Genomic DNA, 72,089 nt, shown 5'->3' with positions numbered 1-72,089 from the left:
CCTTCTCGCACAATATACTAAGTCTAAAATACTATTAATAACCAGAGTTGGGACGACAAGGAATGGCCATTGTACGACTCCGTTACCTACATTTACTGTCACAAATGCCTGTTTCTTAATCTTTGAAGATTTATTGCCAACGGCAGTTAAAATTTTACAGTTCTGGACAGAATACTCTGATATGGGTTCAAACTCACACATTTTCTTGTAAAAATCAGAATAATAGTAGTGGAATACCACCCATAACACCAGTAGTTGAGGCCAAAAGAATTTCACTGGTCGATGAACGACATTGTGTGTTCTCTTGTAACTTCATCAGACAAGGTTTCGTCATGATTATACCTTATGAATAATAATGGTTGCTGTATACAACTGCTAGGTACATGATCACTGTGCCGTTGCAAAGTGAGTGTGTCAAACAATAAATTTAAATTGAAGTCGCCCCCCAGATCTCCCACAGTCACGACCTGGGGCACAGTAGTGACTGTTTTTAGTTTGAGATCGTCACATTTGTAGTGGGTGCAGGCACAGATGGGGGTGGAGTATCACTAGTTACTTCAATAACATTTACATTTGGGTATTGTTTATTCCAGTCTCCGAACTGTGGAGGTCGTTGCGTTTTCACATTTTGACTCACCAGTGGGTTCGTAGATGCATTCCAACCTTGAGTTTGCATCTGTGACGGCGCAATTGCCACTGGCCTATATTATTGTTTTGCTGTAATACAGCTGCCATTCTTCTTGAAATACTGGCATATAATGATTGTATTGTCTCCAGTGGAATGTTATGCCACTCTTCGATCAGAACCTCTTCTAATTCCTGTAGTGACGTGGGAGGGGGAAATCTGATCCGTAGACTGTGCTCCAATACCGCCCAGAAAGGTTCGATATGTTGAAGTCAAGGGACGGTGCTGGCCAGGGAAGACGCTGCAGTTCAGTTGCATGCTCCTCATATCACAGTTGTACTGTCCTGGCTGTGTGAATGGGCGTATTATCGTCCTGAAATAAGACATCATTGTTGGGGAGCAGCATTTGAATCATCCGTGTACCTAATCATCTAAAATGTTCACATAATTGTTGGCTGTAAGACGGCCTTCGAAGGGTCGGGGGGAGGGGGGGTGTCAGAGTAATGGTGGGACCAGCAGAATATCGTGATATGGCTGACCACACCATCACACTTCCACCTCTATACTTAATCATTGGAATCAAGCAATCAGGATTGTAGGCTTCTTTTCGCGTTCTCCAGCTAAACCTAGCCCGATGTTAGAAATAACGAAATCGTTGACTCGTCAGACCACATGACGTGTTTCCATTGGTGAGCCGTCCAGGATTTGTGCTCCTGATACCCTTCTTTGCATTGGTTGTCGTCACTAATGGTTTCGGTATAGCAGCTTGTCCATAAATTTTCGCTTTATGGAGCTCTAGACGGACAGTTTTGATAGATATGGGGTCTCGAAGATGGCTATTGAGCTCTGCAGTCACTTTAGCCGCCGTAGATTTGTGTTGCTTTGACGTAATTAGTGTTAGCGTACGACGGTCACTATCATTTAGTTTTGATTTGCGCCCACTATTGCGTTTACACGATGACGTCTTTCTATGTTTTGTGTAGGCTGTCGTGACTGTTGAAACAGTCGCTCTTGAAACATTCAGTAAGTTCGCTGTCTTGCTTACTGATGCTCCAGCTAATCGGGCGCCCACAATCTGCCCTCTTTTTAACTCTGTTACGTCCTTCATTGTACATCGACTTGGGCCACTTGGCAAATGCGAAGTGTGCAGTACTCGCTAACAACCTGCACTGATGTATAGTCCTTACTGAACACGCACAGTCCAGGGCGACATATCCCTTACCTGCGTTGTTGGCCGTCAAACACGACCAACCATTACTACGACTGTTGACATTATTTAGGTTATCCCCTACATGCTCACCATTTCTTATGCGTAAATTGCTTTAGTGTGGTATCTGTTAAAACACTCAACTATACACATAGGTACATGACAATTTGCACACGACCAGCACATTTCTTCTGGCTTTTAATGACATCAGCGAGCACTCTGCAGGATACGTGTTGCGTGCAAATTTTTTTTTCTCACTGGATGGTACGTTTCCAGCAAAATGTCGCCCACTAAATCCGCTCGGCCCAGAAACTGGAGAAAGACTCGGGCATCGTCCATCTGAATAACTGTCGCTGTTCGAGTCCTTCTCGGGCTCCGTTCACAATTGTTGAGGGAAAAAAGTGCGCGTCTATTTGTGAGACAAAAGCGCCAGTTGGTTAGTTAGTTTGTTGCGTGTTCCATTGCTCAATCGCACGGTACGGTAGCCATTATGATGTGGAACATGTCAAGCGCACAAGAAATGAACGTATGAAACAAGGTTTTTTTAACATATATATATATTACAGCACAGTGTTAAAGGTTAATATTTCTATTATTTACCCCATTCCCTTAAATGGCACAATGTGCGTGTAAAATATTTATAGATTTATTTATTCCCATTCAAGAATTCATCTATGGTATAGAAGGAGATGTCAAGGAGATATGATTTCAATTTTGTGGTGTGCGTACTGTAAGACCTTCGGTACACACACCATCAGATTATTTGACTTGTCGCTCTAACGAAGTAGGCGAGTGTCAGCAATATGTCTTGTGGTCTTATTGTGGCGAGTTTATCTGCCGTTAGGTCAGACGATAGAAATGCCACTTGCACACTTAGAGTAGCAGATTGACGGTGACCAACTTTAAACAGAACTTGATTAATTTTCACACATATTTATTAAAATAATAACAAGCATAAAAATGACTTAACTTAGTTCTGGATGCTATTTACAATTGACAATCTGAAGTTCCTTTGGTCTTGGTACGTTAATCATATTCTCACATGTCTCTGATACTTGACAAAGTGTCTATACATTTATCTTCATGGCTATGTACAGGAATATGATAATCTTATTAGGTGCAGACTGAAACTTGACTATAGACAAATGCAGACTGACTAATCGGAGGTCTGTACACTCGTTATAATACCTCGAGCGTTCAGGTATCACTGCGTGAGTGTGATCCGCGAGGAGTAAAAAGGTTCTATGTTAGCAGCAATCTCATTGGTTGCGTTACATATTAATACACGGATCGGCGGAAGCAGAATTTGGTCCGTCTCTAAGACAGCGCCATCTCGTAGTGGGGAGACGGACGAGTGCTGCGCCTGCGCTGTTGTGCTTAGCGGGGCGTGCTCTACTGGGAAAGTTGTGTACGCGCTGACTACACGGAACTATGTACACAACAAATTTATTTTTGACACTATTACTGCTGTCTGCCAGACATTTTATTTTATCTGGCAGTTTGTCAAAAATTTTTATAGCAGCATATTTTACGCCTCTCTGTGCTAAAGATAGGTTGTGTAAAGGATATTGTAAGTCTTTCCTTTTTCTGTTATTATAATCATGAATGTCACTGTTGTTTTTAAACTTGTCCATGTTATTGAGAACAAATTTCATTTGTGAGTAAATGTACTGTGAGGCTGTTGTAAGAATTCTCAGTTTTTTAAGATGTCTACAAGATGTGCGACTATGAACCCCACACATTATTCTAACCACTTTCTCATCTCTGTTGAGATAGTTAACCGTTCTTGATTACATTGCTTTCTTGACAGTTTTTGAAAATGCTTGAGCAGAGATTCTGGCCAGTAACTATGGACATTTGTGGTGTCACATTTTTTGTAGAGAGGCTTGACAATTGCATATTTTAACCTGTCTCAGAAAATACCTTGAGTTATTGATGCATTACATAAGTGATTCAGAACATGAGCTGTAATTGCTCCACATTGTTTTAATGTCTTATTAGAGATGTCATCTACTCCAACAGAACCCTTATTTTTCAAAGATTTAATAGTTTTACTTATTCCACAAGAAGTTGTTAGGTGAAACTTAATCTGACTAACATTTTTCAAGATTTACTCTTCCATGTACTGCCTGGCTTTTTCTTTTGAACTATTCTCACCAATTTTTTCTCCTACACTTAAGAAATGGTTGTTAAATACATTAGCTGCTTGTGTACTTTTGGTTAGCATGGTCTCATTCTCTTTAATAGTAATACTACCTATCCCAGTGGTTACGTTTCCTGTCTCCCTTCTAACAACACTCCATATTGATCTGATTTTATTGCTGGAGTTGTTAATTTCTTCTCTCTTGCTGTCTCATACAGTTTTCTTTTTCTTTCTGTAGACACTTTAATACCTGGAAAACTCGTTCGACAGTATGAAATGGTGCAAGCTGTTCGAGATTCTGAAAAAAGTAGGGGTAAGCTATAGGGAGAGACGGGTCATATACAATATGTACAACAACCAAGAGGGAATAATAAGAGTGGACGATGAAGAACGAAGTGCTCATATTAAGAAGGGTGTAAGACAAGGCTGTAGCCTTTCGCCCCTACTCTTCAATCTGTACATCGAGGAAGCAATGATGGAAATAAAAGAAAGGTTCAGGAGTGGAAATAAAATACAAGGTGAAAGGATACCAATGATACGATTCGCTGATGACATTGCTATCCTGGGTGAAAGTGAAGAAGAATTAAATGATCTGCTGAATGGAATGAACAGTCTAATGAGTACACAGTATGGTTTGAGAGTAAATCGGAGAAAGACGAAGGTAATGAGAAGTAGTAGAAATGAGAACAGCGAGGTACTTAACATCAGGATTGATGGTCACGAAGTCAATGAAGTTAAGGAATTCTGCTACCTAGGCAGTAAAATAACCAATGACGGACGGAGCAAGGAGGACATCAAAAGCAGACTCGCTATGGCAAAAAAGGCATTTCTGGCCAAGAGAAGTCTACTAATATCAAATACCGGCCTTAATTTGAGGAAGAAATTTCTGAGGATGTACGTCTGGAGTACAGCATTATATGGTAGTAAAACATGGTGGGAAAACCGGCACAGAAGAGAATCGAAGCATTAGAGATGTGGTGCTATAGACGAATGTTGAAAATTAGGTGGACTGATAAGGTAAGGAATGAGCAGGTTCTTCGCAGAATCGGAGAGGAAAGGAATATGTGGAAAACACAGATAAGGAGAAGGGACAGGATGATAGGACATTGCTGAGACATGAGGGAATGACTTCCATGGTACTAGAGGGAGCTGTAGAGGGCAAAAACTGTAGAGGAAGACAGAGATTGGAATACGTCAAGCAAATAATTGAGGACGTAGGTTGCGGTTGCAAGTGCTACTCTGATATGAAGAGTTTAGCACAGGAAAGGAATTCAAACCAGTCAGTAGACTGATGACCAAAAAAAAAAAAAAAAAAAAAAAAAAAAAAAAAAAAAAAAAAAAAAAAAAAAAAAGGAAAAAATGTTCAAAACGGGATAGAAGTTTATCAAGAAATATGTTGCGTTTATCAAGAAATGTGTTGCATTTATCACTAGCATTTGCCTCATTAGATACATCTCCTCAATTAACATTTCTTGAACTTTCACTGAGTGCTCTATAGATACTGGGTTGAACCACCTCACACTTTTACTTAATGGTCTCTGAACTGTACCCCTTGTTAGGCTCTGTAATTCAATCAGTTGTGCATCATGGACTGATAATCCATTTACCACAGGGAAAGCATGTGTTTGTTTTACATCCTCTTCTGTACAAATACATTATCTATTAGAGTGCTACTGTCTTGAGATAAACATGTAGGGAAATTGATCACTGATTCTATGTTATATGTTGTTATAAGTTCACTTTTCCTTTCAGAATTACTTAGAAAGTTTACATTGAAATCACCAAAGATTAATAACTTCTTCTTTTTGTCCGACAGACAGCATGATAGGGAGTCAAACGCTTTTATAAATAGCTCCAAGTCTTCTAATGGGGACCTGCACACTGTTGGTAATATCAATACTACATTATCTAGCTGAAGTTCACATGCACAAAACTCAAAGTGCTGACCAACACAAAATTTTTCTTACTTCTACAGTTTTGTATTTATATCCTTGTTTTATGAAAATGGCAACTTCTCCTTTATCAATCCTAGATCTACAAATGTAAGATGCTAAATCATACCCATTTATACTGACACTATCCATCCCGACAGTTACATGGTGTTCAGACAGACATAGTATATCAACCTCATTCTTATTTTTGAGATCATCTAAACACACTAATAGCTCATGTATTTATTCCCCTGATATTTCGATGAAGTAAGCTGATACTGTCCTTATCTTTGCCCATATTTACTGTACATGAAGTTTCTTTTATTCTATTTATTTTGTTTGTTCTCTGTCTGGACTTCAACTTTAACCTAAAAAACCTGTCTGCCTGGACCCATTACCCACAGGGGTCACCCCTTGTGTGACTGTGGCCGCCCTTACAGTTTCTGCTAATAGAGAAGCTAACTTATTTTTCCCCTTCCTAGTCAGGTGCAGACCATGTGTGGTGTATCCCCACCTACCAACAGCATTAACTGGAACAACACTTATGTGATATTTTGCCATTGTGTGGAGCGTCTTGTTCAGCTCAGTGTTAACATGTCTTACAGCAATGTTTACCCAGGGCTGATCATGGGGCTGAGAGACCTCCACAAACCCCACATTTGTGTGCCCAGTTTCTGCTCGTATTTTATCCAGGTCACTCCTGATACTGTATCTTGGATTCATAGCCAGGCTGTTTTCTGCTGCCCCAACTATAATTACCTGATCTTCCTTCTAAAAGTCCCTGCGTAGCTGACCTAAGTTTTCTGTCACCTGGCTAAGGCTAGCACTTGGTTTCACAATACTTGTGACACCTGTTGATCGATTACAGATTTCCCGGACTAATATTTCGGTTGTGAATTGTCCTGATGTAGCATACTAGGTTCGCCTTCAAAATGGCGGTTCCCAGCCGGTATATTACTTCAAGACATAGTTCTAACTCGTATGTTCTGCCAAAAAGTCATTGAACTTCCAATCCTCGAAAGAAATTTCGACAATATCTCTACTTCGAAACTATTTCTTCAGTCGTTACTGTAGTGGTTTGATCTTGTCATTTGCTTTCTCGTATCCGGAAACATTGCAGACTGCAGTACATGCAACATGTACCAAACAGTCCTCAGGAATTATTTATCGGTACTACCTTGACGTTTCTCATTTTGTTAGACACGCTACAGTTCCTGGACCAGTCATGTTAAGCATCTATCTGTTATTTTTCTTTCGTGAACTACGCAGTAGAATATGTGTTAAGTAGTAAGAAACCCGACCTGAAGACGCGTGAACACGGCGAAAAAAGCGCTTCTTGTAACGCTTGAGAGGCGCTCATTTTCTCTTCGCCTCTTCCTCTCAAAATTCTTTTTTGTTGAATTTTGATTTATTTTGGTTTAGAAAGTATGCCTGTAGTATTTAATCGAAAATTTGAGTACAGATAAATCTAGGAAAAATAAAAATCATCAAGTAATAAATCTGTATTTTATTCTACTTAAAGAAGGCGAAATAACAATTACCAGATTGACTACCGCAAATATGTGGTATTTCTTTTTCTAGAAAACATGGTGGGCCGTACCTACTGTACTCAGAACACAGATTGCGGCTCCGGACTCCAGTGTCTAGGAGCTACACAGCAAAACGCCAAGTGTTGCAAGACAATTTATTTTTCATTGGCGCCTCATGGCGTTTAAGCTATGTGGGACTCTTAAATCGAATACATCAAGGTGTTTCTTGCAATATAGTGCAAATGCACTAGTGAATTACTTGCTGGACGTATTCCACTGTGTTCTGTGTCTACAGTTTTTGCCCCCAGCGGCTCCCTCTAGTACTATGGAAGTCAGATGTCCTATCATCCTGTCCCTTCTCCTTGTCAGTGTTTTCCACACACTCCTTTTCGATTCTGCACAGAACCTCCTAATTCCTTACTTTATCAGTCCACCTAATTTTCAACATTCGCCTGTAGCACCACATCTCAAATACTTCGATTCCTTTCTGTTACGGTTTTCCAACAGTGCACGTTTCACACCCGTACAGTGCTGTACTCCAAACGTACATTTTCAGAAACTTCTTCTTCATGTGTTTGACACTAGTAAACTTCTCTTGGCTAGGAATTCTCTTTTCGCCAGTAATAGTTTGCTTTTGATGTCCCCCCTGTTCCGTCCGTCATTGGTTATATTGCTGCCTAGGTAGCAGAATTTCTTAACTCCATCTACTTCGTGACAATAAATCCTGATGTTAGGTTTCTCGATGTTCTCATTTCTGCTACTTCTCAGTACTTTCGCCTTTCTTCGATTTACTCTCAGTCCATATTCTGTACTCATTAGACAATTCCATGCAGAAGATCCTGTAATTTTTCTTCACTTTTAGTCAGGATAGTAACGTCATCAGCGAATTTTATCATTGATATCCTTTCACCTTGAATTTTAATTTCACCCCTGAAACTTCCTTTTATTTCCTTCACTGCTTCTTCGATGCACAAATTGAACAGTATTGCCGAAAGACTACATCCCTGTCTTACACCCTTTTTAATCCGAGCACTTTGTTCTTGGTCGTCTATTCTTATTATTCCCTCTTGGCTCTTGTACATAGTATATTACCCGTCTCTCCTTATAGTTTACTTTCCTCACAATTTCGAACATCTTGCACAATTTTACACGGTCGAACGCTTTCTCCAGGTCGACAAATTCTATGAACTAGTCTTGATTTTTCTTTAGTCTTGCTTCCATTATCAACCGCAACGTCAGAATTACTTCTCTGGTGGATTTACCTTTGCTAAAGCCAAACCGATCGTCATCTAGCACACTCTCAATTTTCTTTTGGATTCTTCTGTATATTATTCTTGTAAGCAACTTGCATGCATGAGCTGTTAAGCTCATTGTACGATAATTCTCGCACTTGTCAGCTCTTGCAGTCTTCGGAATGGCGTGGATGATATTTCTCCGAAGGTCAGAAGATATGTCGCCAGACTCATACATTCTACACACCAACGGGAACAGTCGTTTTGTTGCCGCTTCCCCCAATGATTTTAGGAATTCTGATGGAATGCGGTCCATCCCCTCTGCCTTATTTGATCTGAAGTCCTCCAAAGCTCGAAGAGACTGCTTCTCAAAAATACACGGAAAACTTCTGTAATAATTTCTCTATCGATTACTTACGATTTAAGTAATAGCTGCGACAGTTATTTATGTGCAAAGAATCTGGCTAAGTAACTGTCCGAAAAAGTTGAACATCTAATTTCTTAACAGCAATTGAATCCTCACATCACCGTCGACTTATATCAAACCACAACCGAAGAGTATATGATTTCAAATAACTAATTGGCTTGAAGACTTTATAACTGAATGCACAAACAACAATGTGGGAATTATGAGTCCGCTTTGATTCAAAACACTTTTTGGTTATGGTTCAAATGGCTCTGAGCACTATGGGACTCAACTGCTGTGGTCATAAGTCCCCTAGAACTTAGAACTACTTAAACCTAACTAACCTAAGGACAGCACACAACACCCAGCCATCACGAGGCAGAGAAAATCCCTGACCCCGCCGGGAATCGAACCCGGGAACCCGGGCGTGGGAAGCGAGAACGCTACCGCACGACCACGAGATGCGGGCAAAACACTTTTTGTTATTTATTTACTTATTTATTTCCCAAGCTAGTTTCAGCAACAAATATCACCATCATCAGTTTGGGGAATGAATACTGTAAGTAAATAAATAACAAAAAGTGTTCTGCATCAAGGCGGACTCACAATTCCCACATTGTTGTTTTTCTATACAAACACGGACCAAATGGAAGAGTTCCAAGGTAAAGTTATTGATAGCACAAAGAATGATACGGAGAATGCTCATCAGATAGATGCTCGTAATAATCTAGAAATATGTTAGTATATACATGGGGGTCATGCATAAACAATTAAATCTGGTAGCATACGAGAATAACAGTAGTGGCACACAGCTGGAATCGGTCACAGCCATAAAATATATTTCCATAAGATTACTTAGGGCGAACAGGTAAAGGATAGAGTTTGGAGAAGTAGTCAGTTAAAGATACAATACTCGAAAAAAATTGGTAAGAAGGTTTCTCTCTGCTGGATACCAGGGCACATGGGTATTGCGGGGAACCAAAGGGTGGATCTAGGAGCCAAAGAGGTGTGTCGTGATTCTCAATTAGTTCAGTGTGTCATCTCTCTGCATGATGTAGCCTCGCCTTTGAGCTCCAGAGTCTTACTTCGGTGGGAGGGTGAGGGCTGGAAGTGACAGGCAATAAGCTCCGTCTAGTAAAGCCCACCAACGCGGCCGTGGCGTATCTCCTTGCAGCCACGTTAACGGGGCATTTTTGCTGCCACTGTTCTTGCAATCTGTTTTCCAGCTGTTCTCTAGTTGTGATTGATGTTTTACTTATTTCTTTATCAGTCACATTCAAGTCTGGTTATTGACGGGCGGATGAAGCAGCTTTCGACAGTTAAACAATAATCACATCCTAATATTTAAGGTTTCCTTTCGTTATCTTGATTAAACTGAAAAAAGGGTGTTCCGTCTTACAATACGGCCATGAAAGTTACCTGTTGTGAGCACCCTCCGTATTGTTTCGGGATGCACTTCCTGTACGATGTCTTTGACGATTTGAGCAGTGAGGTTCGGAGCACTTATCTGAGGTGTTCTTTCGTTTTTCTCAGGATATAACACTCTTCGCCCACAGGAGACGTTCTTTGACGTCTCGTATACGGTAGATTGCTAATCCTATCTTTCTCCTGGATTCTTCTGATTATATTATAAACTGTACATTTCTTCGTTTGTACCATTTCACCAATTTTGGAACAACTTTTTTCTTCAGCTTGGTGAAAAATTACTAGCTGCCGCTGTTCGAATGTGCTCTCTCTTCCTCTGCGGCCCAGTGTTACTTCAGCTGTATACAGCACACTACCTTACAGATTGTCTACGTTCACACTGTCCGTGGCTTCTCTACACACGACCTCTGCAGGACAACTGAGCGTATCCAAGTAACTTTGTTGACGCCCGTTAAGGGGAGCCGGAGGTGGTCAAATCCAAAAAATTATGATTTTGTTTTTTGCTTTAATGTAAACTTTGAATTATTGTTCTACTCGCCCTAGAAGTGGAGTTATTACCATTTTCCCCCGCGCCTGCAGAGGAAATGGGCGGCCGCTGAATGCATCTAACACCCTCTCGTGACTTCCTGGCGAACTGCTTGGGATTTTCACGGCCTGTTACGCATACAGCGCCGTATGTTACGCATACAGCGAGTGTGCAAGGGTTGGCTACATTGTCTTCTGTGACAAATGAAGCGCTAAGAGAGTGGAACATCGTCTCTTTGCTGTTTACCGTTTCGAATTAGTTCAGTGTTGCGCCTGTTGTTGGTAGTATTATACTTCTTGTGTAAAGCGTTGTTCTGGTTACGATGCCACGTTTTAGTAACCGTGTATATAAGAAGGGGAAGAACGTAGAGAAAAGAAAATTAACACTAATACCAAGTTGCGATACTACAATTACTGAAACAATGCATTCTTCTGCTAAGCAACACATGGCCAGCCATAGCCCTGTGACATCTTCTAACAAATACTACCTTGGTGATGGTGACTCCAAAGGTTTCAAGACTATAGAGGAACTGAAACCATATGGAACTGAATTTGTAGTTGAGAAGTTGGAATGCGTTGGGCATGTGCAAAAGCGTATGGGTGCACGGCTTCGAAGGCTCAAACAAACTTTGGGTTCAAGTAAGCTCAGTGATGGAAAGACAATAGGAGGGAGAGGCAGGCTTACTGATTGAACGTCTACAGAGATACTATGGGTATGCTATAAGGCAAAATACTAGTAATGTTAGTGATATGCGAAAAGCAGTGTAGGCATTGTTCCTTCATACTGCCTCTTCCAATGAATACCCTCAACACAGCCTATGCCCAAAAGATTCCTGGTGCAAATATAATGCAAAAAAGGACTATGATCACAAACATGGTTTGCCAGTAGCTGTGATAAATGGAATAAAACCAATTTTTCATGACTTAGCACAGCCACAATTGTTACACAAATGTCTACACGGAAAGACACAGAATCCTAATGAGAGCGTAAACAATTTGATTTGGAAAGTGATTCCTAAAAGGGTGTTTGTAAGCATAAAAACACTGCACTTTGGCATTTGTGATGCAATAGCAACAGCCAAGGGAACAGTGTGAAGTGTGAAGTTCTGAAGGCATTAGGATTTACAGCTGGGGTGAACACTGTATGAGCACTAAGAAATATTGACAGAGAAAGGATAAGAGGAGCAGAAAGAAGAGAAAGGCATATGAAGTATGATGGAACAACAGGCCAGAAAAGAAGACAGAAGAGGAAGCTTTTGGAGGATGAAGAAGAAGACCCTGATAACCCATCCTATAGTGCAGGAATGTATTGAGAAACTTTGATAGCCATTTCCCATAAATTAGAATTTTTCGAATATAAGGAACATTTTCTCAAAATGAAATTTTTATGCAGCACTCCTAGTGGTCAAACTTACATTGTAACACAGCCATTTGGCAATATGTTTAGTAGTTTCATTTCAGATTAATTATAAAGCTATTATTTGGAAAAAAATTGGGTCATTAATAAAAAAATAATTGGAAGGAAACTAGAAAAGATACTCCAAAATCCCTCTGTCATAACTGCAATACTAAACCACTCTATATGTAAAAAAATTCAAATTTTTCTATTTGGTAGTTTATTCATAAATGTTTCCAAAACTTAGTGATTTTACCATGGGCAGCATAGGCACCTCCGGCTCCCCTTAAAGGCGTTCAGAGGTTCCAAGGCCATTGGTTCTCCCCTATTTCTTGAACTCTATCGAAGAGGGATACTAACAACTATTTTGCGTGTCCACTATTTTCCTTGAACCATAGGGCCAGTGTCTCGCAAAAGCGAGTTATTAATGACTGTCTGAAAAATTATGTGAGTCATTCATCACCAGTCAACAGAAATGTAGTATCTTCTATTGTCATTTTGTGAGTAATCAGTCTTCTGAATAGTTTGATGCGTTCCGCCACGTTCTCTTCTGTCATCCTCTTCATCACAGAGTAGCATTTGCAACCTATGTCCTCAATTATTTGCTAGATGTATTCCAATCTCTGTTTCCTCTACAGTTTTTACTCTCTACAGCTTCCATTAGTACCATAGAAGTTACTCCGTGATATCTTAACAAATATCCTACCATCCTGTTCTTTCTTCGTGTCAGTATTTTCCATATATTCCTCTCCTTGCGGAGAATCTCCGAATTGCATACCGGCTAGCATATTTCAAACTATGTGTGAGATTTGTATGCTTCAGTGGCACGGCAAAATAATTGAAGGATCGGTCTACGGAAATAACTCACGTTGAAAAGTGATTCACTGTTACTCTTACATACCTCTATCGAAAAGAAACACTCGTGGCAGCACCTAGTTATCCTTCCTGAATCAAAACTGTTCGTCATTTTTCCCTCTAGTATTTCTCCCAAGAGTTTTTGGTCAGTATGACCTTTTCAGGAGTTTGAAAACGGGTGGGGCAACGGCAGTTTGACTCCAAGTTAGATTTTTCAAGTGTTTTGGGGATAACTCAAGTGGTAGAGGGTGCCAGATATTCGATGTCGACTCCAACCCAGCTCAAAATTTAATCTGACATTTTCATGACCCATATAGACTCACGTGGCTTTGTGTGTCTCTTATTTCCAAAAGCATAGGAAAATTTACTCGAGTGTCGAAGTCAAATCTATGAGTAAAAGGCTAAATTGTCTCTCAAGAAGACTGGTTCCGTGCTCTGAAACTAAATTGATGACAATGGTACTCTACCTGCAGGAGGTAAGGGGAGTATTCTGGGAGACCATGAGTGGAATACGTGAGTCACGGTGAAGGATCAGAAACATTTCGTCCCCTCCTATAACTGTATGCACAAAGAGACCTCAATGGTCTCACAATTGCAGTTAATGTTATGTAACCAAACTGTTTCATTTAAGATATTTTTGTTGATTGTTATAATTAATGGTGATGTAAAAATCTTGATTGATTGGTGCCCCGCAGCTTTCAGGTATTTAGTAAAAGCATCTTCAATATACCATGAGCTGCACTGGAATTGTTTTATTTGTCAAAACCGGTTTTCGGGTTAATAACCCGTCATCAGTGGCATCTGATACAGAGAAACAAACAACTGTATGGGCATCGATTTCCTCAAAATGATAACTGTACTTATATAGCTGTAATATAAATCTACTTATGTTAGGCTCTTCCATCGCAATGACATGTATGTGATTTAATACGGCAGGATCTAAAACATCTCCTGTAACATAATACACAGTTTGTCATGTACCTTATTGCTGTCAAATTTTAGACAGTGACAATTATTGATAATGTTTGACGTAACTATCGTATAGGGTAACATGGAAATGTGAGGTGTGTATATTACTTATCTTTGGTTATTTCAAAGAATAAATTTGTATGAATGCATGTTACAGATATACAGGGTGAGTCACTAACTATTGCCATCAAGAATAACTCCGAAAGTATGATAGGAGCTGAAAAGTTAGTGGGACAAAAAGAATAACTCCGAAAGTATGATAGGAGCTGAAAAGTTTGTGGGAAAAAAGTTGCATGGGACAACAGAGGCCATAATATGACGTCGGTTTATTGTTCCTAGGCGGGGTCGCTTCAGAGATATGCTCAACTTTTTTTTTGATGGGATGCTATAGTTTGGTACTTATATTCTGATAGCGGCTATCGAGACGAATCCAATCATGTGTAGTAGTAAAAAGATAGGTAATATAGACTCCTTTACCTGTCAGTTCCATGTTTACTCCAAATGACAGTTACATCAAACGTTCAAACGTTATCTAGAATTCTCACTGCCTAAAATTTGACATCAATTGCGTACATGACAAACTGTATGCCATGTTATAGGACATACTTCAGATCCAGCCGCATTAAATGTCAAGCATGTCATAATGTAAGTAGATTTATATTATTTCTTGATACGTACAGTTATCATTTTGTAGGAATCGATGCACATGCAGTTGTTTGTTCCTCTATATCAGATGCCCCTGATGACGTGGTATTAGCCCGAAAGCTGGTTTTGTCAAATAAAACAATTTTGGTGCAGTTTATGGTGTACTGAAGATATCTTTTAGCCAATAGTGACAATTCGTGAACAGGAGTTAATACATTAACTCAAAATATGTTTATGTTTTGTCTATTCTCTTCAGTCAACTTCAAAAAACCGATTTCTTGTTGAAGGCTTCTTTTAAATCACAAGCATGCAGAATATCACAACGCAACCCGAAGTAGGAACAAAATTATGCGTCATTTAGCTTGGGCGCCCAGGGACTCCCTGTGGCGCGCCCGAGAGCAGGTGCGAATGCGGGCACTCTCAGCGAAATATTTGATCGCACACATGAATGCCAGTCACTATGGGCCATCTGGAATCTTTGCTGCAAAACACATCAATTGCGGTTCGAGAACCATTGAAATACCGAGCTTTATGGCAGCTTTGATTTTCGATGAAGGTTTGGAACACATTTTGAAAATGGTGCAGATCGTTGGAATCGAATTTGGATATTTCGCAAAAAACATTTGCCACCGAAGCGCGGGCGGTCGGAACACACTCTGAAACTGTGGTGATGCAGGGTTTCGAGGTCGTGGTTGGACAAGAACGCACTGACGGGATAGAAGAGTAGCTGCGACTACGAAAATTTTTAAACAAATTCATGTTGAATCTGATGAAAGTCACATTTATATTTAAATGTGTCTTTCCCGATGCTAGATTTTTCAAGCTGACGTTATGGATTGCGGACACAGTAATGTAGATATCTTTCCGAAATTTGGCTAATTTACTCCTCCGGCATGTTCGCTAGGATTAATTGGTTATTTTTTGCATTTTAATTTATCCATTAACTATTGCAAAACACGTGACCAAATACCCACTACAGAACTATTTTTTTGTTTCCAACTTCTGCCATTTTATTATATTTTATATTTCAGAAAACTATGCTATTACTCCGTGCACAATATCCTATAGCGAAAGAAAACTGTTTGGTTTTTGATTTCATATAAGATCTGCAAACTGCAGAATAGGCCAACTTTAATTCCTCGAATGGAGGCTCAATGATGACTGGATTTCTTACAAAAATCAGAAAAAGTTGTCCAAGCAATGTGCCAAAGATTTGCGTTGATTCCTTCATTTGTTTTACCAAAAAAAAAAAATCGTAAAAATACCTTTTTTTATAGGCGGACTAAGGAGAACGGTCCATAAAGGACGCGAAAGTAACACATTTATACTCATGTTCTCACAGTTTGAAGTATGAATAACACTTAAAAATATGTACGCTCGTTTCAGAAATGCTAGTTACTGAATTTTGGTGTTTATGTTGGCGTTAAGTTGCCACTGAAGCTATCAGAAATAGTACTCTTTTTATCTTCATGGGGTTTTGAAGTTCGATGCTGCAGGTCTGTGTTTGCTGAATATTGAGAGATCATGAGAAAAACTGTTCCCTCCTGTTCACTTTAACCTCGATATCAGCTGATTCTTTCATTTCTGTAAAAGTTTTGATGAAACGTGTCCGTCACAACTTTTGGATTCAGCACTAGTAAAATGTATAGTTCGGGTTTGGTGTATTGTACTGTCTCCCCTATTTGGGACCCATGTACTATCAGCTGCAAGTTTTTCTTACTGAAAATCGTGTGAAATAAAAGTTACATCAAACAATTTTTTGCTAGAAAGCTATTCTGTGTCTTTCCTACAGCGTATATTGTTGCATGTTACAGAATCTTACGCGGAATTTGGTGAATATTTTGTCTGTTCGCTTCCTGCATCAGCGGGGAGTATCGACGTCTGAATTTTCACGCCCAAAAATGAGTTACATAGTCGTCATGCTTGAAACGCTACTTTGGGATTGAATCAGTGTTTATGAGCGGAAAAATTTCCAGCTCATTTTCATCTTACGTTCCGCTGCTGTTGTGGATTGTGTCGGGATAATAAGCCCTTTCATCGTATACAGAGCCGTGATATAAATGTTACGTCGATTATTGCTTTCTCAGATGTTCGGGGGACTTCTGATCTGTATCTATGTTCATATTAATAAGGTACACAGTAAATTTTTATGCAAAATTTTTAGCGCCCTAATGCAAAATTTCTATATGACTGTTATACTGCATACTTAGAGCTTCAGCTTTATCACACAACTGGATAAATATCAGATTTACAATGGTTATCCTTAGTGGGATAAGTTATTTAAATTATTTCTGTACTGGATCCTTAGTTCATCAGACTAATTTTAGTTCTTACTTTTAGGTGGTACGCCAGCTATGCGCACTGCTTGTCAGTTTTATGTGCGGTTAATACTTCTGTATACCCGTTACCCGATTATCTCTATGACTTTCGGTACTGGGTATTTTGTGCTTCAGTTTCTCTATGATGTTGGTTGCATACCATTTGTCAGAAGCGATTTTGCAGTTTCTAACTCGCTCTTTTAACTGAAATCAGTGATAGAGCTTGTGTAGACTGTTGCGGAGGCCCCTTGTTAGAGTAATACTGGACGTTTTGAATGTTTGAGAGTGGTAGTGTTGGTTGCGATGGATTTTGTGTGTAAGAAAGAATTCAGGTGTGTTGTTACTTTGGCACATATGTGAAGAACATCTAATTTTGTATCCGTTTCTGATTAAATTGTGAATTTTATCTATATATATTGTTATGTCATAACGGAATTTCTGTGTGCAGGTGGGTGTTCTATGTAAAAAAAAAGAATAATATAAAAAAACATATACGTGAGCAATGTAATGATGTCAGTGCACTATTTTGTATGACTTGGGTAACTACAGTCTATAAGACTTTATTTCGACTTAAAAAGGTGCAATCCACTCATCCTCTCATAGATTATCTCCTGTCTAAGCTTTCTACTATGAACTTGCTGTCGCATAAAAATTACTTCTGTTCTTGAAATTTGCTGTTGGTTTTTCTGTATTTGCTTCCCGGATATACTTCTGTTGTTTTAAAGTCTATTTAACGATCCTAATAGTTTCCCTGGAGGAGTGTGGTGATGATTTTTACCTCTTGTAATATGTCTCCAGTGCTTTAAAATCGCCACTTATCCCGGAATTTATTACGTTTCTGTAGATATACATGTTACAAGTGGTCGTATATGCTAGGTGTACTTATGCAGTAACAACTAGTCTAATTAGACAGTGACGTTTGTGGATTTAAAGTAAGCAGTCTTTATTTGGTGATTATGTATTAATTGTTTCATGATGTTATTTCTGAAGCGTGTACATCTTTTCTGGAGTCTGTGTTGTATAATTGATAACCCAGATCATTTTGTTGTCCTTTAGAAATATCAGATTTCTTATTTTTTCTTGCAGTTCTGCCGCCCTTAATAAGCTGTTTTGATGTGAGGCCAGTTAATAATAAGAACGAAACTAGACAAAGGAAATATTCGTGAAAAAAAACACTTATTATTAATAATAAGTTTTTTTTTTCACGAATATTTCCTTTGTCTAGTTTCGTTCTTGCAAGTATGAAACTGTTACGTTTTATTATTGTGCACGATAATGCTACAACTTCATACAACCCGTGCATAATTATTATTATTTTCCACAGTGACCCTCAAAATGTTTGAATGTCTGGCTTAATAGAACATATCAGTCGAGAAGCTACGCGGATTTTAATGTATTTTCTTGGTCACTAGTGGACACTGATGGAAACGTTGTCCGAGAAAGTCAAATGCAGATCTACATTTATCCATATCTGTATATGACACGAAACGTAAAATTTTAATCTCACAACGAGATATAATCATGTGAAAGGACTGTATTAACTGTTCTTAGAGCGGGTTCTAAGAGCTTGTTATCCTTATCACACGCATGTTATTCAATTCCAATGAAAAAACGCACTAAATTCAAACACAAACAGGACCTCGCATGATAATTCTTTTACTGCAATATTTCCTTGAGTGAAATGACAAGGAAACAAACAGCAGAGATTCGATGTAACGTACTCTCCTTTCTCGTACATCGTCTGAACCCTGCAAAACGTGCAGTGTGGGGTATATCAGACACTTAAATAGTCTCCTGTAACAGTTAAAATGTGAACTGGGTGCACCACGTATTGCTTGCGGATTTTGTTGTTGTTGTGGTCTTCAGTCCTGAGACTGGTTTGATGCAGCTCTCCATGATACTCTATCCTGTGCAAGCTGCTTCATCTCCCAAGACGTACTGCAGCCTACATCCTTCTGAATCTGCTTAGTGTATTCATCTCTTGGTCTCCCTCTACGATTTTTACCCTCCACGCTGCCCTCCAATACTAAATTGGTGATCCCTTGATGCCTCAGAACATGTCCTACCAACCGATCCCTTCTTCTAGTCAAGTTGTGTCACAAACTTCTCTTCTCCCCAAACCTATTCAATACCTGCTCATTAGTTATGTGATCTACCTATCTAATCTTCAGCATTCTTCTGTAGAACCACATTTCGAACGCTTCTGTTCTCTTCTTGTCCAAACTATTTATCGTCAATGTTTCACTTCCATACATTGCTACACTGCATACAAATACTTTCAGAAACGACTTCCTGACACTTAAATCTATACTCGATGTTAACAAATTTCTCTTCTTCAGAAACGCTTTCCTTGCCATTGCGGATGTATGACTTAGCAAATGCCGGCCTGAGTGGCCGAGCGGTTCTAGGGCGCTACAGTCTGGAACCGCGCGACCGCTATGGTCGCAGGTTCGAATCCTGCCTCGGGCATGGATGTGTGTGATGTCGTTAGGATAGTTAGGTTTAAGTAGTTCTAAGTTCCAGGGGACTGATGACCTCAGAAATTAAGTCCCGTAGTGCTCAGAGCCATTTGAACCATTTTTGAACTTAGCAAATCATGCTGACGGCACAAACAGAAAATCAACAGTTTTTGAGCATTTTCATCTAGTTCGCTTTGAATGGCGTAAAAGTGCTCGAGGAGTGCCGTTCGACTAACAGTTTTGGTTCTATGCAGTGTGTCGTCTTAATGAACGTTCCCCGCAGACAAAGTAATGCCATTCGACTATGCTGCTATTAGATACGCCGGTGATGCACACTGCAGAAATAAACGGGAGTAATGGCCGTCTTTATAGGCGCATTATTGCTAAGCTGAATTTATTTAACGGATTTCATGTCCATTTAGATAGAATGATAAAGACCAAAAATGAGAAACAAAACCATCTTAAGATAGCAAAGCAAAGTTTTGTCTGTGTCAAATGCACAAGTCTATGATCATAGCAGATAATTCAAGTAACTTTCCAGTTTTATATATCGACGCAGGGCGGATAAAAACAAAGATGTAAAATGCCGGATGGTAGGGCTGCAGAAGCGTGGACAAGCGACGTAAATGCTAGTGAGTGATTTGTTGAGGGCAACGACTTCAAATGATTTATTATCTTCAATTTGATGCCACGCGAACACTGGATTTATATGACAACGTTCACGTGAAACTAATTCGGTGTCAGACTGCTGTTAAAATGTATCGTTTAGTTGCAGTGAAATAGCGTTCCGTACAAACATGGTCGCAATGGTTGCATTCCGGTAACGTACTGCAAACAGCAGCCGTTGTTTAAAACACGAGCTTACTCAACGTTTTACAATACGATTACAATGAGAAAAATACAGATACCCTGTCGTTAAAGCTTCGAAAATAGCAAACTCCCAATTATTCGAGTTAATGCAAATCCGACAATGCATGGATAACCGCAAAACATGCATAACTTAAAATATACGTGTTTTTATCAAAGGTTGCTATTTACTGTGTTTACAAAGCATGCTTCATGTCGATTTGGAAAACTTCCTGCATGACTTGTGCGTTTTACACTGGAAACTGACAACTTATTTACAGTGTAGGCCTACACTAAAAACACGGCATATTTCTTATCACTTGCTCAAAGTTCGCTTTCAGGAATTAATCGCTCAGTTGTTTCTGTTTCTGTTCCACATTCAGATTCTTCCTAACTATGGTTCTCATTGTATCGAGAGTCCAAACATCGGTACAGTAAAATGAATTTTGTCTTGCAAACTCCAATAACAGATCAGAGCATCTCAGTAAATGGGTGATCCAGCCCCAAACCCATTTACGTTCGATGCTGAGGTGCAGTTCCAGAACATGGAGGGTTTCGCCAATTCTGTTCGTGTGTAAGGGGACATTTAGATTGGGGTCGACAGTGACAATTTGGATCGAGAGGGATGTGTACGAGGGTAAGCCGTTCAGTCGTGTGACCCGCCGCACTGAGTGGATGACGTACCTGACTAATAAACAGGAGACCCGGGTTGGATTCCCGGCCCTGTACAAATTTTCAGGCCGGCCGCGGTGGCCGAGCGGTTCTAGGCGCTTCAGTCTGGAACCGTGCGACTGATACGGTCGCAGGTTCGAATCCTGCCTCGGGCATGGATGTGTGTGATATCCTTAGGTTAGTTAGGTTTAAGTAGTTCTAAGTTCTAGGGGACTGATGACCTCAGATGTTAAGTCACATAGTGCTCAGAGCCATTTGAACCATTTTTGAACAAATTTTCACTCACCGCTTCGGTCTATATACATAAAAAAGTAATCGTAACAAATTTTGTGATTTACCCCGTGGCAAAGTGGTGAAAATAAAAATTCAGCGTAGCAGCAAACCACCTAAAGAAGAGAAACCTTGCCCAGTGCAATGCAAGGAAAAGCACCTATGCTAAGCACGTCACGCTTTACTTTTGAGAAACTGTCTTCCAGTAACTGCAATGCGGCCACGAACAATTGCAAAACATAATTTTCGCGGGGGACGGTGGTAGGAACTCGGCTTACAAAATGATTGAAACGGACACTAAGATGCGGAGAGTATATTGCGAACCACAATTACAATAACAATGATCTTTACAAAAATCATTTTTATAAAAGAATGTCATTCTATCATGAAACTAGTTGGTACACTCATGTTCAGAAAAAAAGAACACATTGAACGCTACAGATAGGACGTCCATATTCGCAGGACACGTTCATTAGTACGTTATGCAGAAATGATAATAATTTGAACCATGTCGACTCGCGGATTCATGGTCAACGTTGAAATCGTGGCGCAACACCACCTACCGGCAAAATGTACCTGCGGCTCTCGTTGTCGCTGTAAAACGAAGGTTTTACTATCAGTGTGACTTCAGCAGACTTGCAGGATGCTTCACTGACGTATCCCCGAGGCGTACCGTCAAATCCGTCAAATCAGTGAGTTTGAAAGAGGGCGCATTATTCGCACGGGAGAACGCGATGCATCCATTTGGGAAATTGCTGCTCGTGTGGGATGAAGTGTTTCCACAGTGCAGATGGTGTGTTGAGAATGGTTCACGGTAGGCCGTGAAAGACGACGAGATGAGTCAGGTCGCACCACCCAGACCGCCCACGGAGAATATCGACAGCTCCTTGGCTCTGATGCAACAATGGAACGGTGTAACAACGTACACTATCAGGGGTGAGAGTCCGTTGACGTTTATTACGGCTTGCGTTACGTGCGCGTCGTCCACGTCTCCATCTACCTTTGACGAATGAGCAGAACCACGCTAGACGGCAATGGGGTATGTAACGACGTCACTGGTGATAGGAATCGCATCAGATAGTACACTCCTGGAAATGGAAAAAAGAACACATTGACACCGGTGCGTCAGACCCACCAGACTTGCTCCGGACCCTGCGAGAGGGCTGTACAAGCAATGATCACACGCACGGCACAGCGGACACACCAGGAACCGCGGTGTTGGCCGTCGAATGGCGCTAGCTGCGCAGCATTTGTGCACCGCCGCCGTCAGTGTCAGCCAGTTGGCCGTGGCATACGGAGCTCCATCGCAGTCTTTAACACTGGTAGCATGCCGCGACAGCGTGGACGTGAACCGTATGTGCAGTTGACGGACTTTGAGCGAGGGCGTATAGTGGGCATGCGGGAGGCCGGGTGGACGTACCGCCGAATTGCTCAACACGTGGGGCGTGAGGTCTCCACAGTACATCGATGTTGTCGCCAGTGGTCGGCGGAAGGTGCACGTGCCCGTCGACCTGGGACCGGACCGCAGCGACGCACGGATGCACGCCAAGACCGTAGGATCCTACGCTGTGCCGTAGGGGACCGCACCGCCACTTCCCAGCAAATTAGGGACACTGTTGCTCCTGGGGTATCGGCGAGGACCATTCGAAACCGTCTCCATGAAGCTGGGCTACGGTCCCGCACACCGTTAGGCCGTCTTCCGCTCGCGCCCCAACATCGTGCAGCCCGCCTCCAGTGGTGTCGCGACAGGCGTGAATGGAGGGACGAATGGAGACCTGTCGTCTTCAGCGATGAGAGTCGCTTCTGCCTTGGTGCCAATGATGGTCGTATGCGTGTTTGGCGCCGTGCAGGTGAGCGCCACAATCAGGACTGCATACGACCGAGGCACACAGGGCCAACACCCGGCATCATGGTGTGGGGAGCGATCTCCTACACTGGCCGTACACCACTGGTGATAGTCGAGGGGACACTGAATAGTGCACGGTACATCCAAACCGTCATCGAACCCATCGTTCTACCATTCCTAGACCGGCAAGGGAACTTGCTGTTCCAACAGGACAATGCACGTCCGCATGTATCCCGTGCCACCCAACGTGCTCTAGAAGGCGTAAGTCAACTACCCTGGCCAGCAAGATCTCCGGATCTGTCCCCCATTGAGCATGTTTGGGACTGGATGAAGCGTCGTCTCACGCGGTCTGCACGTCCAGCACGAACTCTGGTCCAACTGAGGCGCCAGGTGGAAATGGGATGGCAAGCCGTTCTACAGGACTACATCCAGCATCTCTACGATCGTCTCCATGGGAGAATAGCAGCCTGCATTGCTGCGAAAGGTTGATATACACTGTACTAGTGCCGACATTGTGCATGCTCTGTTGCCTGTGTCTATGTGCCTGTGGTTCTGTCAGTGTGATCATGTGATGTATCTGACCCCAGGAATGTGTCAATAAAGTTTCCCCTTCCTGGGACAATGAATTCACGGTGTTCTTATTTCAATTTCCAGGAGTGTATTTTCGCACTAATCAGGGGTCTGTTTGTTTAAAAATGATGGCCGAATTTTGGTTCGCTGCAGACAGGGGGAACGGCATCACAGTGACTGCATTCACGCAAGACATACAGCGCCAACTGAAGGTAGTACGGTGTGGGGTGCTCCTGGGTACAACCTAAATCATAGCTGGTACGTGTCCATGACACTGTGACCAGTGTGACCTAACCAGTAACCATACACCCCAGAGGCCATTTTTCAGCAAGACAACGCACGACCACATGTTGCTGCACGAATACGTGCCTTTTTCGTGTCACAGAATATCAGGCTTTTGCCCTGGCCAGCCAGATCACCAGACTTGTCTCCAGTCGAAAATGTGTGGAATGTGGTGAAGGGACGGGTGCAGCGCTGTGATCCAGTGCCAACCACCACAGACGGACTTTAGAGCCAGGTGAATCCAGCATGGATGGCCTATACCACAGGACGCCATTCGCGCCTTATGCGCGTCGATGCTATCACGCATGATCCACCCATAGCGGACCTGTGGCTACTAGCCAACAGGACACATGCTGAACCGAGGTGACTGAAATTCTAATCATTTCTGCGGAACGTATTAATGTACATGCCCTATCAATATGTACTTCATACCTCTAGTCGTTCAAGGTGTTCTGTTTTTTTCTGAACATGAGTGTAGTATGGTAAAGGAGTAGTGTCTCTATAGCTCTGAGTGTAAGCTATGTGTGCAGATAACTTGTTCCATCACGTCTGGGCTATCAAGTTAACTTACCCGAACCAGTACAGAGAAAAATCCCCAAATATTTTCCTTTCACAAACTCATCATAAATTAACACTCGAACAAGCAATGCAATGATATTACCTGAAAGTCTTGACACTTCTCAAAACATTTTTTACAAAATCATATTTCCAAAAAGCAACAGCTCTTGCATTTGCAGCTCTGCGTTCTGTCAGTTATTCCCAGAACACTCGGCAGCGTAACCAACACACAACTCCCTCACTCCTCGCAGAATGCCACTGGCAATGAAAATGCTACTGACAACCAAAAATCATATTGATTCTACTCAGAACCTTTGTGGCGTAACATAGCGACTATTGAAGACTTCTGTTCGAAAAATCTAGTGTACATATGTGAAGTATCATACGTCAAATAACAAATGAGCACACATCACTTTCACGAAATACAAACAATAGGCTAGAAACCTCCCAATTTATGTCTTCACAACCAGAGATCTGTATTCTAAACAAAAATATGCTTTGTAATTACAGTAGAATATTTCATTCTTCGTTTATAATTTTTTCAAATTTCGCCACAAATAATCGGCATTTCGGATAATCCCGAAGCACAATAATCGACAGCTCTTTGTATTGTGTAACCTTAAGCTTATCATTACGAAAGATAAAAATTCTCACATCATTCCATAGATTACTAAAAATATCGTTCTTCTACCAACCGAATGTTAAGTTTTATTTACTAATAACATTTTGAGTAAAGAAAAGCCACTATTTTCGTGACTACATTTCACGCTGCGAAAAAAGAATTCATGGCGAAGAAAGCATTAAAATTCATTCTTCTCAAAATGTGCTCTTGTACTTAGCTTACACGTCGGATCTAAGTCAGAAGCATTGGATTCTCTGATGATGGCTGGCGATCAGAGTCAATTAAAATATTTCGTATATTGTCAGTAACAGATAGTGTCTGCAGATGGATATGCAAACAGCAGAGGTTACACCAATACCGGCAGGAGCTACTGTACTAGCCAGAGGCACTTACACAGAGTCATATTCAAATACTAACTGTTGTGAATGTAGTAACTGAATGCTACCATCAATTCAGCCCAAACATCTGTGGTAACAGAAAATTGTTACCCTGCTATGGTTCCTTAATGGCGACTGACTTTTACAGTTGGAAGCGAGCACTTGTCTGTGGATCGATACTGCAACAAAGTTGTGATAACACAATGAGAAATAACAAGTAACATTTTGTAAATGTCTCTTAACATGCAGTGAGACTATCATTTATGTTTTCTTCACCGACACAATGTGCGCAGTAATTACATTCTTCATGATATACGACTAACAGTCGTGGAACATGTAACGCATCCTCTTATATTATTATGTGTTGCTATTGTTATTGTTAGAAAAATCTTTATTCAGTCGGTCGTCGAAATTTTGAAATAAAAGTTATTGTGTATGTCGAGTAATAAATATTTAGCGTGAAGCGCTGTTGCGACACAGGCAAAGATCAATTGTGGAAACAGCCACTGAATATTACAAATAATGTTATTAAAGAATACAGCCGACTGACTACATCAAATAAGAGGGCACGTACATACGCGAATGAGTGGTAAGAAAAAAGAACAAAAAAAAAATTTGTTAGAACTGTGTAGGAAATGAGTCTTAAATATAGTGACGCTTGTACACACTCAAATGTATGCGAACATACGAACGGGACAGAGGCACGTACATTTTGAGTGCAATCATCCCCAGTGGCCTGGATAAAAAGAATTACCGTTAAATGCATTTATTCATTTTAGAATGTAAATGCGTGGACTTCGAAATTGAATGAAAAGAAAGACTGCAGGTTCTGAATGTCGTGGCAAATATATTGAAATTGACGGTAGCGGCCACGAAAGGAAGAAGGTGAACGCATTCACGTACCTCTATTGTTGAGCAGCGTCGCCGTGAAGATCGTCACCTCCATCTAAATTCTCTGCATAAAATTAAAATAATAGAAATAATTTTCCAGAATTTCAGAAGCTGGAACCCATGGTATCACAAAAAACGAAATCGCTCTGCTTCAAAATCACTTTCATTGTTTTTAACCCAATTTTATCAGTAAGAAATGGCACAACACGTCTTAACACTAGGACAGGATAACAGCGAAAGGTAACTTATTCTAAAACTAATAAACGAAGAGTGTAAAGCTTCTGTTTTTCATCAAATCCTTTACGCATTAATCTCTGGTAGTTGAACTAGTGTCTATATATTCATTAAAGAAATTCATATAATTCCTTTACAAACATATAGCTGTAATGTGGTATTAGCTTTATGTACTAGAAGGACTTTCGTAAAATATAAGGATAATAGTCTGTGTGATAAAATACTCACGTTTGTTCTAATGCTCCCCTATGAAAGGTACGGTTTAATGATAGGTTGTAATAAGTATCATGATATGTAATTTCTGCTTTCGTTCTAGTAGACCATAAAACATTCTTGGATGCTATGAAAACCAATCAGTTAGCTATGAAACGCAGTAATTCTCAGTACTGTATGAGGGAAATACTTAACCAATAACTCTCTGTGATACATAAATTTTAAAGTAAGTTCTGTTTATTATCTTTTCTGGTGTAAATTTTAGTAATGAACTCTAGTGCTTGTCGTAATTAGCGGCATAACAAGAACCTAAACTTCCATTGTTCTGAATTTATTCCGATAGCCACGGTCTTAGTATTGTTGAATATAGATAGCACTACTCAATTATTGCCAACTCTAGATGAGACGTGCGAGATATTGCACGTCAAGATCTGTTCGTAAATTAAGTTTTGGCTTACTTTAATTTGGCGTCGACTTGAGAGCACTTAAAATTTAAATGTCCCTTATTCTTGTATACTAACACAAACTAACTTTCTTTTTCATGCTACTGGATGTTGATGAAACCCAAATTGGCGAAATATCGATAAAAGGGAAACCACTGAGAGCCAAGCAGGTCAGCATTGGTGGAGCAGCTATTCACGCAAGTACATTTATATTCTTTCAGAGAGAGTAATTGTATCGGGCACTAGGATGTTGCAGTGTTATTCAGCTTTTAGAGCTTCTATAAAGTTTTATTTCCATAAACTGTAAATTTGTCGTCCCGTAACGCAATCATTACTAAACTGCTACAAGATTGTTTTTGCACATGCATCCCGATTGTGCCATCAGAAACATTGTTGCTTGATACAAAACGTAAGAGTTGAGCAACTTTAATGTTACTTTTTTGATGGAGTAAATTAGTTGTTTTCATTTTTGAGAGTTTTTTCTAATGGTGAAGATCCAGTCACAACTGACGAATACGGAGCCACGTGCGTGGCGTACGTGGCGTGGAAGCCAATGTAGTGCCACCTAGTCAGATGCTAGATCCTTTTACTCTTTACTGCTAAAATTAGAAGTGATGGAGAAAAAGAATGCCGTAACGCTTAAAGAATTAGTACAAAAACGAGATGCCATTGCTTCAGAATTAATAAAAAACCAAGACGCTACTGGTTCCGATTTTTCTCGGAGGCAAGATACTATTGCTTCTGGTTTAGGTAAAAACATAGCTAGATGGTATCGCATGCAAAACTGCTCAACTTGCGCTGAAACAAGATACTCAAGCTAGAGAACTAGCGGAGGAAATAACTGCACAAATGCAACCATTTACTGTTTTGCCAGAATCGGTGCAGAAACTATCACTAGATGTTAATAGCGTTCAGAGAGATAAAAACGATTTATCCGAAACTGTTCAGCAGTTGATCTGGAAGGCAGAATAGTTAACTACTGAGTAAAAACTATCACTGAGAAAATTGGTGATGGGAAGTTCCTATGGGACCAAACTGCTGAGGTCATTGGCCCCCAAGCTTAAACACTGCTTAATCTAACTTAAACTAAGGACAACACACACACCAATGCCCGAGGTAGGACTCCAGCCTCCGACGGGGAGAACCGCGCAACCTGGCAATGCACCCCAGACAGCGCGGCTATCCCGCGTGGTTGAGCAAATAGGATAACAACGTAAGATCTTGTATGAAGAATTTAATACTTGGTCCGGTGCCGAAGAAGTGCAGATTGCGCAGTTGACCAATGCAAAGATTCTAGATGTTACAGGGCAGATATCCACGGAAGTGGCTGAGTTACAACCGAGATCGGACACTCCGACAGATTACACAACTCAGAGATTAATTGACAAACTTAGCCACGAACTTCTGCTTTTTCCGGAGGCAGCTGACAAATCTTTAGCAAAAGTGAAAAGTGATTTAGCCCAAGTTAAGAATATCGTGAGGAACGATATCATGGGGGCCAGTTCAGAAGTAAATTTTGATTCTGAACCACTGCAGAGAAAGTTTCGTGAAAGTAGTCCACTCAGGCAATGGAATCATTGCATAATATGACATGTAATGCGGGGGCAGTGCCATATTTTGCAAATGTAATGATGAAAGAAAACCAAATTAGCCGCCTCAATTTCAAGTCATTGTACTCGTACCTGATAAGAAAGGAGCGCATCCCATTACACTGATTAAAGCTTTTAGAGGAGCAATGCCAAGTACACTGACTGACGCAGAAAAGATTGCTATTGTGACCGGGTATCGCCAGGGAGGTGGGCATTATGAGCAAAAAGTGTTGTTGAGTATCGTATAGCTATGATGACTCTGAAAGTGCATTCCTAGTTAAATACTGGTCAGGCACTGTCTAAGAAAGGTTAAGGAAAGATATTTTCACCCTAAAACTTTTTCAAGTCAAACAGGGATATCTTCCAAAATATTTTGAAAAATATCTGAACAAGAAAAAATATTAGGAGAATCCTATCTCACAGCGAGATGTTACCCAGATGCTGAAGCCAATCTAGCTACACATACTCGAGAAAAATTAATTGATATGTCCTAATCGAATATTGAGGAGTTCATGTCAGCATTAGATTCCACCGACCTGATCAATGAAGATGCTAAGAATATTACAAAAATGATAAAAATAATAATAATCCCTATCATAAGGAAGGGCACAGAAATTATGTGGATGATAATCGCAGTCAAGTTAATGGTAACGGAGAACGTAGTGACGGGAATAATAACAATAGTGGTAACTGTGGTTACAATTATTTCGATAAGCATACGCTGAAGAAAGAAAACCTCCTACTGATTTAATCTTGGCTATATCAATCAATCCAATAGTTACCAGACAGGAACAAACTGGCAGGATAATAGTTCAAACATAAATGATGCAACTGAGACTGATTCACCGTCAGTTGATAATTCTGAAAACTAACTTTGCCAATATCTAGCCCCAAACAGTTGGTCACAGAATGGGAGAGGGGTGCTCAGATGAAATAGACTAAATCCTCATGAAACTGATGGAATATGTGAGAGGAATTATGTTCTTATAGTTTGTTGTGAGAATCAACCTAAGGAAAATTCCTGTGGTGGCTGCAAGTGATACAGGTGCTGCAGCTTGTGTGATCTCCTGCAGATTGTATGAAAGATTGTGTCAGGCAGGGAAGTGCCTACCCTGCATGTCTGTAATTGTGCTATTGTAGGAGCCATTGGCACACGATCTCAAAGTATTGGTTGACAGTGTCGCATATTGATAAGGTTGGAAATATATAAATTTTGAGCATGTTGCCAACTGTAAAAATGTTAACTGTGGTCTGAATAGTCGGAATGGATTTTATTCCGTGAGAAGAAAGTTACAATAAAACTATTTGCTGGAAACTCTATGCTTTTGATTGATGGTCATGGGGAGTCAACTGACCTTTTGAATACAGATTTAGGCCATGGCAAATATTCTAAGGAAATGAAAATTCGTTTCATAGGGAATGAAAGAGAAAATTCATACCCACAGCGATCTGGAATCAATAAGAAGCTCAACATAGAGCAACAAATTAAGATTAAAATCCCTGAGAGGCAACATCTTACTAAGGAATAACAGACCGATTTGCTTAATGTTTTATTAGAACATGTAAAATTTTATCTTAAAAGAAGCATGTTGTGATGTAGGGATCTTATTATCATCCAAATGTCATACCTGGTCAACCATTTTGTTTGCTATCATATGCCATCACATGGTCAAAGGGGACTGCTGCCTCAAAAGGGATCACGAAGATGATAGACTAGAAGATTATAGAGCCATTGTCAGGTCCATATTGCAACCCATTATTCACAATAGCAAAACCTGGGGACAATATTCCGTTGGTAGTGGACTACAAGGAAATCAATAAGATTTTTAACCTCTCCGAGAACTCGTCCTGAGGAGCACAACTGTTCAAGTATTGAGTAATTAACATCAATATATTTCAGATGTCCACACTGGCAGGTTCTGTTACATGAACCATCTAGGAAAAACACAGATTTTATCTTTGCTATGCAAAGGTACCAATCTAGGGTCATGAAGTTTAGAATGAATCAAAGTGATTGTATTTTTTAGCAGCTCTAGGTCATATAATAGGTCCAGGCACATTAGATAAAATCACCATGTCTGTGGACAACTAGTTAATTGTCACCACACCTTGGGAGGAACATGTTGAATCAGATGTTAGACAAATTTCAGCAGTATGTTGTGACTATTAATTTACAAGTTCGGAAGAGAGGGAGAGAAGGAATTAAATTCTTTGGATGTACGATTATACCCTATGGAGTTTAACATGATGAAAGCGAAATAGAAGCTATAAAAACCTTTTTTTCTGTACTGCAAACGAAAAAAACCAGCTAAAAGCGTTCCTTGGTTTCACAATATTGTATCATCCTTTTGTGCTAGATCATATTTTAAATTCGGAACCATTTCCGAATAGAAAAGAAGTACTGTGTATTTGGTGTCAGTCAGCGTTCGAAAACAGTCAAGACTTTTGCTTCGCCACGAATGCTTCGTCAGTAGGCCATGAGCCGTGTCTTTTTCAGGTTAGAGACACTGAGAAGAAACCTACTACGTGTACTATTGCCTTCACCAGTCCCATATTTACTAACTGTGGAAGTCGTTACACGACAACAGGATTGGAAGTCCTTGCTGTTGTTTGGACATTTGGTAAGTTCCATTTCTATTTAGATTGTGGCTGAACAAGGGTTTATTGTGGTCATGAGGCTCTAAGTCTTCTGTTGGGTTGCAAATTGTACATGGCAGGTTGGTTTGATGGTCATGGCTACTCCAGGAATATGATTTAGAGATTATTTATGTAAATGGTTAAAATAATGTAGTAGCTGACATGCTATCACGTCTGCAGAGGGACTGCATAGTATCCATGGATATGGCAATCAAATTACCGAATTCAAGACTTTATTGATGAAGGAAAATATTTACAGACAAAATTATTCAGATCAATGTAGAAACATGAAACGGCTAGATGTCAATGATCCCAAATGGGGAGAATTAAAAATACAGCTCTTGACAAATCCTATGAAGGCGCTAAATAGTCACTATACTGTGCATAATATCCTATTAATTTATCGCCCATGGAATAACAAGTTTCGTGTTTGTGTTCCAGAGGCAAGCCAGGAATATATGATCTGGTTCACACTAGAGCCAGAGGCATTCTGTGGTGGTTAAATGTGCTGCAAAGATAACTGATTTTTGCTACTTTCTGAGCGTAAAGTAGAAGGTCCAACAATTGATATGAAAATGCTCTCAGTATCAGGAGGGGAAACCTTCAAACTGAGGCTCAAAAGGATAAGTAAACCATACTATTGTTGAGAAACCTGTAGAGATTATTGGCACAGACATCTGTAGAGTTGTTCCAGGCACGTGCAGGCATCCAATGTATTATTGTGATGTATGATTAGTTTAGAAACAATTAAATTATTCGATTTGAAGGGAGTCACAGCGCCCCAGTATCCGCCAAGTTGTAGAGAATTACATTCCTCCAGTCGGCAAACGAAAGACTCTCTTGCCTAATAATTCATAAAATTTCGCTACCAAGAAATGGAAGCAATTTTTACAGATATGCGATATCAAACAGATACTCATATCGCATTACCACCCTGAAGCGAATCCCAAAGGACAGGTATTCATGGAATTTAATGGGATTGTGGACCTATCGCACAAGTAAACAGACTGCATAGACAGATTATTTGCCATTATTGAAGGAAGCTTTTAATAACTTAACCCACAGCTCCACACAATGTAGGTTCATGTGGACCTATTTTGCAAGTAAACAGACTGCATGGGTAGATTATTTACCATTATTCGAGGGAGCTATTACTAACTCAAACCACAACTCCATATAGTATACACCAAACAAACTAATATTTCACATGGAAGAAACAATGTATGGGTCAAGCAATTGGCCAAGGTTCCGGAAGAGGTGTTCTGTTTAGAAGAAAAACCAACATGAGCTCTGATTGCACTCACGTGAAAGGCAGAGAATAGAAAATTATATTTCGGCGCCAAACTGAAAGCAGTACAGGAACTCGAGGTAGTGGAGAAGGTACATGTGTAAAGCCATAATAAGTCTTCTAGGTTGGCTAAACGAAACAAGAAGTGTAAGTTCTTATACTCAGGCCCCACAATATTGACATATCTAATGATGGTGTGTATCTTTTGTCATATGCTGGTACACAACGAGTCAAAAAACGTATGCACACAGAGACCGCAAGAAATATTTTTAGTGAAAACACCCAGGAGAAGTAGAAAATTATTTGAAAATTTTTATATAATTTTATTTACATGTAAGTGTGCAGATTTATAAACTGCCTATTCCTCAGTGAACAATGTATCTGTAATTAAATACCTGAATACGCACCTTACATTTTTTTATATTTCTTCATTGATAAATCAGTCTTTTCTTGAAATCACTAAGGTCTATGAAAAAGTGATTGCCTTCGTTTTGAAATAAGTTGAATCTGGTTGTGGAAGCATGTCAGTCTGTATGTGGCTGTGCCACACATGTAATGTAAATAGTTCAGTAATACTGCATTTAAAGGAGTGACTGTTATTATTAAGCACTTAATTCACTGCAAACTGATAAACTGATAAATTTTGAATCACAATCGATTTTGAGTCATTATTTTGTAAAATAATCGAACGATGACATTTGTCTTTGGGTTTCATTCGCAGAATTCTGACTTCAGCTTGATTAGAGTATTTCCTCCTGAGATTTTACGGTCTTGATACAAGTAACTGTTCATCTGAAATGGTATAAACCAATCAAATGTATTGGGAGTTATTAATATTTGGAAGCAATAAAAGGACAAAAGCTTGAGACAAGGGTGAAAATTATTAACATAAAAAAACAGAGTTACCAAAAGAGATAGTTTTTAAATAATAAGTGTCTAGTTTCGGTTATGTGTTAAGATAGTGATCTTTGGGAAACATGTTGTGGACAAGAATAAGCCATGTGAATCGTAAAGTTTTATAAACTTAACGTATATGTGGTAGGACCTGGTGTGAGTGTGGACAGTTATGTTAACTGTGAACTGTGGGTGTCACATTATAAGTGAAGATGGCATCTTACAGGCAGTAACGCAGAGGGACACTTCAGTTGCTATGTCAGCTGCTGAGTTACAAGCAACTCTGAAGTGAACAGACCAGCATAATACCCATTGTGGAGAAAGCAGTTTGTCTTCTGAACATGATGCAGTTGTCGTTGAATTGACACCTGCCTGTGGTGAAATTAAGTATTCCACTTGTTAATATTCTGCATTGTTGCTGACAGGTGACTGATCAGTTGATTTGGGCAACAGGAGGGAAGGCAAGATCAAATACATAGACATTAAACAGTGCATGTAGTGATACTACAATTACCGAACATTGAAGGGCCAGTGTAAACTAGCAAGCAAGGAGAACATGGACCAAACTGGTCCCAAAAATACCACTAATCTACAGTGCATCCGATTTGAGAACTGAGTAAAGGATATTAGAGAGGGTCAAGATTCTGCCTTAAACACTTCATTATTTAAACCAGTGCATTTGTCTAAAGGAGGCCATAATATTGACGATTATTAATTATGATTTTTTGGAATGTTTCATGTTCGCCACCTGGGGTGGAGTGGTGAACTATATACCTTCCAATGTAGACCTACAAGCAGCTGTACCTTCACAGAGGCAGACAATCCACGTGTGACAATTCAGCACGACCAACTTGGACCATCCGTTTGCCTCTACTACTATTAAGAAGAGTAGTATGATTCTCATGGCATCAGTATAAAATTTGGTAGCTATATGATTAGTATGAGAGATGAATACTTGTATGTCAAACAAGATATATGTATTTGATAATCTTACTTTCAAAACTAATATTACTGGCTGTATACTTTAACAGTGTATTGTATAAATTTTAAATATACATCGATGGGTTTAAATTGGAGTTTTACTTGTACATTATGTTATTTGAACATTAATATCTCGTTTCAATTTGTATTTAAAACTGAAATTACTATTATTGTTGACTCAGATTCAAATTATGATGAGAAAGTCGAGTGAAATTTGAAATTTATAAATTACTACTGCAAGTAAATGTTCATGGAGCTGAAAGTGTCTTCTGTGGTTTTTGTCAGTTTGCCACAAACCGCACTTGAATGAGCAGAAAATTAAGTAATGATATCCTGGGTTAAAAGAAAACAATTAACATAATGACTAGCCAACAACAGGATGTAGTACTGATCTTTGCAGCTGCTCTGTTGAATGCAATAGGAAATTAATTTTTGAAAGCCATTAGCTTATCGTATACTAATTGTGACTGAACTTTTTCAGTAACTCAGATTTAAGGAAACTTAATAATCATAAATACTCAATGTGTCATGATTTTATAGAGTAACTCTATAGTTGGTTACTACATATTCCACAAATTTCTTCTACATAGTGTACAACTTCAAGAGATCCTTGTAATTTTGAAGAGACTCATTCAGTGATATCTAACAATAGTAATTAGCTACTGCACTAATCAAATAAAATCTGTATTGCAAACAAACTGAATGGCTGAATACATATGCAATTTCATAGACCCAGTATTTCGCCATTGGGGCGAATGTAAGGTCTCTTGACATGTTACTGGAATATTCATTCTATTTTCTACATTTATGTACTGTGTACAGTAATTATGATCTTTGCCACACATCGGCAAAAGATTGTGCCACACGTAGCTGTAACTGTGTATTAGCTCTCTGTACTAGAAGGACTCTCATAAGATGTAATATAATGATCTGTGTAATAAAATACTGACTCTTGTTCTGATGCTTATTACAAAATGTACAATGTAATCATATGCTGTAATAAATATCATATTATGTAATTTCTGCTTTCATTCAAGTGGATCATAAAAACTTCCTTGAATCCTATGAGAAGTGATCAATTATTTATGAAATATAGCAATTCTTGGTAGTTTACGAGTGAATACTTAACTAAATATCTACACTTAACTAAATATCTCTCTGTGGTATATAATTACTAGAGTAGGAACTGTTTACTTTCCTGTGGTGTGGATTTTAGTAAGGAACTCTAATGTTCATAATAACTAGCGCTATAGCCAGAACCTGCATTTCCAATTTTCTGATTGTATAGTACAATAGCCAAAGTCTTAGTCTTGTTGAACAAAGATATTCGTAATCAGTTACTGCTAAGACCAGTGTATATCACAAAATGGTACTCAGCTTTTGTACACTCGATGTGTAAAAACTGACACAATGATACTAAATACTTTGTACTGTAATTGAGCAGTCCAATTACTCTGGAAACAGCAGCTAGAAGGTAGTCTGCAGAATATTATGCTGTGATAACTGCAGGCACAAACTGAACTGTCTGTCTGTTGGTTTGGAACTGTGTGAGTGTCTGTTTACATTGTGTATTTGTGCCTGTCAGCGGCAGGATTTCCATTTCCACCAGTAGAAGATGTAAACGAAGAAGCCGTGGTTGGCAGCATTCACTACGGCGGCTGTCCACACAATTGGCGGACATACACGATGCACTGCAGCAAGTGGCATGGGAGCAGGAAGAAGTCCATCCTGGGAGACAGCTGGGGGCTTCTGCACGGAGCTGAGAGGTCAGGCGGATGGCTGTGCCGGTTTGATTGGCGGCCTCTCGTGGTGTCTGACGTGTATCTGTCGCTTGTTACACAAAATCTGCCCCCTGTGAGAGCCAGCTAGAGTCAGTAGCGTCCTGCTTCCTTGCTTGCTGGCGTGCATATGTTGTGGATGCACACATGTTTCTCTCTCTCAATTCGCCAACAGCACTGCAAGAAAAGCACACGAAACCCTCGGTGAGAGGATGTAGGCGAGCAATCGCCGTTTCGACGTCTGCAAGCTGGTCTGAGGTGGCTGGTGCAATGTTCGCTTCCATCAGTTTGCTGCGGGCAGGATGTAGATGGGGCTTACTGCTTGAAGTGCCGGCAGAGCAGCTGCTGGCTGCATTATCTGGTGGTAGGCTGCATATAGGACTTCTGTTTCTACAAAAGAAAACAGCCTAATTCTACCTACATGCATATGACCATGATGTGGCCTGATTTAATTCTTACAACGCATTGTGATTTCATATGAACAGTAAAACTTAAACATAACATTGTTGAACTGGTCTGATGCCCTGGTACCGATGTGCTTTTCCCATACTTACACGTTAGACAGCATTCCCACTAGAATGAAAGGCTGAAAAAAAAATGCAGAGATGGAATGTTGCTTTCTAGGCACAGTAAACAGAAGGGAATATAAATTTTTGGTGGACACAGGTGCTCATTTGTCGGTCGTCAGTCTAGCTTTCTTGGTTAGAAAGGGGCTGAGTGAGGTCTCCACTGTCGAGGTTATTTAGGGTACGTGACAATAATATGCTGTCATTGGGGACAGCACTACTCCGCTTTAGTATAGGAACTAAGAGTATTCAGGAGCATATGGAAGTGTTGCCACATGTTTGTGACGTATACAATGTGATCATAGTACTTAAGTTTCTTGATTAACTTCACACAAAAACCGATCTTTTGCGGTGTCCAATTGACTTAGTGGGACGCTGCTTCGACTATGGGTAACAACTGCAACTGTTACAATGCCGCAAGGTCCACTGACAATGAAGGTGGTACCAAATGAACGGTGGATGTATGTAATAAAGATCAATTTGCATGATAGTATACCGCAAGGTACAAGGAAGTTGGTCTGGGATAGTGTAGGTATGGACTTACTGAAGGAAGTGTTATGTGTTGTCGAGTCATTGGAAAGCAATGAGAAACTGCATAAGTCTCACTGTTTGTGTACTGAAGCGTAGTACCCACCACTGAAATGATCAGAAATACTATGGTTCCAGTTAGTCTTGATAATTTTGGTATGAATGAAGTAAGTCTGCCAAAGGGTCTAACGATTGCTAATGTAAATGTCCAAGAGGTGGTTGATGCAAACAGGTCAAGAGAGGACCTCCACTGTGAGCAAACCATCGATGCCTTTGCTATAGTGAGAAAGTAAAGCAGTTACAAGGAAACAATAATAACGTGCATTTTGTGGAATTATGTAACCCAAATGGTCCATTACTAGAAATGCCAGTCATGCAATATGGGATACCAACAGTCAACAACACTTCAGTGCTTACGAAACCATACAGGGTCCCAAGGCGTATTCATCCACTGACTCAAAAATTTATTGACCAAGAACTGGCCAATGGGATTACTGAAGATACTAGCAGCCCTTCGGGTGTATCCATCATTGTGGTCCCAAAGAAATAATGAGATGGCAGTAAGAAATGCAGACTGTGCTGTGATTACCAGTACAACAATGCACACACTATCACCAATGTGTACCGTATGTAACAGAAAATGAGGACAACTTTGGTCACTGCAAATATCTTTTCACAATATGCTTGAAGAGTGGACACCATTGACTAGAAGTAGCAATGGAGGGCCAGCGAAACACTGCTTTCTCTGTCCCTGGGCCTATTTCCAGTACCATCAAATGACATTCAGACTCAAGAATACACCAGCTACTTTTCAAAGACTGTTACATTGGGTACTTAGAGGCCTGAGGCCAAAATAATGAATGGTCTATGTGGTTGACATCGTCGTATTTTCAAGGGACATGGAGGAAGATGTATGTTGACTGGGAGAGGTGTTTAAGAGTCTGAGAACAGCGTGTCTAACACTGAGTACTGATGTATGTCACTTCGCTATGACAGAAGTAAACTATCTTGGGCATGTGATCAGTCAAGAGTGTGTAAAAACTAATCTACTGTTAGTGTCAGCATTTCATATCCTCTTGCCACTTCAGACAGCAAAACAGCTGCAGTCATTTTTAGGGCTTTGTAACTATTATCGAAAATTCGTCAGATATTTGTCTGAGACTGCCATACCTTTGAACTGATTGTCGAAGAAAGGAGAAAAATCTGAATGGTTTACCGAATGCTACAGAGTATTTGATACCATTAAATAGGCACTGACAACATATCCCATTTTAGTATTTCCCAACTTCAAAAAGAAATTCAGTGATGCAAGCAATGTGGAGGTGGATGTGTTCTCAGCCAGAATATCGATAAGAAGGAACATTCAGTAGCATATGTATCCATACAACTGAATAAATCAGAACAAAGTTATTCCAAAACAGAGGAGGAAATATTAGTAATTATCTATGGGATTTCTTACTTCCATTTTCATTTATATGGCAAAAAGTTATAAGTGCTCATCGATCACGCCGTTTAAAAGTGGTTGTTAGGATTAATAGACCATTCCAGTGGGTTAGCAAGATTGTTTCTGATATCAAACAATTTCTATTATGAGGTGGTGCACAAAAAAGCGTAAAAGTATACCAACGCCGACAGTTTGAGCAGTAAAATTTCAATTCAGCAAGTGCTGACAGTTGACACTGAATATCAAGCATTCAGGTCACACAATGGCTTATTGTGCAGAACGACAAAATGCAGGTTACATTAGGTGGTACCTACAGCATTCTGTGAAGAAGTTTTGAAACAAGCACATGACTCGTCATGGAGGTCATATAGGAACCGAATAATAGGTGGCTGAAAAATTTTGATGAAGGACTAGGAAAGAGGGCCGTGAGCAATATGTTAGGAATTGTGTTCGTTGCGCGTGTCAGGCTGACCCTAGGCACTAACTAATTCCACTAAAAAGACTACCAGAAACATAGAAACCATTCGAAACGATAGGACAAAATTTTTAAGACCATTTAGTAGAACGCCAGCAGATAATTGTTACATATTGACCATTTCTCACGGTTCATATTGATGATTGCAATTCATGACTAGCAAGCCATAGTGAGTAACTGTTTGCTCAAGTTTGGCGTTCTCGATTCTTTAATCACAGATCAGGGTACTAATGTTATGTTTGATTTGCCAAAATACTTATGTCGATTGCCTCACATTTGCAGGCTCAGAACAAGCCCTTTCCATCCTCAGAGCAACAGGAGAATATAAAGATTTCGATGCACAATTTCCGAGATGTGAGCTACACTACTGGCCATTAAAATTGCTACTCCACAAAGATGACGTGCTACAGACGCGAAATTCACACAAGGTTGGCGCCGGTGGTGACACCTACAACGTGCTGACATGAGGAAAATTTCCAACCGATTTCTCATACACATACAGCAGTTGACCGGCGTTGCCTGGTGAAACGTTGTTGTGATGCCTCGTGTAAGGAGAAGAAATGCGTACCATCACGTTTCCGACTTTGATAAAGGTCGGATTGTAGCCTATCGCGATTGCGGTTTATCGTATCGCGACATTGCTGCTCGCATTGGTCGAGATCCAATGACTGTTAGCAGAATATGGAATCGGTGGGTTCAGGTGGGTAATACGGAACGCCGTGCTGGATCCCAACGGCCTCGTATCACTATCAGTCGAGATGACAGGCATCTTATCCGCATGGCTGTAACGGATCGTGCAGCCACGTCTCGATCCCTGAGTCAACAGATGGGGACGTTTGCAAGACAACCATCTGCACGAACAGTTCGACGACGTTTGCAGCAGCATGGACTATCAGCTCGGAGACCATGGCTGCGGTTACCCTTGACGGCGCGCCACAGACAGGAGCGCCTGCGATGGTGTACTCAACGACGAACCTGGGTGCACGAATGGCAAAACGTCTTTTTTTCGGATGAATCCAGGTTCTGTTTACAGCATCATGATGGTCGCATCCTTGTTTTGCGACATAGCGGTGAACCAACATTGGAAGTGTGTAGCTGAGCAGAAAACTTAACATTTATATAGGACGAGAATTACAATGAAATAAAACTCCGAACAAAGAAGATTCATTTCAATAACACATGGACTCTATTTTCATATATCGGTTAGCAAAATATCAATATTTTAGTACAGTTTTTTACAGACCTCTGTGTTACGAGACATCAATCACATCCTACGAGTACAATAGTTCGAGCAAGAGAAATATGGATTTTTCTACAAAATCATAGGTAACAAAAGATTAAGATTTTCATTATCTTCTTACATGGGTATTGTCTGAGTTACAATTCTTTCACAAAATACTAAATTATGTCACTGACAATAAATATTTATTACTTTATTAACGATGAAGTCTCTTTTGTTAGTATCATTCCACATGCAATGATGTCGTGAATATTTTTTTGAATAAAATATAGGTGTGGATATTGCACTGTATATGTCTCGTAAAATTATCTTCAGTGCTATTAAGAGAACACATAAGTTACTCAAGATGGTCAAATTTCATTTGTTTCAACAAATATTGCCCGAAATATAACATGTCAGAATCGCCAGAAATTTGCACTCGCTCTGCGCAAAGTGACAGTATCTCGGCCAGCATTGCTTCGGCGAACGTTAAGCCGTACCAGTTGTTCATTGGGGACATTTGCAAATGTGCACCTTAAGGTTCATCGAAATGCGTGATGGTCGAGTAGGGAGGTCTAGGTGAGCTGACACCGAATGACACTCATATCAGATGGCTATAAAAAAAAAAAACCGTTGCTACAACACCGCAGGTTCCCATACTAAGACACGTGCAAGCTCGCTGCTTTCCTAGTCTTCAGTAAAAATCATTGTGTATTGCCGAGTGCAAGTTATTTGCTGTTCCTTTGTTGATTGTGTTGAAGAGCTTAGAAAACGCTGAATAGATACTATGTTGAGTAGGCAAACAAGTTGTCATATACTATCGGCGTTATTACTAGCCCTACTCCAATAAAGGGAGGATACAAGTGGTTGCATAGGTTACATTTGATCCTAGTCCACCAAGTGTGCAGTGCCGGAAATGTGTACATTTTGTAAGAAATCCTAATTTTAAATAGCATAACTGCATGGTCCCTGTGATGTTGTCAGACAATACGGAGACATGGTGTGCATCGCATACACAAGAAACTTCCATAATTATCATACTGACTCTCCTGAGCTTCCCCTTTATCTTTTGAGGGCAGCAACTACAGGAAAGGTCACGAGTGAGGTGAGGTGGAATGTATGTAAAGCAGTTATCATTAATACTGGCAATTTGTTATCTTGATTACCATCCCACATTAAATATATGAAGTAACATCGAATAAGAAATGAAATTAGTCTCTCATTTATACAATGATTATATTTAGAACAGAGAGCACCAAGAAAACCACCGTAATGAATTCAAAGACGGTACAAGAAAAACTGGAACTACATATGAACTGTGATTTATTTCCAAAGAATATAATTAAGAATTTATTTTATTTACTAACGGTTCATCAAGAACATTAACACATTTAATCACATTATGTAAGCATGGAAGTAGTTGCCAGGGAGTAAATCATGAAATCATAACCAAATTCCTTTTAACAAATATCAAAGTTACAATTTATTCAGAGGCAGAAAGAAATAAATTTTGACTGTATGAGCTTTTGGGCAGAGAACCCTGGCGCTCCCTTTTGGCACGGCCGTATTTATGACCGCTCACAACAGCCTCTGAAAGACTACACTGGTGCAAAGCTGCAACACACCAGTTAACTTTAAACTATGAGTTTTAACAATTTACACAAGCACGCAAACTATCCACTTCCCTGTAGGAGGGATGGAAATGGTACAAAACACTAACAAAATATTACCCTTTCCACCGAAGGTGCAACTTGATTTTAACTTCTAAGAAAAGTCTTATGGTGAAAGGGTGGCAACTTTATATGCTAAAATGACCATTTAAATAAAAGCCCATGAAATGCAATCTTATATAAAATTCTATAAAGTTGGCCAAACAATAGTTAAGATGCTCTACAGTACACAGATAACACCTCTCAAGATCATAGGCAATAATATCAAAGTTTCCAAGATCAAAACATATTTCAGGTATTAGGCCTTTACACTCCAAGCAATCAATTCGTTAACACACCAAATTCGACAAACATGACAGAGGCAGCTAAAAGCAAAACGGCTGGTGACCTCACCTTGAAAACAAGTAGAATTTAACAAGAGTAAATCAAACAAGATATCACCAATCACTTAACTTCTAGTAAACTGCGATTTCTCGAGAAGATCTGGCGCGGGACCCCCAAATCGCTCTCCCGAAACGTCCGCTGCAGCGGCTTCAACGGCGGCTTCAACGGACGCAGGAAGGCGCGCCGATCTCCCGTCTCACGGCGTCGCAGCTCGCACCGGCCAGACTGACGTCGTGGGTTGACTCCTGTTGCTCTCGTGTCGACCGCGAAGTCACTACCCCTCACTATACGCCAGAGGGAGACACCAGAGCTGCGACTGTCACCGCGGCGCCTCCGCCAGAAACGGAGGGCGACTGCTTCACACTACGCGCTGCGGCGCGCTCTTCAAAACAGCAATTTTTACCACGGCTCAACATAAAAGGAAGATAACCTTGTGTCGATAGTGAAATAAAACAATAAAAAGCAGTGAATGACACAGTCCATTCTATCATCAGTGAAATACACAGGTCGGCCAGAGAGAACTACATTCACGCATAGTGGTAAAGACGCATGAAGAGTCGTTCCAATAATGGAAAGGTAAATTCCAAATTCCACGATCTGATTCGTATAATTATATGCAAGAATACGAGTGACTGCTGAAGGAACTAACCTGAGTAACCAGGTGGATGTAAATCCTACTCTCTACTGGCGGTCGGTCACACAGAAACCATTATGTGGTGAGGGTCCTGGAAATGATTTAAATTAGTATCGACATTCTCGCAAATCTAAAAGATACATTATTCTTAAGCAAAACTTGGTAGTTGCTAAATCAAAGAGAACCAGTTCTGGTGGCCCGTGGTTACTTTCAATATGAAGACTGAGTACCACCTGAGGCATTACTCACGAAAATTAACGGAAAAACTCAACGAAAAGAAACCAAAAAGCATTCTCGAACACTTTATGAGATAAGTGAAATGATTTCTTGAAAACTGGTAAAAATATATTCTCACTAATCGGACAAAAAACTATACCATGATGTGTTCCAAGAAACATTGAGCCTTACTCGGGAGGTGGCAGGATCCTGATTGCCGTATCGAAAAAGCCAGCGGCGGTGGTTGCTTCAGAATGTTTTTTTCAAGGTGGTGGGGGAGGGCCATCTCCTGATGTTTGGCGAGCAAAAGTGGGAATCTTTCTGATTCGTAAAGAAGCAGCTTTGCTGGACCTCCCTAGTTAAATCTGACGATATCGCTACTGCACAGCTCAAAGAACACAACAAAGTGTCTGTTTCTCTCACTAGCATATTTACACACACGCATCCATTGGTACACTACTGGCCATTAAAATTGCTACACCAAGAAGAAATGCAGATGATAAACGGGTACTCATTGGACAAATATATTATACTAGAACTGACATGCAATTAGGTTGCATAGATCTTGAGAAATCAGTACCCAGAACAACCACCTCTGGCCGTAATAACGGCCTTCATACGCCTCGGCCTTGAGTCAAACAGAGCTTGGATGGCGTGTACAGGTACAGCTGCCCATGCACGGTACCACAGTTCATCAAGAGTAGTGACTGGCGTATCGTGACGAACCAGTTGCTCGGCCACCATAGACCAGACGTTTTCGATTGGTGAGAGATCTGGAGAACGTGCTGGCCAGGGCAGCAGTCGAACATTTTCTGTATCCAGAAAGGCCCGTACAGGACCTGCAACATGCGGTCGTGCATTATTCTGCTGAAATGTAGGGTTTCGCAGGGATAGAATGAAGGGTAGAGCCACGTGTCGTAACACATCTGAAATGCAACGTCCACTGTTCAAAGTGCCGTCAATGCGAACAAGAGGTGACCGAGACGTGTAACCAATGGCACCCCATACCATCACGCCAGTATGGCGATGACGAATACACGCTTCCAAGCTGCGTTCACCGCGATGTCGCCAAACACAGATGCGACCATCATGATGCTGTAAACAGAACCTGGATTTATACGATAAAATGACGTTTTGCCATTTGTGCACCCAGATTCGTCGTTGAGTACACCATCGCAGGCGCTCCTGTCTGTGATGCAGTGTCAAGGGTAATCGCAGCCATGGTCTCCGAGCTGATAGTACAAGCTGCTGCAAACGTCGTCGAACTGTTCGTGCAGATGGTTGTTGTCTTGCAAACGTCCCCATCTGTTGACTCAGGGATCTAGATGTGGCTGCACGATCCGTTACAGCCATGCGGACAAGATGCCTGTCATCTCGACTGTTAGTGGTACGAGGCCGTTGGGATCCAGAACGGCGTTCCGTTTTACCCACCTGAACCCAACGATTCCATATTCTGCTAACAGTCATTGGATCTCGAACAACGCGAGCAGCAGTGTCGCGATACGATAAACCGCAATCGTGATAAGCTACAATCCGACCTATATCGAAGTCGGAAACGTGATGGTACGCATTTCTCCTCCTTACACGAGGCATCACAACAACGTTTCACCAGGCAACGCCGGTCAACTGCTGCTTGTGTATGAGAAATCGTTTGGAAACTTTCCTCATGTCAGCACGTTATAGGTGTCGCCACTGGCGCCAACCTTGTGTGAATGCACTGAGAAGCTAATCATTTGCATATCAGAGCAACTTCTTCGTGTCGGTTAAATTTCGCGCCTGTAGCACGTCGTCTTCGTGGTGTAGCAATTTTAATGGCTAGTAGTGTTTTTCGCAGAGGCTGTCTAGGAAAACCGAGAAGTTATGGAGAGGATGCAGGTTGACACCCAAAATAATTATAGTCGCATTCTGTGTATTCTCTTGCTTTGGCAATACAACATACAGGATAACTGTCTGTGGAACCTATATTGGATAATAAAGTAATATCAAACAGTAAAAATTAAATTTGATGTATACAACCACCTTCACATTCATCTGTTCGCTGCAGAGTCCCCAAGCCACCTGAGGCCCTTAACAAAGGATAGTATGCTCCAGGGAATTAAGTCGTAATTTAAGATTGAAAATGCGCATTTCAATAAAGAAGTAAATTACATGAATGCATGGTGTTGAACACAGCATACAGCACTCATGATGTTGAACACTGCAGACACCTCACATTCATGTACTTATTCGACTCGATGGCCAATGAATCCACAAGCTTCACTGTGGACGCGCACTTACATTTGACCTCAAGCAGGAATCTAAAATGCATCAATCACAACAGGATATGGTCACAGAATTTAGTTTCCAGCAAGATGGCGCACCATCACATTATTATCGTGAAACTGTCACGTATCTCCGTAGGAATGTTCCGAACTCTATTCGACATGGTGGGACAGTATCCTGGCCGTTACGGAGTTCTGTGTATGGGGGTACATTAAAGACAGATTGTTTGTTCATTCGTTTCCGGGATACGTCGAAGAGCTGCGCCCACGGACAGCACAAGCAATTGACACTATACATCATGACTAGCTTCATAGCATTTGTCAGGAAAGTAATTAAAGATGGGACATTTGTCGTGTTACAAAAGGTAATCGCATTGAACACTTGTAAATAAAAACTTGAGAATATACTGCATTCAGTCATGTGTCAAATATTTCTGTAAGTAATTTATCTTTTTCGCGAAACATTACTTTTTTATAAATAATTAATAAACACTGTGTTATTTTTAATGCATTATGTGGAGTGATAAATCTTGGTCAAGGATATGACAATTTAATACGAGGGTAATAGCTAATGTAAGATCTCCTATTTTTTATAAGTACATGGACCTGTTTATTACTAAAATGGCTTACATCAGATTACAGATTGAACATTTCGCTATTTTTTGACATAGACACCATTTCTGTCGATGCATTTTTGTAGACGCTGTGGCAATTTTTGTATGCCCATGTCATACCACCTCGCCGCCGTGCTGTTCAGAAAGTTATGAACCTCTTCTTTTACCTCGTCGTCGGAGCTGAATCGCTTTCCGACTTTTCTTTTAACCTAGGGAACAGGTGATAGTCACTGTGCGCCAAGTCAGGACTATAGGGTGGGTGGGTGATTATGTTCCACTGAAACTGTTGCAGGAGAGCAACGGTTTGCCGAGCGATGTGTGGGCGAGCGTTGTCATGGAGAATGTGTACGTTCTTGCTCAACAGTCCTCTTCTCCGGTTCTGATTTGCCCGTTTGAGTTTTTTCAGATTCTCATAGTACCTGTCAGAGTTAATTGTGGTCTCAGTTGAGATAAATTCGACCAACAATACCCCTTTCCGATCCCAAAAAACGGATGTCATGACTTAAACGGCATACTGTGTTTGTTCGAGTTTCCGTGGCTTTGGTGAACAAGGATGCCGCCACTGGCGTGATTGTTGCTTGGTCTCAGGTGTAAAGTGGTATGCCCAGGTCTCGTCGCCCGTGACAATTGAGTCCAGAAAGATGTCCTGTTCGGCGGCAAGGCGGTGAAGAAATGCGCCGGAAGCATCAACTCGTTGCCGCATGTGGTCTTCAGTTAGCATGCGTGGCACCCATCATGCGCACACCTTCCGGTAGTTCAATGTTTCCGTTAAAATTCTGTGAGCGGTGCTTCGGGAAACCTCAGGAACCAACGTGCAGAGATCACTCAGGGTGATCCGCCGATCTTCACGCATGCTTTGCTCAATCTTCAACATTGACTCCTCAGAAATTGACGGTCTCCCGCTCCATTGTTCGTCGTGAATTTCGGTCTGCCACGCGGTATTAGCCGAGCGGTCTGGGGCGCTGCAATCATGGACTGTGCGGCCGGTCCCGGCGGAGGTTCTAGTCCTCCCTCGGGCATGGGTGTGTGTGTTTGTCCTTAGGATAATTTAGGTTAAGTAGTGTGTAAACTTAGGGACTGATGACCTTAGCAGTTAGGTCCCATAAGATTTCACACACATTTGAACATTTATTTAAATTTCGGTCCGACCAGCTGCAAACTCTCTACACCACTTACGAACTTTTTTCACGTCCATGCACGACTCACCATACACTTCCGTCAATTGGCGATGGATTTCAATCGGTGCAGCGCCCTTTGCGTTCAAAAACCGAATAACTGCGCGCAATTCGCACTTGGCCGTGACATCTAACGGGAGCTTCGTTCTCAACGGCTGCCAAGCCAAGACTGAGCGCCTCAGCGCTGCGTGCGCATGTTTACACACAGCGCGTGAAGCACTCTTCATAACAGTGTGACCAACTGCCACAAAAAATAGAGTTCTGTTCTTATACAAAAATAGGAGTCCTTACTTTTGGGATTACCCTCGTATGATTGCAGGATTGGCGGTTACAGTATTAATTTGAGTGTGTTGCCACGACAATGAAATTCGGTGGAGATGTTTTGATAGTGCAAGGCTGGTGTTTCTTGTTTTCATTCAGACACGTAGAAATGGGCGCGGTCTACGATGAAAGCGTTTCTGATAGTGCTCTACTTCTCCTGTGGTAAAAATTGGGATTCGGATCCTTTCTCGAAACTAAAGCTACCATTAAATCTAAGACTGAATGGAAAATCAGGTGCTTTACAAAACAAGGTCCTCATGGAGGTATGAAGACCCTACATTCTTCCAAATGGCATACCCAGCCAGTTACAGGGTTTCCCACAGTTTAATATGGAGTCCGAAACTTTGTGTAACTTTCCCTTCTCAAAAAGACTTTTTACTACCAAAAGTGAAATATCGTAAGTGTAAGAAAGAAGTCATAGGGTCAATTGATCGCTAAACACTATTAAAAGTTACATGCCTGACATCCTTCAAGCAAATGGAAATGATTATTTGGATACCTTTTGCGATGCGGCGTAAATCTAATTCCATTATAATGTCCTATTTACGTACGACAACGTCAGCGGCTACTTAAGAATTATAAATTGGACTCATATAGGTTACGCATGCAGCCAAATTTGTCTGACCTGAGTATGAAGAATATATTGGAAGTGTTGTTGTTGTATGTAAAAACTGTATTTCCTCCAGTAAACTATGAAAGAAACGTAAGAAATTTCTGACACTTCTTTGCAAACTACGTTCTCGATGAGTACGAAGACAGTTGTTTAACATTGCTGAACGAGATGAAGTGATTGCTTAACTAGTGATAACACGAAAAAGTCATGGGTACCTGTAACAAACACAATGCTGTAAGAAAGTCTGGACTGACCGAGAAGATCGGAAATGCAGGGAAACAGCTGCGACGCTATTAAGCACCTTCTTTTATTGCCAGTGATGAAAGAAGGAGCGTTAAATATGAATGCAGCAGGAAGATGAAAAGGTTGCCAGTTAACAACACGTCCAAGAGGGCTGTTGAAACATCTCACAGACACAACCTGAGAATTTAAATGCAAAGTCCAGTCGTAGACCGGGATTTTGAAGACAGGTCTCACTGTGTAGCGGTTCTCGGTGGGATGACGACGAATACGGTTACACCACCGAACACCAACCTTACATTATATCTATTTTGATATCAGCGAACATATAGCAGACACATAATTTATGAAGTACTATCCAAAGTAAGACAAAAGAACTCTAATGAGCACAGTGTTAAATGTTAGAATGTCTATAAACGAACTAAACATAAAGTAAACAGTTCTCATGAGGCTAGATGCTCTGGTTGTCGTTTATCCGTGTTTGCTGTTCAAATTTGGTTTTTTGAAAATTCAGCTTTCTGCACAACACAGTGTTTCACATTTTTCATATCATTTACCCATACATGTTTCTATACCTGTGGATCTCATTTATTTTGTAAAACATTATTAAAAACTTTTGATTGGATTTCTGTTTTTAGGCCTAAATGTATAACAAGTGGATTTATATCATTGTGATTACGAACCTGAAGGTGTATTAAATTTAAAAGTTGCATTTTACAGGGTTGCATGTTGTTAAGTACTTTACGATTTAACAGTTTGCCGTTTTGCAAAGTAGCAGAGTAGTGTGCTTCTTTGCTCAGATGGTGTTTTGTATGTTTTTCCGAGAGAACCAATAGTGGATGTTCTGCACTTACGTGTCTTACGTGCTTCGTCTAGTTGTGCATCGATGGTGTGTTTCGTGAGCTGCGGCTATGCACACTGTTTCGAGCGCATTATACTACTTTACTGTGACATGGTACCACAAATTTCCATGCAATACATGAGCTTAGGAAAACTTAAAGCGACACACTCATCATAGGTGGTATGTTACTATCAGTGCGTACTTGTTCACAGTATTTATTTTTTTGCAATGTGGTTCTAAGTTTGAGTGTTGGGTGTAAGTTGGTGAGATATAATAGAGGTGTGTGTGTGTGTGTGTGTGTGTGTGTGTGTGTGTGTATTGGAGGGACAGAGGAAGGAGAAAGAGGGAGGGAGAAGTACAGCAAGAGAGTAAGAAACTGAGAAGCAACTGTTTTTGGATAATAGCAAACTCTCCTCTTCTTTCAGGGTGTGTCTTTATATATAATTAATTAAATGCGGAAAAATCTGTTTTGTGTTACTGTGTTACGTGTATTGGTTCAGTCCTTATATTCCTTCCTTGTATTACTGCTTTTTGTATGTGGATGTTCTGTTTTATTACGAGGTTTTTGTCAAAGGCTATTGTTTTCTGTGAGGACCTCCACAACAGTCCAATATTATTGGAAGATGGTTTTTTCAGTTGTGCAATCAAATCTAAACTGTTCGCATAATGTTCTATAGCAACAGAAACGCAACTGCAAGAGATAAGACGTGTCCAAATATATATCGGTAAACAACCAGGAAGACAAGAACCTAAGTATTTATCAGATGGGGGTGGTTGTAAAAACCAAATTAAATATTCTGTACAAAGAAGGAAGGAAGCCAAAAGCCAGCTATACTCAGTGAAGTTTTGTATGTAACTGTAATTCCGGGAAAATAGGATAGAATATGTGTACTGACGAAACATCTTACAAAAATTTCTAGGAGTATGGCCATCCTTTAAATGTGAAAAATATTTTTGACTAATGGACAGAAAAACACTGAGTAAATATCGCTAAATTTTAAAAGCGTTTGGTTTCTGAAAAAATATCGTAATATTATTTTGCGCTTAATGTTAAAATGCTTATTGCTTAAACAATGTAGAGTGTTGTTCTCATTACAACACATTTCTCAAAACGCTCAGAATTTAGAGACGGACTACGCGTTTATATTTAGGTAACAACAGAATATCAAGAACGTTCTATTTTCTTTTTATAAATTGCAGACATATTTCTACCAGGATTACATGCACAAATATTGCCAGTACTAAACACCCGAGTTCATAATTAGGGAAATGTAATCATAAATTATTTATGTACGAGTATATCCAAATACGTGCTCCATATATCAAGAAGGTTTCTGTATCAGCCAAAAATAATATCCAGGGTATTGCTTGATGAACCATTGTATAGAGCAGTAAAATGTGTATTTAAGAAAGAATTGGAAAAATCTTATAATTAATAATTTCTCTAACACTGAGGAGAAACCAGTCACATACTAAGTTATTGTGTGCGCATTTTTGTGTGTTGAGTGTTTCAATACAGTCGCATACAGAACAAATTTCTGAAGCAAAAGGTGGAATAAAGGTAATGTGAGTGGAATGGTGTGAATGGAGAGCAGTTCCTTACGACAATAGAACATCAGTTAATCATTTGTATTCACAGCGTGAAGCTTCATTTAGTCATTTTCATTGACAAGACTTCCATCGTCCAAGATCAGAATATGTTTTAAATCCACTGCTGTGGAACGCCCCCGTTCTCCAAGATTCATTACATAGTGGGTTATGCTTTTATAAGGATAAGTATGAAAATACCCACAAAAGGACGCTAAAAGCATTGACAAAATAGTAGTCATCATTTGGAGAGGTTCAACTCGTAGTTCATAAACATAGATAAATTAAATGACAAAATCAATCTAATATGTAGTCACCAACGTTTGATTTTTCATTTTCAAGTGATCGTACGGTGCAGGAAATTACTATGTGTGCAGCCACTTGAGATAGTCAAGGGATGATTCAGAATATGCCCCAGATGCAAGCCGTATGGTGCAGCAAGAATTATGATTTTGAGCTGATGTAATACTCTTAGCAAGTATAGCACCGTGGTTCACCTTACACTATATACAGATATATTTTAGCCTTTAACCATTCATTTCTCGGACGTTCTGTGGTAGCAATGGTGGGTTTTATTACTTGACCTACGTTATATTATCATTCAATATGAGCAGTTTCCAAATTTCATCGATGTATACGGACGTCCTGTAATGTTCTTCCTATTATGTCTCTTGAAGTACATCATTGCTGTTGTAAACCACATTAGTAACTCTTAACTGCTTCCAAGTATTCTCTGTCGCTTTCTAGTTTAATTTTACCTCTGTGACAGTACAGAATTACTCTTGTTGTATAAGCAGTCTTTACGTAGTAGTAGTAGTTCAGTCACAACCTGTGAGTATTAAATACCTTTTGAGAAAGTGTACTTATGCTACTATAAATTAAAATGACCAGTTTCCTACTTGCTTAATGATTCACTTCATACACTTTTGTCTTTGTGAAAAATGCTTTTACAAGCGTAAACGTTTAGCTTATTGTATACAAATGAAACTTGATCACACGTAATTGCGGCAAATTGATAATTATATCTGACTCTTTTGTTGTTAAATGCATATAACTCTGGTTTACAGCACCCAAAAGTCAAGAGGTCAGACATTCAGATCGATACCAAACGTTGTACGTCGATAGACACACCTACACGCCGATTTAGTTCGTGCTGTCAGCTGGCGTCCAGTAGAACATGCGTAAACAGAACTAAGGAACATAGGGAAAGGTATCTGTGAGCAGTTGCTTGGAAGACTTTACGTACGTGAGTTGGTGGAGCGTCAAGTTATTGTCCAGGAAGTCCTGCGTTCAAATCCCAGCGTCAACATTTCTTTTATTTTTTTTAACTCTTTAGGAATGAAACTGTTATATGGAAGAACATTTTCCTGACATGGAAAAGGACTTTTCGGAGTTTGCCACAATGTTATTTCGACAATCTGATTTCCCTTTGTTAGCTGAAGGTAGCAAATACATAGAGTACATGTCCCACAGAACATCACATACAAAAGTACTCCCTAGGTTAGCTACTTTCAACAAAAGATGCACAGCAGATTGCCAGAAGAGCATGGCTATAAACTCCAAAAATTCCTTTTACACGCCAAGAAAATCTTCTTCTATATAGAGTTAAAGAAAAAAAGGTTGGTGGTGAGATTATAACGGAGAACCTGTCAGATAATGACATGATGCGCTACGAACTCAGGTAAGCAAAGTCTTCTAAGCAACTGCTCACAGATGCTCACAGATGCCTTTTTCCTGTGTTCCGTAGTTCTTGTGTTACTTTTAATTACCGTTTACGCATGTTATACTAGACGACAACACACAGCACGAACTAAATCGGTGATTTGGTCGACACTCTATCGACAACAACGTTTGGTACCGATCTGACATCTGGAGGTTTGGGTGTTAGCCTTACCGAATTTAAAAGTGCATTACATGCCACATAGCAATGTAATGGTAAGTAGCTGTTTATTCCATTTCGTAATTTAAAATTACCGCGAGGAATATTTTGAAGTGGACTTATCTATTATTATCACACGTAATAAGATAACAGAGGTGTAATAATTCTCTAATAAAGGTGGTCAATTTATTATGATATTCTTATGATAGCGTGGTACGTATATTTTCTTAGGTTATTTTATTTCTTTTTTTGTAATCACGTCTCAAATGCAAATCTTACTACGTATACTTTCTTTATTACATTAAACCTCTGATAGAGCTATTGGATTTTATGCATGAAATAGCTATTGTTTTGTTTTGTTCTTATTAAAGAGATGCTATCAATAATTTCTTTAATAGCTGATTTAAGCTTATTCTACTAGAATTACACACTTGATGATTAGGTACAACTGTTGTTGTTGTGGTCTTCAGTCCTGAGACTGGTTTGATGCAGCTCTCCATGCTACTCTCTCCTGTGCAAGCTTCTTCATCTCCCAGCACTTACTGCAACCTACATCCTTCTGAATCTGCTTAGTGTATTCATCTCTTGGTCTCCCTCTACGATTTTTACCGTCCACGCTGCCCTCCAATGCTACATTTGTGATTCCTTGATGGCTCAAAACATGTCCTATCAACCGATCCCTTCTTCTAGTCAAGTTGTGGCACAAACTTCTCTTCTCCCCAATCCTATTCAATACCTCCTCATTAGTTACGTGATCTACCCACCTTATCTTCAGCATTCTTCTGTAGCACCACATTTCGAAAGCTTCTATTCTCTTCTTGTCGAAACTAGTTATCGTCCATGTTTCACTTCCATACATGGCTACACTCCATACAAATACTTTCAGAAACGACTTCCTGACACTTAAATCTATACTCGATGTTAACAAATTTCTCTTCTTCAGAAACGATTTCCTTGCCATTGCCAGTCTACATTTTATATCCTCTCTACTTCGATCATCATCGGTTATTTTACTCCCTAAATAGCAAAACTCCTTTACTACTTTAAGTGTCTCATTTCCTAATCTAATTCCCTCAGCATCACACGATTTAATTTGACTACATTCCATTATCCTCGTTTTGCTTTTGTTGATGTTCATCTTATACCCTCCTTTCAAGACACTGTCCATTCCGTTCAACTGCTCTTCCAAGTCCTTTGCTGTCTCTGACAGAATTACAATGTCATCGGCGAACCTCAAAGTTTTTACTTCTTCTCCATGAATTTTAATGCCTACTCCGAATTTTTCTTTTGTTTCCTTTACTGCTTGCTCAATATACAGATTGAATAACATCGGGGAGAGGCTACAACCCTGTCTCACTCCTTTCCCAACCACTGCTTCCCTTTCATACCCCTTGACTCTTATAACTGGCATCTGGTTTCTGTAGAAATTGTAAATCGCCTTTCGCTCCCTGTATTTTACCCCTGCCACCTTCAGAATTTGAAAGAGAGTATTCCAGTTAACATTGTCAAAAGCTTTCTCTAAGTCTACAAATGCTAGAAACGTAGGTTTGCCTTTTCTTAATCTTTCTTCTAAGATAAGTTGTAAGGTTAGTATTGCCTCACGTGTTCCAACATTTCTACGGAATTCAAACTGATCTTCCCCGAGGTCCGCTTCTACCAGTTTTTCCATTCGTCTGTAAAGAATTCGCGTTAGTATTCTGCAGCTGTGACTTATTAAACTGATAGTTCGGTAATTTTCACATCTGTCAACACCTGCTTTCTTTGGGATTGGAATTATTATATTCTTCTTGAAGTCTGAGGGTATTTCGCCGGTCTCATACATCTTGCTCACCAAATGGTAGAGTTTTGTCACGACTGGCTCTCCCAAGGCCATCAGTAGTTCTAATGGAATGTTGTCTACTCCCGGGGCCTTGTTTCGACTCAGGTCTTTCAGTGCTCTGTCAAACTCTTCACGCAGTATCTTATCTCCCATTTCGTCTTCATCTACATCCTCTTCCATTTCTATAATATTGTCCTCAAGTACATCGCCCTTGTATAAACCCTCTATATACTCCTTCCACCTTTCTGCCTTCCCTTCTTTGCTTAGAACTGGGTTGCCATCTGAGCTCTTGATATTCATACAAGTGGTTCTCTTCTCTCCAAAGGTTTCTTTAATTTTCCTGTAGGCAGTATCTATGTTACCTCTAGTGAGACAAGCCTTTACATCCTTACATTTGTCCTCTAGCCATCCCTGCTTAGCCAAATTGCACTTCCTGTCGATCTCATTTTTGAGACGTTTGTATTCCCTTTTGCCTGCTTCATTTACTGCATTTTTATATTTTCTCCTTTCATCAATTAAATTCAACATTTCTTCTGTTACCCAAGGATTTCTATTAGCCCTCGTCTTTTTACCTACTTGATCGTCTGCTGCCTTCACTACTTCATCCCTCAGAGCTACCCTCTCTTCTTCTACTGTATTTCTTTCCCCCATTCCTGTCAATTGTTCCGTTATGCTCTCCCTGAAACTCTGTACAACCTCTGGTTCTTTCACGGAAATAACTGGGGAACACTTTGGACTGGCGCACTCTACTCGTGGGAGAGTTCACGTCCGTATCGTCAAGTCGGAACCTGCGAATCGTAGTTACTGGAAAGTTTATCGCCGCAGCCTGCAAACCGCCGCACCCCTTAGGCAGTACCTCTAAAAAAAATTTAACTACGAATCAGATAAATGGCACCCAAAAAATAATTGACATTTTATACTTGCTTTACCCAAACTGTCGTTAAAGTGCAATTCCCGCTTTCACGTCTTCCTCTGCTTCCTTATTTGTGAACAATTTTCACGGTATATTTTTACGCGAGATTTTCATTTTTCTGATCCATTCAAACACGTTACGTTTTTTCCGTCGGTAACTTTGAGAATATTTCGGAGAACGTTCACAAATGTTCAGCTACAGCATGACATGCTCTGTTATCTTTTTGGGTTACTGAAATCTTTGAAGAGTGAAAGAATCCATGACCTTCAGAACTACGTGAACAGAACGCGCCAGATAGTTACATTTACTGTACTAACTAAAGGATCGCGTCGTGCAGCCCCACCGCTGGCATGGATGGTGGTTATAATACGTCTATTTTCAACTGTGCAGTGTTCTGTTGTCTTTTCACAGCAGACCTGACACCAATCCTAGTGAGTCCTACACGTTTTTCGGATGTGACGGACCAAAGTGCAGTGGCTGGTGTCACGAGGATATTAGTAGCACGTCCATAGTTACAGACGAATAGTAGTTGCTTAATGATACATAAACAAGATAATTTATTTACATATTTTTGTTTTTTACGTAAATATTTTTCTAAAAAAGTGTTATAGATGCATAAAAAAGGAGGGAGAAGCTGAAAATACCTATGCTGCTGTAAAGAAGCAAGTCGCTGTACGGTTCACCGACGGCTGGCCCTACAATACAGTTACAGTTAAAAAATGCTAATAATGCTATTCGTAGATGGTCAGTAATATTGCACAGTAACATTACGCAACATTATAGAGGTTCACCGCAGACTGGTCAATTACATTGCACCATAATGTGGACAGCAAGTGTTCGTCAGAGACCAAACAATCGTCAGGGGTGCCCCAGGGAAGTGTAATGAGACCGAGCATGTTATTAATACACATAAACAATCAGACAGATGGGATGAACAGCAACCTGCGACTGTATGCTGATAATGTTGTCATGTACGGGAAAATGCCGTCTTCGTGTAACTGTAGGAGGATACAAGATGAATGGATATTGTGTTTGGTGTGGTGATAGTAACTTGCTCTAAATATGAGAAAATGAAAGTTAAGAAACAATTTGCAATGTCGAATACAGTGTTAGTGGTGTGCTGCTTGACATACTCACATCGATTAAATGTTTAGGAGTAACTTTAGAAATTATCTTGAAATGGTGCGAATACATAAGGTCGGGTATAAGAAAAGCAAACAGTTGACTTCGGGTGATGGGAAGATGCTCGGAAATTGTAATCTGTCTATAAAAGAGACCAAATACAGAACACTTGAGCGAAATGTTCTTGACTACTGCTCGAATGTTTGTGATTATTACCAGATAGTATTGAAGGAAGACGTATTACTGCTATATTTGTTACAGGCAGGGTCGATCAGGAAGTGAATTTTACGGAAATGCTCTTAAGGGTTCTGATATTGAGAAAACTATTTACACTCACATCGAAAATGCCCTTAATTCATTGGACAACAAATTAGAGGCAACTGGCATATTCTGTGACCTGTCAAAGGCGTTTGATTGTGTGAATCACTGCACTCTTTTAAGTAAACTAAAATATTATGGCGTCACTGGTAGTGCTGCAAAGTGGTTTCAGTCATATTTTACTAATAGAAAATAAAGGGTGTCATAACGTAACACTTCAGCAGTAGGCAATCAGACATCATTGGACTGGGAAGAAATTACATGTGGTGTTCCCCAAGGTTCCATACAAGGTCCAGTACTGTTTCTTGTGTATATTAATGACCTGTCATCTGTTACATTACCAGATGCTAAGTTTGTCTTATTTGCAGATTATACAAACATTACAATAAATAGTAAATCAAACATAAATTTAGAAAGAGCAGCTGATCAAATTTTTACTGACATTAATAAGTGGTTTATGGCTAATTCACTGTCACTAAACTTTGAAAAGACCCACCACATGCAGTTCGGAACTTCCAAGAGATTCCCTTCTGGTGCGTGTATAAAATATGATCACATGGAAATAGGAGAAGTTTAGAGTGTAAAATTCTTGGGATTACAACTTGATAATAAATTCAGTTGGAAGCAACATACTAACGAACTGCAAAAGCGCCTGAACAAGTCCGTGTTTGCAATGGGATTGATGTCAGACGTACGAGATATAAATATAAAAAAACTGGCATATTTTGCTTATTTTCACTCCATTATGTCATATGGTATCATATTTTGGGGTAACTCCACAAACAGAGAAAAAATTTTTAGAGTACAGAAGCGTATAATAAGAGTAGTGAATAGTATAAATCCAAGAACATCATGTCGAAACCTATTCAGAGAATTGGGCATATTAACCACAGCTACTCAGTATATTTATTCCTTAATGAAGTGCGTTGTAAATAATACATCTCTTTTTTTAACTAACTGCTTAGTACACAGTATCAATACTAGGAATAAGAGCAATATACATAAAGATTTAAAATCACTTACTCTTGCCCAGAAGGGAGTCCAGTATTCAGCAATGCATATTTTCAATAAGTTACCAGCAACCATAAGGAGTTTAGTTTCAGACAAGGCACAATTTAAACATAATTTAAAAGAAGTTTTGGTGGCCAACTCCTTCTGTTCCATCCGTGAGTTTCTCAACAAGTGAAGTAGATCATTTTAATGAAAATTTATTATACTTTAATTTTTGACAATACTTGGTTGTAACAGCCAAGTAACTACCTGTTGTGTGACTGATGGATGTATAGAAAGCAGATGTAAGTCTTAAATCTGTAAATAATGGAACTTTAATTTTAAATCTTGTACATAATCTGACTGTTCTTAACTGAGGATCACTGAAATGAATAATTTACTTTTATTTTTGACAATACTTGGTTGTAATAGCCAAGAAATTAGCAAATGTCTGAATGATGGATTTAATGAAAGCAGATGTAAGTATTAATCCTGTAAATATTAGAAGTTTTAATTTAATTCATGTACATAATTTTACTGTTTATTGACTGAGGATCATCAAAATTAATGAAACTCAAGTTTTTCTAATTACGTTTTTGTAATGTGTTAATGTGTTTATCTGACATATTCCACACCCATGAGGATTTCCTCTTTTATGGGTCTATGGAATGAATAATTAATCTAATCTGATCTCTAATCTAAGTCAGACGAAAATTACTGGAAGGAAGAAGACGTTCTTTTCGCGAAAAAGTGTTGAGAATATACATTTTGCTATGTACTGCATAATAGTCTGAAGCCACTAATGTACATCTCACAGCAGGCCAGTAAAGACACGATAAAACAAATAAGGAGTTATACGGAAGCATATAGGCAGCCGAGTGGAACAGAAAAGGGAATGGCTAACATTAGTTCAGGGCAGGTTACACCATGCACCCTATTGTGGCTTGCGGAGTATGTATGTAGCTGTAGATTAAAAAAAAAAGATTCCTGTATATGATTTCGAAGTAGTGGACTGTTACACGATATATTACCAATCTTTTGTATAACTTCCGCTGTAATGCAAAACTAACTACACATACGTTACAACAGAATCAACAAATCCTGTAAAATTCGCAGAAATGACTGTAACTACAAATGTTAGGTGTCAAATGTGCTGAAGTAGCTGAGTTTTAGAGCATCGGATATGGCATAAGTAGAACATAAAATACAGTTTGAAGTAAATAATTTGGCTCTGAGCACTATGGGACTTAACATCTAAGGTCTTCAGTCCCCTAGAACTTAGAACTACTTAAACCTAACTAACCTAAGGACATCACACACATCCATGCCCGAGGCAGGATTCGAACCTGCGACCGTAGCGGTCGCGCGGTTCCAGACTGTAGCGCCTAGAACCGCTCGGCCACACCGGCCGGCTAAATAATTTATACTCAAAATTATGACATATTTGAAATGTAGGAAATAGATGATCGTAAGATAGTACACGCAACATCAATTCGAAATTTAATTAGTCCGAGTGTTATAGGTGCTGACTTTGAACAATTGAACTAATGCCATTTCGCCTCGACTGACTATGATTTCGTCTTACTAGACGACACTCCTTAACAACACCGGACTCAACTGGTGAATGAGAGTCCTCAACAGTAAATTAAGTTCACTGTGTGAGTCATTAGATTTTCCAACCTGAAATGAATGAAGCACTGCGCAGGCTGCCGCCCGTCTAGAAGATACCTGGACTTTTCTCACTTTAAAACCTTTTCTACTGGAAATTTTTACTACTAGGAGGAGCAGTCAAATGAAGAGCGAACATACGCCACAATGAGACCATGTAATGGTTGCATTCAAGAGTAATCGACTCACGCGTGAAGACATTCAGCCGGGGTGAGAGGATCAGTTCCTGTTTCGCGTGGCAGCTGACGGATCCACAACAGCACATACTCTTGCATTTCCTCGTCCGACTGAAACTGATGTCCATGCATGTCATTCTTCAGGTCACCAAAGATGTAAAAGTCACACGGTAAAAGGTCAGGAGTGTACAGAGGATGTTGCAGTGTGGCGGCGGGCCTTAACGTGCAACAGGATAAGTCCGTTCAACAGCATTCGGACAACCTGAGGGCAAACGGCAAAGACAGCAGTGGAGACATCCCACATTTCCCTTAGACAATACAAGCATACAGAGGAAGCAAGCAACCCGATATCGCGGACTGCATCTAGACAAAAAACAGACTTTCAACCACCATAAAAAATTGACAATTGACAAAGCCTCTAAAATTATGCAAAAACTAGCAAGACTAAAGACAACTCAGTACAAATTACCTATTAAGACGATAAGCACCTACCACATTGCGATATTTGAATCCATCGCATGCTTCGCCGCAAGTGCTTGGGCTCACAGGCTGAGCATACAGACTAACAAGACAGTTGCAAGACTTAGTGTACTCCTGAGAAAGAGCGGAGCCTTCAACACCAAGTCACTAGAGGCACTTTGCGTTGTGATGGGGACTTGAACTATAGACGTAACAGTACGTTACAGGCCTGCACTTTACTGGGTTAAGAGGGACGGGCTCGATAAAGTCACCGAAGTTACGGGAACCAACAAAAATGAAACAATGGCGGATAAGAACATGGCAGAGAGAGTGGGATGCATCCAACAAGGGTCGCGAGTACACTCTTTCTTTCCTGATGTACACGAAAGACTACAACTGAAACATGTCGACTCAAGCGGGGGATGGTCCATTTCCTGACAGGCCACGGGCCGTATCCGGTACATTTAAACCGTATGGGACTAACTAACGATGAAGTATGCGTATGCGGAGAAACTGGGACACCAGAACATGTCACACTGCTGTGCAACACGCTAGCGAAAGTGAGACAAATACAGAATGACAATGACATTGCCAGAATAATATGCAGTCCCGATGACTGGAACACAACAAATAGCGTAGTCGATATTGTATCAACACTCTGTATGAAGAATACAAGCGACAAAACCCATATGGAAGGAGGCGTAGACAAGCACAAAGAATACAACAAACCACGTGGGAGGGCACAAACACGACCACAGATTCCGAAACTGAGGAAGGAACAATAAGTGAACATGACTCAGAAGGGATCAACATGTAAGGGAACATAACCAACAATGCATGACACTGGATGCCATAACACAGTCATAAACAACACAACAATCATAAAACAAATAAACACTGGCACTACCTACCAAGACTGTAGCAATAAGGTAATGTCGTTTGGGAGGAGAAGGCTCGAAGAAGTTTTATTCTCTGGCTCCTCCTCTCCAGTGACATCCTGCATAGTGTTTAAAGTATACTGCACACAAGCAGTAATGTATTGCTCGTCTCACTGTGTGCAGACAGCTATTCTCTATTCAAAGCTATGAATAATGAATTTTATATATCAGAAACGTATTAAGTTATTTAAGGAATAATGGATTCAAGTAGCAATGAACTGTATTCTTTTTCAGCTAACAAGCTACAAACATAAGTGTATTTCTTATGTGAAGCTAAAATTCATGTATTCCATGTATGACGTGCTCAACCACCAATTAATCTCTATAATCTGTGTAAAAATACATTAGCACAAACCGTTTCAGATGAGAATACCTCGAGGTTGTACCGAGACCTTCTCACCTGAAATAGGTAGAAATAGGCCATTATCAACCAACATGCTACTTAGACTGTGTTACTCATCGAAATACAGTATATCACTTCCCTCTGTATATTACAAATTATTCTTAACTATGCTAATTGTGTTACATTTACTTTTTTCTTTTTCTTTGACATTTACATTATATAAATTATATTCTCATCAACTAGGTAGTAACAAATTATTTGGAACCATTTTAACAATTGTTAGGGATTCAATTTGCTGTAACCTCAGAGAAATCTTTATGTATTATGATCTTTGTATACTCTCTCTCAAAAAAAAAAAAAAAAAAAAAACAGCTGTATACCAATAAGAGTGTAACAATGGAAAGTCTTTGCTATTAGATTCAGAAGCATCCGACCCACCCAACATTTCAAGGCGGTGGGTTACTCTGTACTGTTAGTGAAATAAATAAATAATTTCCCTCTCCAGAGTGATCCAAAGCTGTTCGCACAAGTTCCGGTAATGCTACGATGAACTTCTTCTTCGCTGGCAGGGGCCCTCTGCTCGGCGAGTTCTTCACCCGCGGAACCACAACCAGGGCCAGAACTGTGAAGATGCTTTACAGAAACTAAGACGCGCCATAAAGTCAAAAAGCCAAGGAATGCTGTCGGAGGGAATCATCCTGTTGTACGATGACATCGGTCTCCAGACGACAAATCGGATGAAGGCTACGCTTCAGCGATATAGTTGGGAAAAACTGCAACATCCTCTGTACAGGCTGGATCATTCACAGCTATACACTGATCATCCAAAACATTATGACCACTGCGCACCGCTAGTTGGAATGCCGCCCAGTGGCGCTGGAGGACACGTGACGCGGTAAGGAAAGTATATGAGCCGGGCAGAGACGAGAAGGGAATCATTCTGGCGACGGTACGGGCAGCAGATGGGGAAATCAAGCAACGAAAATGACTTTGAAAAACTGCGTATTCTTATCGCCCGAAGCGTGGGGACGAATATGTAAAAAGTTGTGAGGCTGGTCGGATGTACCAGCACTATTATCGCGAGCGCTTATGAAGAGTGTCTGAATGGCGGCGAAACGACGAGTAGGCGACAATGTGTTTGATGTCAACCCCTCACAACAGAGCGTAGAGGTCGGAGGCTTGCCCGCACTGTAAAGTAGCATAGGCGGCGATCTACGGGAGTTTTTATGACATCGCACACGTAAGTGTTTTGGAGCACACCTCTCAGGACACGTTGTTGAACAGGAGGCTCTGCAGCAGACGACCTCTACGTTTTGTCATGTTGACCCTGCTATAAAGTCAATTACGATTGCAGCAGTAGGCACGGGATGATCGAGGCTAGAAAAATCACGATTCTTGTTAACACCATGTCGATGGTCCTGTCCTGATACGCCGTCATCCAGGCGAAAGGCTATTCAATACATGCGCTGCACCCCTGTTGCTGGCCGTTGAGAGCAGAGTAACGCTAGGAAGGACACTTACGTGCGCTCGCATAAGAACTGTGGTAGTAATCAAAGGAATCGTGACAGCTGTGGACTACACGAACATTATTGCAGCTACCTGCATCTTTAAAGGGTGATGTCATTCCCGATGGTGATGGCATCTTCCAGCACGATAACCCTCCATGCCACAAGGTCAGAATTCTGCTACACTGATTTCAAGAGCATGACAGTGAACTTTAGTTGACGCCGTGGCTATCAAATTCGCCTGATATGAACCAAAAAGAAGAAATTTGGGATGCTATCGGGCGTCAATTCCGCACCGACAAACCACCATCCCGTAATTTACGGGACCTGCAAGACCTGTGCATTCATATATGCTACCGAATACCTCCGGAAATCTGCAAAGGACTTGTCGAATTCATGTCACGCAGAATCACTGCCCTACTGCGAAAAAATGGTTCAAATGTTTCTGAGCACCATGAGACTTAACATCTGAGGTCATGAGTCCCCTAGGACTTAGAACTACCTAAACCTAAGTAACCTAAGGAAATCACACACATCCACGCCCGAGGCAGGATTCGAACCTGCGACCGTAGCAATCGCGCGGTTCCGGACTGAAGCGCCTAGAACCGCTCGGCCACAGCGGCCGGCGCCCTATTGGTTCCAAAGGTGGACCAACACGTTATGAAACAGGTAGTCACAATGTTTCGGCTCGTCAGTGTAAATGAATTGTGAGGCTACCTGCCGCGCAGTGATTTCTTACAGAACTATGGAGCTGAAAATTATTATGCAGTGAAGCAGAATAGCACAGAGTCGTCCACATTGCAGGTGAGAATCAACGGTAGGGCCAAAACGAATTTTGTCGGGTGTAATTATGAAACTGTAAATTTCTCGTATAATTCAGGAGTGACGTTTTTAACAAGGTACAGATTTTATATGCGATAGTTAGCTGTTGTGTTATGATTATTAGAGAAGAAAATAATTTTTTGTGCTATTGACAGTCATTCCCTGTATTAAATTTCATTTATATGTTGTCAGATTCAGCGTCACACAAATTAAATGAAATTTACACAGTCAATATTCATATCTGAAAGTAGTGCAGCTATGGCTATTCTAGCTCATAATACGCAGGCGACACTGTAATCAGAATACAGAGTGCTCGCTTTCGCATTGCTAATAATACATCGAGACACTGTATTCCTATAGCATAAAACAGCATAGTTTCTTTTATGAAAACACACTTTAGAAGTGACGTTCATATTGCAATTGGAACAGCCTAACTTACATTTTTGGACTCATTTAGAAATTAGGAGAGCATTACTCCTATACAGAGAGAAACCTAAAATAAAACTTCTTCTGAAGGGCACAAGCTACACAGTATGGTAATAAGAAACAATGTTCTAATTAGAAGCGTTAGCTTAAAAATCATACAAGTTTCAGTTACAAGTTTTAAGTTGATTCGTCATGTTCATCGAAACCAGTTTCCAAGACACTGCGGATTTATTTCATCCAATCTTACAAATCTTTTTCCGTCTATGATAAAATTACAATGTCATTGGCTAACCTTAAAGTTTTTCATTTTTCGAACTGAACCTCAATTTTCTTTATGATTTCACGTTCACTTTCTTCATGGTTTGGCAACTTCTTTTCGCCAGTCGTCTGGTTGGTTTGATGCGGTCCACCATGAATTCCTCTTCCTTCCGAAGCTCTTTATCTCAGGCAAAATTTACACCTCTATTATTTCATCCTCTATTATTTTCTGGATATATTCCAGTCCCTGTATTCCCCTACAGTTTTCACCCTACACAGCTTCGTCTATAGCTCCAAGTACCAAGGTAGGTATTCCAGTCGTAGTTCTCCACATGCTCCTCTGCCCGCAGATTCAGTAGAGAATATCCTCATTTCTTATTTTATCAGTCTACTTAATTTTCAACACCCTTCTACTGCACCACAACCCAAACATTTCGTGATGGTTTTGGTGTTTTATCCTTGCGACCCTCAAAATCTGAAACAGTGTATTTAGTCAAAGCTGTGAAAATCTTTCCGTAAGTCAATGAACGCTAAAGACGTAATGTTACCTTTTTCCTTACCTGTTAAGCTAAATTGTTCGATGTATTGTCTCTAATGCACTGTTGTGATAGCCATTGTGAGATTAAAAATCAAACTATAACTGCTGGAATCATTATCCAACCACTGCTACAAAATATCACGTTGTATCTTACTGTCTTTTAATCCAAGGCAAAGGGCCACATTTATAAGAGTAATAAGCTTTTCTACCCTATGTAGTCGTCTGAAAGTGGATTCAGTCTAACTTTATCGAGTGCTTAAGAAGACCTGAGCTACCAGAAACAAGGCACAAATTAATGTAAGTGTACCTCTTGGTAGCGCTCTCTATCCTATAGCTACTTTGTTTTGTTAATCTTTGTTTAAAAAATATCAGCTGTAATGTAATCAAGGCGCATATCAGTAATTAGTAAGAGGTGACACGTATTATTGGCTACTTAAGTATAGAATATACACCTGTTTGTTTACAAACTGCAAGGCTCACTTCGAGCGATTGTGGGAGATCAGGTTTCACCTACAGCGTCGTTAGAACACATAACACAGACGAGCTCACTGTCTTAGTTTGTGATAAAAGATTTTGGTTTGATTATGGAAGAAGGATGAGGAGGTGGGGGTGGAGGGTGGGAGACGTCTTCACATTCCGCTGCCAATATGTGCCGTAGTATGTAAGGCCGAAAAAAATGTCCCGAATGAAAGGCCATTGAAACAAAGAGGCTTGCGACCAAAGCAAGTACAGCAGACTGTTCATTTTTCGATCTCGCACTTTAACTCGGCTGCCAGGTATTCAGTCGAGTGAACGACTGTTGCTAGTGCGCATCGTGGGTCAGTACCAGTGCTATATGTCTGAAGTTGCCTCAAAACCAGACAGTGTTAATGTAGTTAAGCTAAATCGCTGTTCTAGTGAGCTGGGAAATTTCATCAAACGTTAATTATTTTTAAATGCAATTTTCTGTTTCTTTAAACATCTGTATTGGATATATCCTCGTAAATCGTAATTATTAGTAGAAACTGTAATGGAAATAAAAATCTGATCATTAATTGTGTTCGCGGTCAAACAGTCACTGTGATATAAAACTTACTTCTGATATACACTCATCAGACAGACCCTCATCACTATTTATACGGTACGACCACATTTGGCACGGATAACAGCGGCGACGCTTCGTGGCGTGGAAGAAATGAAGTCTTGGGTGTAATTGCAGGGAGTTGGCACCACATCTTAACAAAAATGTTCAAATGGCTCTGAGCAGTATGGGACTCAACATCTTAGGTTATAAGTCCCCTAGAACTTAGAACTACTTAAACCTAACTAACCTAAGGACATCACACACACCCATGCCCGAGGCAGGATTGGAACCTGCGACCGTAGCAGTCCCGCGGTTCCGGACCGCAGCGCCAGAACCGCTAGACCACCGCGGCCGGCACACATCTTAACACACAAGTCGCCTAATTGTTATAAATTCCGGGGAGGGGGCGATGAGCTCTGACACCACGTCCAATCACATCCTAAATGTCCTCGATCGGGTTCAGATGCAAAGAGCTGGGAAGCCAACACATCAGTTGGAACTCGTCACTGTGTTCGTCGAACCACTTGTAACGTTCCCTGGCAAACTCACGTTATTAAAAAAAAAAAGAGTTTATTTGTACCATATACGCCGCTCTGGGCAAGTTGTATATATCGTAATTATTGAACAAAAATATTACTGAATGTGGTGTAAAAGACATTTGTTATTCTCCTTATATTTTTTTGTTGTAATATTTGTCTGTATTTAGGATAGGAATTTTTTCTGTATTTATTATGTGATTGTAAAATGTGTCAGTGTTTGCGATAGCAGAGATATGTTGCCAGAAGAGAATAATATCGTCAATTTGCAAAGAAATGTTAATAGTCAGCAATACTATTTAAGCACAATGCATTATGTATTCTTTGGTCTTCTCTGTTCAGAAGTCATTGCGGTAGGACACTGTGAAAGAGTTTTTTACGAATGGGTAGACTTCTTTTGTCTCTGTCTGGACTTAGCCGCCATTAGACGATGCGTTACGAATTAATGTGAGTTGTATTGTTGTTTGATCTAAATATATTAGAGTTTATCAAAAGTGTGAATTATTTATGTAAATTAGCTTGCCCACGTCATCTATAAAATTTCTTTAAGAATTTTTCAGCATTTTTTAGCGGTGTTGCTGGGCTGTGCCGCGACCAACAATAGCAAACCCGTAAATCGGGAACAGATGCATAAAAATCAATGGTGAATTAAGAAATTGTTCTTCTTTTTCAGTGATCCTGTGGCTGATAAAATTTGAATTAATTATACGTTTGTGCATTCGTAGGCGGATAGCTAATGTTAGTTAACATTGAAATTTAAACAGTTTGGTTCTTTCAAAATATCTTAAATGTGTAATGAAGTAGGTTTGATCAGTGATAAATGTCGGCTTGGCAATAATTAAAACATTTTCTGCTAATAGAGGTAATGTTGTGTTCTATGGCTAGTGCCGGGATAAAATTCAGTAAAAATATTTAACAAAAAATCCACTGCATCAGGAAAGTGTATGCCAAGGCCGAATGATTTAAAGGACCCAATTCTCAACCTAATATTCTTAACCAGTTCATATGAGTTCACGTAAATATTATTTTTTCTTTAAATGTACGTAATAATTAAGTTAGTAAAAATTTTTTATTACCACACGAAAATAAGAGAGTGGTTCTACAACAAAGTTCGCACGAAAGAAAATTAACTTAAAAACAACAGATAAATTTTATTATTCTTCTTTAACGAAATTTCAAATCAATCCCATTCATTACGACCGATTTCGTTAAATTGGCGCCCAACGTGGGGCTCGAATATGCAGTGGCCACTAAATACCCGTGAGATAACTAGGGAATTAATATAGTCGAACTTTGTTGCAGAACATTTAATAATTTTTCTATGTATTGTATGTATTGCATAACCAATATTGTGTGGTAATACCTGTGTATGATTTTTTGCATGAGAACACTATGTACCCAGAGGCAAGCTGAAGAAGAGAGCTCAATATTTCGAAAAATTAATTACCTACCACAATATCAGGGGGCAGCTGCACCCAAGATAGATCACCAAAAGGTAAAGCTACAGTGTAGTTGTCCTGTGGGTAGTAAAGTAGCCTCAGTGCAGTGTTCTCGGATCATTAGTGGTGTGCTTGTTGTTAGTAAATTGTTTTAAAATAACAGGACATTTAGGTAGTTAGTCATTGTAGTATATAGTAAGTGTGTATTAGTTAATGTCCATTTCTTGTGTGATTATGTCAGTGAAACCTGAGTGTTAGGATATTTAGTTCAGATTTTATTTCTTTTGTTTACTATGGTTAGATTGCGTAGTCAGAAAGATATCAACATGGATAATGAGCAACAGTCAGTAAGTAGTGATACCGAGTTGGAAAGTGGGACACAAAGTAATGTTAGTGACGTAGTTCAGGAAGTACAATGTGAGAATCTGGGGGCAGAAGGACAAGAAATGTTGCCATTGCCACCCAGTGATTCAGTTGATAGCGGAAATACTGTGCCATCCGCAAGCACTGGACACGGACCAGAGAGTGGTGAGGTGTCAGAAGTGCAATCATTAAGAGTTATGTTCGAGCGCATGCTCAATTTCCAAGCTGAATTTGTACGTGTGCAAGCAGAGCGTGATAGAGAACGTGATGCTAAACAAGCAGAACGCGATAGAGAACGTGATGCTAAACAAGCAGAACGCGATAGAGAACGTGATGCTGAACAAGCAGAGCGTGACCAGAGATTGGTAGCTGAATTTGCATGTATGCAAGCAGAACGCGATAGAGAACGTGATGCTGAACAAGCAGAGCGTGACCAGAGGTTGGTAGCTGAATTTGCCAAACAAGCAGAGCGCGATAGAGAACGTGATGCTAAACAAGCAGAACGCGATAGAGAACGTGATGCTGAACAAGCAGAGCGTGACCAGAGATTGGTAGCTGAATTTGCATGTATGCAAGCAGAACGCGATAGAGAACGTGATGCTGAACAAGCAGAGCGTGACCAGAGGTTGGTAGCTGAATTTGCCAAACAAGCAGAGCGCGATAGAGAACGTGATGCTAAACAAGCAGAGCGTGACCGACGCCTGCATGAGAGGGACTTGCAGTTGATGCAAACTTTAGAAGTTATGCAAAGTGAGATTGTTAGTTTGAAACAAAAATATGAAACCATACCCAAAACGGTGCAAGAATTAAGCGAAAGAGTAGATAGTGTTCAAGTGGCTAACGCCAATATAGTAGAGGAAATCAGTGTCCTGACTAATAGGGTGGAACAACTAGAAATTGACACAACTCAAGTAATTGAGAACAAAGTGATCGAACAAGTGCACAAAGTAGAAAATGAAGTCATAAAAGAAATAGATCAGAAAGTGCACGCCGCAATTGAGGCCAGAGATGTGGGCTCAAGTGCGGATGTGCAAGATCTAAAAAGGATAGTGCACAAAGACATTCCGCTGTGGCAGCGGAGTGTGGACCGTCGTCTTGCCGAGATGGAGCTTAGCTTGCGGCATGACGAGGCACGGGCGTATGTCACGCCAGCCAGGTCCATCAATGATAGGCATATAAATACTGCAGTAAAAAATTGCGACTGCGAGACAGAACAGGCAACCAATGTAAGCGAAACAAATAAATGTCATTCCAAAGTAGTGATTGAAGAAAGCTTGATTAGGAACCGACAGTTTCAGATCTTTACAACGGAGAAGAAATCTGTTCACCCTGTAGTGTTTATCAAGGGATTTAGAAACATTTTGCCTAGCGTTTGGAGTCATACCCAGAAAATACAGTTCGTTATGTCTTACATACAAGGAGATGCTGCATTATGGGCAACCGAAGCAGCTGACAGTTGTGATACATATGAGCAATTTGAAAAAGCATTCTTGGCCAAATATTGGTCAACATGTATCCAGGAGAGATTACGGAAGGAGGTATATAATCCAGAGCCGTATTCTCCACGACTAGGCAATTTGCGAAAATATTTCGAGAAGTACATTAATAAGACCCGTTACTGGGACGAACAGATTTCATCCCGGGATTTGATCAGGCTTTTGAAATCACACTTGCCGATACATGTAAAGGAAAAACTTATACACGTGCCTGAAAATGATATGGAACATTTCTTGTCTGTTCTGGACTCAATTGACCTGATTCAGGAGGACGTTAAGGCAGCCTCTGAACAGGCTAGAAGTAACGGAAATGGTTATAGAAATGGTAGAAATAACACGCCTCCACCAAGTAATGGAAACGGCGGAGGTAATAATAGGAGACAGGAGTATGCACAAAACGGAAATAGAGGTAGAGACCGGAACGGCAATAGTCCGCCGGTGAATAATGACCGGAAAAGGAGGTTCGATGACCGGTATGAGACAGGCCCACCAAGCAATAATAGATGGAAAAATGCCAGGGGGCCGAGCAACACTAATACTTATAATGATGCAAACCGAACTTGGCCGCAGAACCAGAGGCCCAGTCCGGACCGGCAAAACAGTGATAGATATGACAATAACCGACCGCCACCACAAAATGCGCCAATTGCGCAACCGTGGCGGCCGACGCAACACAACGTGCACATAGTGGAGGTCAGTGACACAGAGCAGCCACGCCCATCCACTAGCAATAATTCAACAAACTAGATGCAGCCGAGATACGCTCTCCATCGTCGGCTGAGGTTTGGAGTGAGAGAAGCCCGACACAGAACAAAACACCGAACAAAATCTGTATCCTTAGGTATAATGACGGGGTGCAGATGGGAGATGAATTAATAACTGAACCATCCACGTGCATAAAGGAGCACAAAGACAAAGTACAAGCGATAATAGAGATCAAAATTAACAATATTGATGTGCAAGCGGTCGTAGATACAGGTGCTACTGTCAGTGTTATGAGTATGGACTTATTCAAAGTACTGGGGAAGGAAAGGCGTATGCTGACTTTTCCCGTGAATAATTGTAAAGTCACTGGAGCCATAAGTGCACAGCGACGAATAATTAAACTCCAAGTGCGGGTAGAGATGTATGTAGGGGATGAAGCCATAGCGTGCTCATTCCTGGTAGTAAAGGGTTTAAAGGTAGCCTGCATTTTGGGGGTAGATTTTTTAAGAGAAAGGGACGCAATAATCGACCTTTCTCGGGGAAAATTAAGCTTGATGAATGCTGGTAGGAGAATAGAATTGTCCATGCTCAGATCTGAAGAGGTACCTGTACCTAATTGTAACGCTATTAACATAAGGTGTAGGAATCAGTGGATACTACATTTAGACAATCATTGTCTAGGTCAGAATCTCTATTATCCTGACGTACAAGATGATCAATTAAAAGCAAATGTGGACGCACTTGTGAACAAAGTATCACAGTCCGAAAATTTGAACTCTATGCAACAGCAGGATTTGTTACAGTTGTTATCTAATTATGCAGATGTATTTTCAGAACGACCAGGAATTGTTAAGGGATATCAGTACAAT

Source organism: Schistocerca americana, chromosome 2 (genome assembly GCF_021461395.2).
Source record: "Schistocerca americana isolate TAMUIC-IGC-003095 chromosome 2, iqSchAmer2.1, whole genome shotgun sequence".
Lineage (NCBI taxonomy): Eukaryota > Metazoa > Arthropoda > Insecta > Orthoptera > Acrididae > Schistocerca > Schistocerca americana.
Note: the sequence above shows the minus strand (reverse complement) of the source record.